The following is a 72,089-nucleotide window of genomic DNA, read 5'->3' as shown; positions in this document are numbered from 1 at the left end:
AACTATGTGCTTGCTAGTCTCTATTCATGGGGATATCCTATGCCCTGGCTGGACTCTTTCATGGATGGCAGCAAGTCTTAGGTTATGAATGTGGTGCTATGCTCTGCCTGCCCTTAAAGAAAAAAGAAATAACTCATCTTCAGGTTGAGAGACAGAGCTAATATGAAATTTCTATATGGAGTGGTCTCTGGCCAGGCCTCCAAAATAACCCAGAGGTGTTTTCTATATGCACCACTAGTGATTTAGCTGCTTCTGCATGCTCATCCTGGCCAATTCCCTTGGAGAAAAGACATCTGTTCCCCATTTCCATCAGTTCCCCTGGTTGGGTTCTACCAACAAGCAATGAAACCAGAGAAACAGCAGAAGAACTGGGCAGGGGATATGTGAAGAGATCCATGAAAACATCCATGGATTCCTATGTGGACTCCAAACATAAGTGGATTTTCTCCTTTGTAGCCCAGGGATGCAATGCAGAACCCAAATAGTGTACCTATATCTAGGGCAGAGAGTGGAGCCCACATGCCCGACTGGCTCTTGGAGGAGTCAACACAAGCAGGGTTTTTCTCAGTGTTTACAGGGTGAGACAGTCAAGGAAACATACACTAATCTTGGAGGGCTGAAGGAGTAATGATCCTTCTACAGGCTATTCTTCTCATTCATTTCTAGCTCCAGTTTATTTCTGTGGTGTGGTTGCTAGGATAAAAACCATAAGGAGTGTTCTGCATGTCCAACTCATATGAGAGGGTAAGGTAGGAGGAGGGCTCAACCTCACTTCACCCTGTAGCAGCCAAGCTCTCCTGTAAGCTGACCTTGCATTTTCACATCTGAAAGTGGAATCTACCCTCCCCACTCACCCCTCTCTCTGGGCTGGACTTAGTAATTTGCTTGACCAATAGTATGAGAAAGAAATGACATTGTGGGACTTTTGATCTTAAGTTAACAAGCTTTAAAACTCTCACCTGAGTCCTCTGGAATGTTTGTTCTTAGGATATTTCCTCTTGGAACACAGCTACCATGATGTAGAAAGCCCAGCCCTGTGTAGGTTCTCCAGGTGATAACTGCAGCTGAGTGCCTAGCCAATATGAGAATCACCTACCAGGAAAAGAGGGCACATTTTTTTAATATTCAGCCAATTAAGCCTTTATCTGACTCCCACCTCAGCCTCCTTCTAGCTGCAACCCCAGCAATTCTCAGATCACCTTGGTTAGTCCAGTCAATCCACAAAACCAGCAGAGATGGCAACGGAGTGCTGAATTAACAAGTCTGTAAGTTTTGTGGTGCGTTGTTATGCAGCAACAGATAATGAAAACATACATTCACCCCCAACTCTGTGGTCTCATTGAGGCTGGCTGGTTCAGAACCAGCATATTCTGACCAACTGAGGAGATCTTCCTACCGAAATACCACCTTTCTGTCCACCTACAGGTAGGACTCTCTTACTTGTATTCCAATTCAATTCTGTCCAAAAAGTTTTGTTCTGCTAGCTTTGCAAATACACTGCAGGCAGGAGCTCCCCAGCAGGCACTGAACCAGAACAACACCTAGGGTGACTAAAGCAGCCTTCTGCCAAGTTCACACATTCATTCTGTCCTGTAGGCCTTGTCTCTGGGTTCCCTTCCTTTGGCTAGGGCCCCAGCTACCAAAGGACAGTGTGGACCCCACGTCCAGGGCTGCCACCAGGTCAGCCAATCCATTTTAATCAAACTGCTCACTCTTACTGACATTTGAATATATGGTACTTTGTAGGATTTTCTCACCAGAGTTCAAGGACAAGAGTCAAATCTCTGAGATAACTCTGGAAATACAGCCCAGTACTATCAAGACAATGGAATAAAATGCCTATAGGGTTCAAGGACACAGCTGGCAGAGGAGCTCAGAGCGGAAGTTAGGTGTTTGTACCTCAGTGTATATAGGAAATACTAGCTTCTCTGCTACATACACAGAAGCCGTGTTCAGGGGCAAATGGGTCTTGAAAGGTAATACTGCCCTCCCCACATAAGTCTTGAGTAATGCTTAAAAATGAGTAATAATCAGAAAGAATCACTTGTACATATTTTTCCAGAGGAAATTAACATTAACTAAAAGTCAGGGGTCAAATATGCATCATAAGAGATCCTGAATGAGAAAAAGGAAGAATTTAGAGAAATTGTTCTCTATTTAGTTCTCCAGACTAAATAGAATTTAGTCTGAAAGAGATTATACACACACACATGCTATTGATACAATGGGATCTGGCTGGATCACTGGGAATGGGGGCAAGACCCCCAAGGAAGCATGTGAGAGCCCAGACCCCAGAGTGAGAGAGGGGTCACAGGAAACAATGCCACAGGACAGCACATTCTAGATTTTTATACCCCTGTGTATAAAGAGTAAACAAAACTAGCACACCAGTGGCACGTTGCCCCAGCGACCAAGCTAGCAGAGTGAAGCACCACCAAGGGCAGAGATGTTATGCAGGCTGACTAGCGTTATGGGCTTTGGGAAAATCCCTCCTCAGAGGTCAGGGGGAGATACAGACCTGCCAGTCTAGCCCACAGGATTGGCTAGAAAGTTGGGCACTTCCAGAGTGCGTGCAGATTTAAACAGAGGGTGGACAGAGACTCAGCCCTTCTAGATCCCCTCACTCACCATGTCAGGGGTGGGAGTGTTGCAGACTTAGTCTCCTGTGCTGGGTTGTACCCCAAGAGTGCTTGCCCTGGGGGGAGCCCACAGGGTTCTGTGGCTTCACTTGCACAAACAGTTCTGTACTGCACCCCTCTGCAGTTCTGGACTGCACCCCTTCACTTGCTCTGAGATCAGGGCACGAATGCAGTGTCCAGAACACTCGCTGGACCTGGGGGCATGAGCAGCCTTAGGCACTAGGGGCCCCATGAACAGAGCTCTCCCTGCACATCCATCTGCAGTGATTGGACAGGGGCCCCAGCAAAGAGAGAAGTAGCTGCAGCAAAGTGGGGGAAGCAGTGGCCTCACACATATACACTCCAGGAAAGAAGCCTTAAGTTCTAGAGCCATTCACATAGCAGCTTTGGGCTCCAGGAGAGCTAAGAATGGAGTGGGGTTTCTGGACAATGTCTCTGGTTCTGGGGGAGGCTGGATTCTTTCTGTGTTTTGAAGAAGAGATAGGCTTGGAAAGTTTCACTTTTTTGAGGAAAGTCCCACTCTCCCAAATTTATCAACATTTTAATAAAGACCTTTTTTCTTCCTTATCAACTTTTGTTTTATGCTTATATTCAGCAGCAGGAGGCCAAATCCCACTCTGCTTTGTAACATTATGACATGGAAATAAAAAGATATGAGGGTCCAAAGCAGTCTCCTCAGGGAATAAATAGAAGACAAAAGCAATTTTTTAAAAGGTGAAAATGGCAATGGAAGTAAGAAACACACAGACAACTGCCTGGTTTAAAACAGAGACAAGATACACAGGACTGAGAGCATGAGAAGGCAGTTATCACAATTATGATATGAGTGGACCTCAAAGAAAATCTAACATGCTCACACTGGTGTTCCCAAGGAAGAGAACAAAGCATTTAGAGCAGGAAAGACTCAAAATCATAAAAGATCTGATGATAAAACATGGTGGAGGTAATGCATATTTATAGCACTGCTCCCTTGCAAAACTTTACTAAGAGGAGAGTGAAGGGATAACGCAGGGTTAAAACTCCAAACAAAGAAAATCTCAAAGAGGCCAAGTTAAGTGACAAATGATAAGAAAGTCTGCAGTTTGGAAAGTAAGTAGAGAAAGAGACACAGAGAAGGCTGAACCCTAAGTGCCTGAGGAGAGTGGCAGCAGCAAGAAGAGAGCCAGTCTGCCCACGAGCCCATGGAAAGTTGAGGGCTAGATGTTTTAGGAATCAGAGGAGTGAGGTAAGGGATGAAAAACAGGAAATGGATCCAAATTCTGGCTAAGAAGCAGTTATTTGACCCCCATATTCCTGGTCCTGGAGTGTTCCACTGGGCAAAACTCTCTTTCCCTCAGGGGTGCTTAGGATTTGTGGGGGTGGCATGAAGGGCTCTCTGGGGAAATCAAGTGAACGTCCATCAGCTGCCATGAGACTTCAGCCCCTTCTTCCACTCTCTCACCGAACATGGAGTCGCTTCTCTGGAAAGGTGGATGGACCCAGAGAAAAACTCCTCAGTTCCTGAATACCTGGGGATCCCCCAAAACTTCTCAATACCTGTCCAAATCACCTTACAATATGACCCTTTGTTAATAAGCACCACCCACAAACAACTCCTCCCATTCACTTTTAATGATGTACTAAGGTCTTGATTATTAAAGAAGGGAGTGGGCAGGCAGAAAGGAGAAAGGATCGTGTTAAAGAAATGGACTTACTGTGAGGTTACGCAAGGAATATGCCCACCCAGTGCCTCTGGGCAGAGATGGACTGGAAGCAGGGCTGCCACTGGGGAAAACTTGTGAAAGAACTTGCCACCCAATGCCAAGGCCAACCCTCTCCAGGACCCCCCCCCCACCGTCAAGATAAGGTAAAACTCCTGCTTGAAAAAAAGTTGTTGGGGATGAGGAACCTTCCTTTTTCCCTCTCATTTCTTCTGGTTTATTGAATAATTCAACAGAAACAGCACCCTGGTTTTGCTCCCTTTCAGTAAATTGGTGATTAATACAATCCTTGAGCTATTTTACAGAGACAGCACTGCACATGTGACACCCTGTCCTTAATAGGACCCTGGAACCAAGAATGTTTAGTCTACAGAACAGAAGCGTGCCCACCAGAGCCCTATACACATTGTGAGGTCCTTGAATAAACAATATGTGGTGCCTTGGTCAATATGGATGAATACAGAACTGGCCAATCAAACTCTGCCAGACTGGAATTCCTCTGTGCTTTCTCTGGCCCCTCGACCCTATGCCATAACTGGCCAATTTCCAATACCCTCCAGTCAAACCTTGCCCTGCCGCATTACACATACCATCCTGTTCTCCCTCACCCTTAAAACTTGTTGAGACCCCAGATATGGGAGACAGATTTGAGCAGTGCCTCCTATCTCCTGCAAGTCAGTTCAGCAGTAAACAGCTCTTTCTTTCATCAAAGGCCTGTGCCATAGTTCGGTCCCATGTACATCAGACAGCAGGCCCTTGCTCAGTAACAAAATGACATACTGTAGATAACCAGTCTCCAATCATTTTGGCACCAGGGACCAGTTTTGTGAAAGAAAATTTTTCCATGGACACAGGAGTGGGGAGGAGAATGGTTTCAGAATAATTCAAGAGCATTACATTTATTGTGCACTATATTCCTATTATTATTATTATACTGTAATATATAACAAAATAATTATACTACTCACCATAATGCAGAACCAGTGGGAGCTTTGAGCTTGTTTTCCTGCAACTAGATAAGCTCATTTGGGGGTGATGGGAGACAGTGACTCCCAAAGTATGTTGCTTATGTCCGGAGTACTCCATAATCTTGTTTTGGTTATCGTGACTGCTGAAAACTCTTCTTCACAATGATAGGATGTTGGAAATCGAAGCAGACTTTTCAGTGCTCTTGTGGCAATCTCAGGATACTCTGCCCTGACTTTAATCTAGAAGGTGTGGAGATTTGAAGTTGTCTCAAACATGCTATTAAGGCCACTGTCATTTGCTCACAAGCAATTGGTCCTCTTCTAGCACAGACAAAGTCAATTCACCTGGCTTATTCATAAATGGGTTGTGGAACCATTCCTTCCCAGTGAGGGGTCTTTTGTGGTTGGGGAGTCATGATCAAACCCTTTTGAAAGCTGAGGTAGGTGATCAATCATGCACCAGCTGGGAGAAAGGAGGCCCCAGCTCAGTCTCTTTCAAAATTTTTCTAATGTTTGAAACATGTCAAAAATACCAGTGTTCACTTGTCACCCCCATAATTCTAGTTTGGCTTTGATATCTGCTGACTCACACACAGTTGTCATTCTCCCCTAAAGTGACAGATTGAGTTCATTGAGCAAGAAAATTGTGAGACCTATTCTGTGTCACTGAAATGTGCTGCCAGGGGTGACTGTTTTTCTAAAAGAAATCTCCGGGTCAGCTTTTGTAACTCAAACACGCTGGCCAGTGATCTCCCTTTAGAAAGCCATCTCACTCCTGCATATAAGAGAAGACATGTGTGCTTTGTATCCATCTCCTCAAGAGCTGCACAAACAGATGTGAGTTAAGGTAGATAATTTAAAGTGGTTATAATTTTAATAATATCCTGCAAAACATTGTTAAGTTCAGGTGACATTTTTTGGCTAACCAGCATTTCCTATGCATAACACAGTGTGTAGACTCACTCGTTGCTCCCAGAAGCAATGTCTTAAACCCAAGTAGTGAAACAGAAAGCTGTCCAGTATATATACTGACACAAAAGGACCAGTTCCATTTTCCAGATATGTAATCACTCAGAGGCTTGAACAGTTTTGCAGCTGTGGTATTGGTTGGCAACAAAAGTGCACATACCATATGTTCATGCACATCCTCCTGAAAAATCTATCACCCCAAAACAAGCATCATTTCCTTGTTGTCAACATCAGAAGACTTATCAACCTGGATTGGATACAATGGTGACTCATTAACCCTCCCCAGCAATTGTGCCTTGGTATCCTCTACTATTTCATCAAACTGTTTATTTATGGTGGTAGCTGAAAGAGGAACATATGCCACCTTTTGAAACTGCATCCCCTTCTTAAAGTAACAACAAATTACCTTAGTAGCAGGCAGGATCAACTCTTCACCAATAGTAAAGGTCTTCTTAGCTTTAGCAATATGATTAGCTACTAAGAATGATGCTCTCAGTACAGACACATTTGAGGAAGTGTTGGCCTTCAAGAATTGCTTCTGTTCTTTGTGTTCACATATTTTTCTTTTGAAAAATTCCAAAGGCTTGTCTTTTAATGCAGGGTGCTTGGTCTCCATGTAGTGAAGCAGTTTTGAAGGTTTCATGGCTTCATTGGATAGCTGGTTGCCACATACCATACAATGTGGGCTTGGAAAATGTGAATCACCTGTTGCGATGAACTGGTAATTTAAGTAGGACTCTTGGCGTTTTCTTTTAAATGAAACTTTCTTTTTATTGGCAGTTTTAGAGTCTTCTGCTGCCTCATCATTGGGTCTTTCCCCCTTTTCAAGGAAGCTCTCTGGCGACATTTGCTTTTTACTCATTTTGGCCAGGGTTAGTATGTGGGCTTACCAAAACTGTGACTAAGAGAAATGTGCAGTGCAGGAAAGAGGCATGGACTGAAATGGTAAATAAAATAATAGGAGGGCCACTCACAGACTAAAATAAGTGTCAGATTCTGACTTAAAGTCTGCCATGAGATGTAGCTTAATTGTCACTTGCCACTCACTGATAGGGTTCTGATATGAGTCTGCAAGCAGTTGATGTATTATGGTCTCTGTGCAGTCAAATCTCTCTGCTAATGATAATCTCTATTTGCAGCTGCTCCCTACCACTAGCATCACTGCCTCAGCTCTACCTCAGATCATCAGGCAGTAGATTCTCATAAGGAAATACAACCTAGATCCCTCACATATGCAGTTCACTGTCGAGTTCTCACTTCTATGAGAATCTAATGCTGCTGCTAATCTGATCGGAGGTATAGCTCAGGCAGTAATGCAAATGATAGGCAGTGGCTGTAAAGATGAAATTTTTCTTCCTTGCCCACGGCTCACCGCCTGCTTTGGGACCCAGTTCCTAACAGGCTATGGACCGGTATTTGTCCATAGTTCTGGGGGTTGATGACCCCCAATCTACATGAACTCCCTTTGTTTGTAGAAGACAGCTGGAGATCTAGTCTTTGAATGGTTCTACAATGTAGTCATTATTTTGAAAGCCTTTAAAACTAGTTTATACCAAAGAGTTGGAGAGCAAAGTGAGTTATAGGTTACTGTTCCTGAAACACAGTGCTGTGTGCATGTGTGTGCATATGTGTAGTTGGCTCCCTTTTTAATTCCTGTGGGATGCTCCTTTGCTTATAGAAAGTACAGTCTCACCCTGAGACCTTGTAACTATGACTGTCCTCACTTGGCCTCTGAGAGAAAAACTGGGTCAGGTCAGGTCACCTGGGCATGTCCTCACAGTGTAATTCTAGTTCTAACTACATCCAGCTTCCATGATATACCTTATTAATAATATATTCCAAATCACAATAATGCAAATTATGCATTATATTCTTATAATTTACATAGTACATTAATACATGTTACATGTCTCATTACTAACACTTTACACATGGTGTTAACATGTGTTATATATTGCATAAATAGCACATCACACATTATCCCAACACACATTACGGATCAGTGATGCACATTGCATATTACACAATAACCACCCTTCGTATTACATGATTAATAGATTATATTGCATTTATACACATTATATATTACCTAATTATATCATGCATTGCCTTTATAACATAGCATCCATCACATTAGCACATATTACTCATTAATAACACACCCCATGTTACATGATTAACACATGGCATGCTACATTGATATATATAACATATTACACTGGTATGGACACCTTGGTAGCTGGCTGGAGAAACCACACCCTTTTTGAACTCCACGTTCTCCTGTTCCCTGTCATCTTCAGAGCTGGCCGTCACCTGCAGCTGGTCTAGATAAATCTGGTTGCCCAAAGAGTTCCCAGTGGATAGGGTGTCTGGGATCTTACTACCTCTTTCCCCCAGTATGCTGTCATCCCCAAGACATGCCGTTTATGCCCACCCAGCAGGACCCTGGTCCTTTGAATTCACAGCTGCCCTGGAGCCCACACATCTGGCAAAGGAGGCTGGTGAAAGGTGTCAGTTCTCATGCACATGCAGAGCCAATTCAGCACAGGACCTACAAGGTACTAGGCACGATGCTAGGTGAGGGAGATTGTGCAGTGAAGACCCAGTCCCAATCCTCATGGAGCTTGGGTCAAGATGTGGAGGTGGGTAGAGGTAAGACTAACAAAAATACCCATTAATTACTTACAACTGAAGACGGTGCTGCCAGTTAGTGACCAGGAACCCTTCTTAGCGGACATCTGTTTTTCTCAGGGTCCACACAGCTTACAGTGGTTTCTTCCTGCATGCCATTCAGGTGCAACTGCTTTAGAAAGCTTAGCCCTGACTGATTAGCATTTAGTAGCCACCAAATGACCCTATTATATAGCTTGACTCTTAGCACTTGCTACTATCTACTTTGTTCATATTCATTTAATTGAATGGATGTTATTCTGTAAAAGAACGAATACATTGAGAACAAGAATATTTCTCTCTTGTTCATCACTCTGGCTTCCAGTGTCTGAAAACATGCTTGTCCCATAGCAGTCACTTAATAAATATTTGTTTCAAGGAAGAAAAGAAGGAAAGGAGGGAAGGAAGAAAAAAACAAAAGGAAGGGAGAGAGGGAAGGAGAAATGAGGGAGGAAGGGCTGAATGGAGAGAGGCAGGAAGAAATTTAAATGTCTAACACAATAACTAGCACATTACATAGGCATTCAATATACTTTGATTCTTTTTTACCTGTGACTTTTGGAAAGTTTCTTAAACATTTTAGGCCTTACTTCTCTTACATACAAATTCTTAACAATTATACATACTACCCATTTGATGGGGTTGCTGTGAGTCAAAAACAAACAAATAAATGAAAAGTACTATATAATACAATTCAGAAGTATCATATGTGTTCACTGAATAGTAACTACTAATATTGTTATTACTTCCCTCACATGACATCTGAAGTGAACTTCTTTGTTTTCATTCAACTAGAACTCTGTATATATTATTAGTAGAAACTCATTCAAATAGTTTTCTTTTATAACAGTTACCATTTATGATAATATCAATAAGCAAAACAGAAACTCTAACCAGAGTGTATATTTACTCAGTTAATATGACCAAACCTAAACCTTAACACAAGGACAACATGACCTTTTGTTTGATGGCTGAATCAAACAAACAATAAGAAAATGATTAGAAAATTATAGTTAAATTATTTTGAATGAATTCGTGCATTTTGAATAGACAGAGGAGTTGCCTTAAGTTTTAAGTATGGACAGTTTTCTGGAACACAAGCAACAGTAAAATTAAGCAAAACACCAGTGACAAATGAAAATGTAGACAATGGTTTTCTTTTCATAGTTTGGAGAGTATGTAGTATTATTTCTCCCTCTCCAACATAGTGTGATTTTTTAACTTGTTACAGTGAAATTCCTCACAGTACTTGAAAGACAAATTTCCATGAAATAGATTAGAGTTTGAAAAGTGATTACAAGAATCATACTTCCAGCAGGAATTGCCTCGTAACTGGCTAACACAATGACCAGGGTAATAAAGGAAAAATGGATTGCCAGTTTTGGCATTTCCACTACCCTGTTTCTTGTTCTCAGAGCTTACTGAGTGTGTGACCACAGAGAGATCTGCCAGGTGTCCACCTCAGATTGGAAGCTCCCTTTGTCATTTCCAATGACAGAGATGGAAGATCATGTCCTCTGATCACAGGGGGAAAAAAAACACTGCCTTCCCCCAGGTGCTGCCAGGAAGAGATCCATGGGGATTGTCCCGGATGAAAGCAACAGCCTCCTGGAAGTGAATCAACTCCCCTTTCACTGCTCCAGGGATCTTCAGGGGATCCTTCCAGCAGGTGGTCTTGGTGCTCCTGTCATTGCAGCTGTGCCAAGTGATCTGTTGTGTCTGTGTACATCCATTAACCGCCTTTTCTCCTTGCTGCTTGTTCCATAATGAATGTGTAAATAATGAACATCATGTGCTTAATAATGAAGCTCAGCCTCTGGCTTATTCAAGTGAGTTAATAAAAAGAAGAAGAGCAGTAATGCTGTTTAATAAGAGCTTACTATGTTCTGAGGCACAATAGCAAGAAGTGAGGGAAATTCTTTGACAAGGGGAATAAAGGAAACTGAGACAATCTATTTAAACAAGGCCAAACAATTTGAGCAATTTATAGCCAGCCACTGAGTCACAAGGTTTTACATTTCCTGGCCAAAAACACTTAGGAGCAAATGCTTTACACAGTCTGGAACATCCTGGGGCAGGCCGGCCTCAGTGCTGGTTCCTCTTCAATAACATTCTTTAAACTCAAACTAACCAGAAAAATAACCCTGATCCCTTTCTACATACATTTTGATGAGTGGACATATTGAAAGACATACATAAATAGCTATTAAATACTCTCTTAAGACCCTCCCCTGAAACCTCCCCTAGGATTCCGGCCTGTGGCCAAAGAAAAAAGCCTCAAGACAAAGAATCTGTGGTGAGCTCACCTTCCTGGGAGTGCACCCATACCTTTCCCTTGCCTACTTCTTCCCGCACAGGCATGCATCTCCTAAACTCAAAGGGTCCCCACAAGACTTGCATCCAGACCAGTCATGGGCAATGTCAGCTCATCCTCCACTGATCCCCTTAACCTGTCTCCTGTATGGTTGACGGTAACTGAACAGCAAGTGGAGGGATGGGATGCGTTGGTGCTGGGGGTGGTCTTCACATGGGCACTGCCCAGGATTCATGCTGTAGTGCAGTTTAGGCTGGGGATCCAGGTCAGGAGGTTCCACAGAGGCAATCTTTAAACCTGTGACTGCAGAATGGATGTGGCCTGATATTAAGATGCTTTATGACCCCAACCAGCCAAGAAGAGGGAGCTGGAGAGGCAGTGATCAACCCTCCCAGGGAGAATCTGAGCTCGATCATGTGGCAGCTTCTCCATTGTCCCATCATGCCCCCAGGTGGACAGAAAGGCAGGAGTAGCACTGGGCTGTCAGCATCCCTCCACCACAAGGAGAGCTGAATAGCACCCTGCAGGGTTAACCTGGGCCCACTGTGTGCTGGCTTCGTGTTCCTGGTTGGGCTGCACAGGGCAAGGGACCCAGGTTCTGTGCCAGACACAAGACACCAGGATGTGAGGCAGAGGGGACCTGTGCCCAGGGAGGTTGGACCCAGGTGTGGGGGTGATGGGGGCCTCAGTCCCCAGGGGGCCCAGGAGTGCCTAGATGCCCAGGTGTCTTTCAGACAGGGCTTTAGGGAGAATCACAGGAAGACAGGCCTGTGACATTGTTCAGGGATCCCCTGTGGATGCCCTTGGAAAGCCCCTTGGAAGCCCAGCCCTGAGCCAGCCTCTGCTTCTTCCTGGAAGAATGCTACATTCCTGGTCTTGTTTCCCTTCCTGCTTGGGCCAGTAAGCTCAGGGTGAAAGTCGGAACTCAACACTCTTGAAACCCCAGGAGCTACACACAGCATTCCAACCTCTTCCTACCAGGTCTGAGTTCTCTTCGTCCAGATCAGTCAGCACTCGAGGTTCTCGTCTCCAGTTTTAGCACCTGCACTCCTGTGGGCCTCCTCAGACTGGTGTGGAATGGGGCCCCAGGAGAACAACACGCTCGCCCTTCTGTCCTGCCCCACCAGGGGCTCCCCGGTGTCCTGATACATAGGACTCTCAGTGCCCCCAGAAGAAATCCTGTCTCAAGTCCCTCCAGGAGGACACTAGTGCTGGGGTCCCTGGGGCTCGCTGGGCTGTACTTCCCATCCCTGTGTCCTGAACACCTAGAAGAGTCTCGAGTCAGTGGAGAAGCTCCAGAGGTTGTTATTAAATAAATGGGTGTGAACGAGGCAATAGAGCCCACGCACACTTTGGATCAAACAGAGTCTGGTGGTGATTCTCCAATTGCTTTCAAGTCATTTTAGGGCCTGCTCTGTGCCCGAGGCTGATTCTGGCCTGCACTTTCCTGGCCTTCGGGGGCTGCATTTGCTCAGCAGTAACTGGAGGACAGGAGGACAGAGGGCACAGGGTCCCCTGTTCCCAAGACAGGCCCTCCTTCCCCCAGGCCCCAGAGTGGTTATAGCTCCCTTCTTACTGGTACCTGATCCCCTCCCTAGCCGCTCCCTTATCTCTGTCATGCTGGGTGATGTCCTTCATCCTAGTGTCTTCCCCTACCAAGTTCATGAGCAGGTTTCCAATGAGTCGGCCAGCTGTGTGTGTGAGATTCAGAGATCAACCCTCTGTGCACAAATGACAGACACACCACTTTGTCTTTCTAAGGACTTATTTATTAAAAATACTTATTCATGTTTGCAACAATATTTTCACATTTTCTTCAGGTTCAAAACTACTATGAGAACCTTCTGTCTTCGTAGTGTGTGTGTGTGTGTGTGTGTGTGTGTGTGTGTGTGTGTGATGGACAGGAGAGTGAGTGCGTGTGTGACAGAGCAAGACCTTGTGCACGTGTGTGTTTTCCACCAAGAGAAACCTCTTTTATTTTGACTGCATAAAATTTAGAAATGCTAAACTGTAAATAGTATCTTAAACAAACAATAAGAAAAAACTATAGTGGAAGAAAAGAAATACGATTTCTAATCTATCAATTTAGAACTAAATTATCCCACAGTTTTCTGACTAAACTATGAATTTATGACTAAATGAATAAAAATATTATGTAGTTTAAATATAGGTTTGGGGTGTTTTCCTGTTCAAGGTTTTTAAATTTTTTTTTGGTATCGTTTTTAAAACCAAGTACATATGAAGTTAACTTCCAGAGATTTGTGGTAGTAGCCATAGCCGACAGTGAAGGTCTTTGTTTAAACATCTATGTCAAACTGAGATGACAGTTTAGGTAATAGTGGTCATTTAAACCAAAATTCAGTGCTTACAATAAGCAGATAATTCTAAAGAGTCTCATGAACAATTCTATACTCATGAACAAATTACATTAACAAATCACTAACAAATTACATTAACAAATCTATAGTAAAATAATATTACTATAAAGTTACAAAGCTGTGTATTACTAAGAGCAATGGTGGCATCAATGTAGTAAGAGTAGCTTAACTAACAAGGCATTGATCAGAATTACTGAAACAGAAACACAGGCAGATGTTTTGTCCCGGTTGTGGGGGCTCAGGGCCCAGTTGCTGTGGAAGCTGAGTCAAACCTGCAGGTGCGCCCGAATTCTTGAACTCTTACTGTGTGACCCTGCTCCTTCCTGGGGAGCTGATGACCCAGGGGATGACCTGACGCTTCTGGGCCTCTGTGGGCTGTGGGTGGAGCAGCAGGAGCAAAAGGGCCACCTGGGAAAGGCTGGAACGTGGGCCTGCCCTTGGCAGGCATTTGCCTGTCATGATCATTTTCTCTGCTGGGCGCCTTGAGCTTCCTCTCAGTGCACGTGGCTGCCATCCGGGCTTCTTCAGCCCTTTCCTGATGGTATCGAATCTCCTTTACGTAGTAGGAAGTGCTTCTGCGTAGCTCCTGATTCATGTCTTGGGTCATCTTCCTATATGTGTTCAGAATCCAGTAGATGGAGTTCATGTTCCTCCAGTCCTCCAGAGATTCCTTCTCCATTTCTAAGGAGCACTTTAGAAGCTTCAGCTTCAGTTGTTGAATCTCAGCTTTTAGGTTTGAATTTTCACTCTGCAAAGATGCTTTCTCAGATCGCAGACTCTTCATTTCTGCTGTAAGCGCTTCATTTATTTGCTTTTGCTCCCGCAATTTTCTGGCTGTTTTCTGGTTTTCCTCGTCAGCACTTTGAAGGGACACGTTGAGGTCAGCATCACAATGGACACCCTTGAGATCACCTTCTGACCCATGGAGAAACTGATCCTCATTTTCTGCTTCCCTCTGTTGTTCGACCTGTGACTGGATGTGAACCAAGTGGCCTCTAAGGACCTCGGGCTTGGGGCTGGTCTGCAGAGGTTTTCCCACCATGGACACAGATGGGCTGACTCGGACTCTACCTTGTGGGACACACTGCACTTGAGCCGTCGAATGCTCCAGCCTTTGTTTCTCCTCCTTCTTCTCTTGGATGTTCTGCTTCCATCCCATAGTCTCGTCTAGGCACAGTTCTGAAGTTTTGGGATAACTGGTGTGTTTGTTCAAATTGTCTGCTTTTCTCTCCTGAAGTTGTTCTCCATCAGTCCCCAGTGCTTTTGAGATGGGCTTCTCATCAGTGACTTGGGAACATTTAGGAGGCTGACTCTTACATACTGTTTTAGCTAAATCAACCAGGTCCTGCAGTGACAACATCCTGCTCAGGTGTTTATTCAATGCCTTCCAGCACAGGGTCTCTAACCTGAGAGGACTGGCCTCCACCCCAGGCGACTTGAAGGTGTCCTTGGCTTCCGTCATTGGTTCAATATTCTCACTACATCCTGCACAGACTTCATCGTGGGCAGGACGCCTTTTGCCCAGCACCTTCACACTTCTTGAAGTGTGTCCTCTTCTTCCTATCAAGGACACCAGCACCAGTGTGCCCACCAGGATCACCCAGGGGAACGCAGGGAGAGCTGGGACATGGCTCAAGTCCTCATAAATCAGCAGCAGAACTGCACACAGGTGCTCTAGGATCAGCTGGAAGGTGGATGCAGTGGCAGTGGCAGGCACCAGGCCCTCCATGGCTGGCTGAGCTCCCAGCTCTGCCACTGACTGCCAGTGTCCTGAGGGCACAGATAACTGCTCAGAACCCTGTGGAGTGTTCTGTCTCTAAGGTAAACAGCTACCTAGCAACCAGGGCTGGTAGGTTGGGCTGAGGGAGGGGAGGCCAGTAGGTGTAAGGAAACAGCCCCTCACTTTGCTCTGAAACAGGAAGTGATGGCATTCGACAGGCCCTAGAGCCAGAGGAGAGAGTGTTGATGGCAGCCTAGGGATTGGTCACTCTAGGCCCACCAGGCTCCACAGCAAGCCTAGGTGGTCAAAGCTGGGTCAGCCCATGTCCCTTGTGCTCAAGAGCCAGTCAAATCCCTGGCCAGTGTGGTTCAGCTGGTTGAGTGGCATTCCATGAACCAAACATGGCAGGTTCAATTCCGGGTCAGGGCATGTGCTTGAGTTGTGAGTTTGGTCCCCAACTGGGGAGTGTACAGAAGGAAACCAATCAATGTTTCTTTCTCACATTGATAAAAGTGTTTCTCTCTCTAACTCCCTCCCTCCTTCCCTCCCTCCCTCCCCTTCCCTCTCTCTACTGGCATCCCCACAGCTATTAACTGGGGAACCTGGATCCCAATCCTGCATCTCAGAAGTCTGTCAGGACTGGGACAGTCTTACAATCACAGAGTCTATGGAGCCCACATGTCCTGCTCAAAGTTTCCTTGAAGGGTGTGACTCTGCTCCTGGGTGACAGTGACCTGGGCTCCTCCCCTAGTGTGCCCCTGCTCTCATCAGCCCACACCCCCAAGGTTGCCCCGTGTAGGGTCCCCAGTCCATCAAGGCATCTTCAGAATTGCCTCTGGTAGGGGCATGTCCGTCCTTTGGCTCCGTCTGCCACCTTTTATGCCATTAAACCACATCCCGCTGTTTTAGAGTCTCTGCGGCAGAGCTGGGTGACAGTCTCCTGGTCTGTCCCCTGGGACTCTGCCATGACAGACTTCCCATCTTTTCATCTGAGAGGAACAGGAGACAGCACTCTGCTGAGGCCAGTCTGGGGTCCTGAGGGGTGCCAGGGCCCAGGCTGCAGCAGACACAGACTGGCTGTGGGGGACAGGGGCTTTCCTAGGGGAAGTCAGACCCCTTTCAGGATAGCAGGAGCCACCTCTCAAACTACATGTGGTTGGTTTTTTTAAGAGGATACAAATTGGATTCAAGAAATGGTAATTTCTCCTAAATAACAAGCCCGCCCTGGAAAGACTGAAATAGTGTTAAAACAATTCCCCCATAAAGTTTCTGAGTGATATAGCCTGATGCGAGATGGTATAACAGAGAATTCCAGAAAACATTCTTCAAGTCAACGGTGCTTAAGGCTATTTGCAATAGAGCCCCATCAGTCCCATGAAAGCAATCAATGTTAGTAGGCACTCACTTCATACACATGCAGTTAGATGCCCCATTTAGATGGAGACCACCCCAAACATTCACTTTGGCTCCCCTCTTGCTAGACAGAAGCCTGCTACAGGAACTGGTTTGTGCTACTCCCCACGTACAGACCTCCTAGAGCAGGGGTGTCAAACTCATTTTCAATGGGGGCCACATCAGCCTCACAGTTGCCTTGAAAGGGCCGAATGTAATTTTAGGACTGTATAAATGTAACTACTCCCTAAGAGTTAAGCGAGAGCTAGGCGCTGCCACCAGATAGAAATGAGTGCAGGCTGGCTAAAACAAGGGAGAAGGTTGGATTTGGCCTGCAGGCCTTGTGTTTGCCACCTGTGCCCTCGAGTCCCACCAAGATCACAGAGCTTTAGAGCCCAGGTTCAGCCATGGTGTCTGCAATGCAATTATATTACGGGTGTAATGGCATTTATGGTGCCGTGATATTAATACAGGCTGCCGCCCAGTAAATCTAGTACAGTGCTGAGCAACGGAATCTGTAAACATCAACCTGTCTGTAGTTTTCCTCCAAACACCACAAAGCTCTACTAGGATTCTCCCCAGTTCTGCCTAGAGGCAGGGCCTGCGTTCTTTCTGTACTTTGCATGGAATTTTGGCCATCGTATCCTGAGCAACAAACAGTGCCCAGCCCTGCCTGCCATCCCTCACTTGCTGCAAACGCCAGCCCTGGGGTGACACTGTACCTGCCACGTGTGCCCTGCACCAGCAGGCCAGCACTGGGCAGGGAAACTCTTGGGGCCATCGCCAACCTGACGTCCCTAATGTCCACACTCGGAGATGCACAAACACACGTCCCAGCTGAAGTTTCAGGAGATGCTCAGTATGGAATGAATCATATAAGTCATCCTTCGCACAGGAACACTCAGAAGGGAGAAAGTCACTGTCAGTCATTGTGCCAGGACAGTGGGCAGAGAGGAGGTTGACAGCATCAGGACAGAAATATTTCTAAGGAGTCTGGTGGGTCCCGGTTTTGTGTGGTCCACCTGGCAGCACCTCCTGTTCGAAATGTGATGGGAAAGGGGAGGTTGTACATTCTTCCTGCTGCCTATAGTGTCCTCGGGGGTGACCACAGGGCCACTTGTCTTCCCACTGACAAGGGATCGGGACCGACCACTGGTCACCACCATCCTGTCCTTTCTGTGTGGTCCACAGTTTAACTGGTCTGGGACTGGAGGGGATTGTTTGTGCCACTCCAGGCTGGCCAGTCCCTCACTGTCTCAAGCTTTGTGTCCACAGAGCTAAAGCAGACCATTAGATTTCACTATCTCCACGCTCCATCCAGAAACTTCTCCAGCGCTACCTCTCCCACACCCCCACCTACAGCAAAACAACATTGATTCATAGCAGGAGAAGTAGAAAACAGCAGAAACTAGCAGTGAAGGTGACATGCCACCTAGTGGGAACAGTGAAGCCTTAAAGGGAAATCTCGGCCAAAATGATTCGTGGACCAGACAGCAGTGAACTGCATTTCTGGCCACGTTCGGCTTTTTTTAAAAAACACATTTTATGGCTCATGCTATTACAGTTGTGCCCATTTCCCCCTTTGCCTGCCCCCGCCTTCCATTCCCTCCAGCAATCCTCTGCCCCCCTCAGTTCATGTCCACGGGTCATGCATATAAGTTCTTGGCTACTCCATTTCCTGTACTGTTCTTAGCATCCCCCTGTCTCTGCTGTACCGACCAATTCGTACTTAATCACTGCACATTGTCCCCATTTTCCTTTTCCCCTCCCAACTGCTAACCCTCCAAATTGTCTCCATATCTATGATTCTGTTTCTGTTTGGCTTGCTTGCTTAGTTTGTTTTTTAGATTCAATTGTTGATAGTTGTGTACTGATTGCTATTTTAATGTTTGCAGTTTTGATCTTCTTTTTCTCAGATACCTCCCTTTAACATTTCATATGATAATGGCTTAGTGATAATGAACTCCTTTAGCTTTACCTTGTCTGGGAAGCACTTTATCTGCCCTTTGATTCTAAATGATAGCTCTGCTGAATAGAGTAATCTAGGTTGTGAGTCCTTGCTTTGCCTCACTTTGAATACTTTTTGCCAGTCCCTTCTAGCCTGCAAAGTTTCTGTTGAGAAATCTGATGAAGTCTACTGGGAACTCCTTTGTCATTAACTCTGTGCTTTCCTTTGGCTGCTTTTAAGATTCTCTTTATTTTTCACCTTTGACATTTTAATTATGACGTGTCTCGGTGTGGTCCTCTTTGCATCCACCTCGTTTGGAACTCTCTGTGTTTCCTGGGCTTGTATGTGTCTTCCCTTCACCAAATTAGGGAATTTTTCTTTCCTTATTTTTTCAAGTATGTTTTCAATTTCCTGCTGTTTCTCTTCTCCTTCCATCACCCTTATGACTCAAATGTTGGTACATTTGAAGTTGTCCCAGAGGCTCCTTACTCTATCCTTGTGCTTTGAGATTCCTTTTTCTTCTTGTTCTAATTGGATGCTTTCTTCTTCCTTATGGTACAAATCATTGATTTGATTTCCAGCTTTATCCACTTTACTCTTGATCCCATTTTTTAAAATTTTATGTAGTCGTGTAACTTTCACTTCTACCTGGGTCTTTTTTTTTTGTGCTGTTGAACTACCCAATGAGTTCTTTGAGCATCTTAAAAACTAGTGTTTTGAACTCTGCATTGATACATAGCCTATCCCCATGTTGTTCAGTTCTTTTTCAGGAGTTTTGTTCTGTTCTTTCATTGGAGCCAAGTTTCTTTGTCTCCTCATTTAAATAGCCTCCCTGTGTTTGATTCTGTGTATTAGATAGAGCTGCTTTGATTGTCTGTCTTACTAGCATGGCCTAGCATAGGAAAGTGCACCCGTAAGTTGATCGGGGCAGAGCCTTATGTAATTGCCAGGGCGGGGAAACCCATGTGAACCAGGTGGATGGAGTCTCAGATATGGAGTTGCCCGTGTGAGGCCTGTGTGAGGGAGAACTCAGAAAAGGGACAATGGCCATTGCCTGGCCTCTGAAGTTTTGTCTGGAAGAAAGCCATCCCCCGACATTCACCCTGATGCCAGGTACTTCAGTTTCTCCCCATATGCCACGGGTGTCCTTCCGGCTGCTGCCCCATGATGGAGCCCAGAGGGAGTGAGTCTATGTAAGTCCTAGGTCTGCTGCAGGCCCTTTAGTAAGAGATGCCTGAGAATCCCACAGTTTTCTTCAGTGCCACATCCCCCCCTGGTTTTTACATCCAGAAATTATGGGTACTTATGTGTCCGGCACTAGAAACCTGGGCTGGGTAGTTGGTTGGTGTGGGGTTGGGGCATCACTCCCAAGGTATCCCTCCTGATTTTTATCCACTGCATGTGGGTGTGGGACCACCTGTTTTACATCTCCGTGTGCCCACGTCTCCTACCTGTCCAGATAAATGTGACTTCTTTAATTCCTTGTTTGTCATTTTTCCATATAGCTTGGTTTTCTGACAATTCTGGGTGATAGTTGTTTTGTAGTTTAGTTGTAATTTTTTACTATGGTTGTGCTAGGAGGCGGGCTGTGTGTACCTATGCCTCCATCTTGACCACATGAACAGCATTTCTGGCAAAGTCCAGCTTAACTGAAGACTTTTGTGTTTGACCCTTGATAAAAGTCCCTGGAAGATTTCTGATGCTTGAAAAGCCATGCAAAGTGGACATAATGGTGCTGTACCTGCTGGGTCTCAACGAGGTGCTGCCTCCAGAGTCAGCATTTGGGGCCTCCAGTTTCATTACTGAATACTACAGGTAGAGAAAGAAAAGGGTCATTGACTCATAGGGCTTACAGCTGAAAAAAGGACTTAGAATCGATCAACCGACATTTACAGAGCAGTAACTCGAGGCCAGGCACTGTTCTAAACACCTTATAAATAGTCATTCACTTCTTGCTCACAACCCTATACACACGCACCATAACTATCTCAACTGACAAAATGTTAGTGACCTGCCAAGAAACACACAGCTGATAAGGACATCACACCCAGTAGGTCTGGCTCCTAAGCCATTGCCCATACCCAAGGTCACAGTGCAAGGAGTTCAAGTGCGTTGCCCTTGCCCCAAGATGCAAGTGATCAGAAACACTCAGGATTTGTGGTTTCACCACCCTGCCCCTGAAGCATAATATTCTCTATTCCTATTCTTTTCTTCTGGAGCTTACCCAACACAGATGTACAGAACAGGGTTGTTTGTGAGAAAGGCACATTAGATTCAAGTTCAGGCCAGCTGCACTGACTTCTGTCACAACTTGTGAGGGTATTTTCTTTTCTTTTATAAAATCCTAAATATCAGTTTACTTGACTGTTCTGGACAACTTTCTCCTGAAAATAAGACTTAGGAACCCATGCCACAGTTCCTAAGGGCTTCCTATGTGACAGGAATGCAGTCCTGACAAGGATGGTATCAGCTGAACACCTGGGCTTTTGCTTTCTCCCAGCTATTCCTAGAGGGCAGCAGATCTCCTCTGAAGTTTCTGCTCTTAACCACAGCAACAGAAATAGATTTTTACCCTGTAAATATAGAGAGCAGAATTAGACTGTATTAGTAGAAGAAACCTTGAGCAAAAGGCATTTCTGTAGAACAGATTGGCAGAGAGAAAAGTGCCAGGATCAATCTAGGGCAAATTGCTTAACTTTTTGGATTCCTTTTCCCTTAACTATAAAATGTCCTTCCTACCCCTCAGGAGATTTAGATTGTAAAGTTCTATGTTGTTGTTGCCTCAGTGGAGAGGTCTTAAAATGGTTCTTTCTCACCCAGTAAAGCTTGTTTCTGTGGGTTTCTCTCACGCAGGCTCCAGCTGAGTGTTGTCCCCAGAAGAGGAAGTTGCCTTCCTGGGCTGAACACCCTGCAGGTAACCCCGTGCATGATAGCTTGTCCTCCAAGGGCCTAGTCTGTAGGACATGGATGGGGTTCTACAAGAGAAGGTCATTAGGCTCACTTGCATCAGGGAATGCTGAGTTACACAATTGACAACTATGTTCTTGTTTAGAACTTCTCAGAAACTTTAATGTGCTATTGTGCACCGTAAACACACTAAGATATTATACAGTGTTTCTTAAACACTGAGCTCTTTTGGGGGAATGGTTTTTCTAGGAGCCCCTTCTGAGAATGATGGCTAGGGACATACCCTGGGAAATGGTACTCTCTGGGAAGGTTTAAGAAACTAGTAGCTGAAGTGGGAAAGTATCAGGTGGGTCCTCACTTCCACGGCAGGCTCACAACTTCACCAGTATGCTGCTGAGAGCTTCTAGTTCCTTTCTACACAAAGAGATGTTTCTCATTTAAAGGTCGTCTCTCTCTCAGTCTGTGTGTTTGTCTGTCTGTCTGTCTCTGTTAACAGTTCATGTGTCATGCTTTTTTGTTGGAGGAAGTGAGAAAGCAGACCTGAACAGGCAGTGTTTGTTGGTAGATATTCTCAAGCTCATTCCAGCAACTCATTGAGGAGAGTCCATGCTTCCCTGCCCCTGAGCCCAGCTGCCTGAGGTGTTCTGTGCAACTGAGCCTCTATTTTGTTTGTTGGAGAAAAGGGTGTTTCTGACAGAAACCTCTGGATGTCTCTGGGTTGCTAAACTGCAAAATCTTCCTCTAACATGAATAATTGAGCCTGAAAGGGGAAGAAAAAGAGTCAAGGGTTTTGCATTGAAGGACTTTGTGAACTCTCAGGAGAAAGAATAATTTCAGTGAGGCAGATAGAGCAAACAGAGGCTTCTTGGGGACCCAGATAACATGTACCCTGTACCAGGGTAGGCCTTAAACTCAAAGGGTCACACAGAAGGAGCCAAATGAAGGACGGGGAGTAGGATGGCTCCAGAGCTGCAGAAACGGACACTCCAACTGACTTTACCTGTACCTGTAGCTTCACCTGCACAGGCAGAGGTGGGCGGTGGTCTCGTGGCTCTGCTGTCATTTCACAGATCACCAGGGTTGATCAGTGGATGCTCCATCTACACTGGACCCTCTAACACAGGGTCCTGTGCCGTGGGGTTAAAACAGTGCTCAGCTGCACTTCAAAACAATGGTCAGACAGCAATGTCCAACAGCACTTTCTGCAATGCTAGAAATGCTCTGTGTGCAGGACCCAGTAGGGCAGTCACTAGACACATGGAGCTAGTGAGCCCTTGAGATGGGACTAGTGCAACCAAGGACGGCACAGGAGGCATGCTGCTGTTGTGATGCTACATAAGTGTCAGAACTTGGCCCAAGACATAGTGTGTTCTCTAAACTATCTTGGTTTCCAGCAAGGAACAATCCCCCAACCCTAGGTGGGGCACCAGCATATGTGTGAGGACGCTGCTGACTTTTTACCATGCTTGGGGGATACTACCAGCATTTACTGGGGAAGAGCCATGTTAGCTAAGTGACCTGCAATGAGAGAGGCAGGTCCTTACAAAGAATACCCCTGACCAAATTCTAACCCCACCCCCAGCAAGAAGCCCAGAGCAGTTAGTGTCCACTACATAATTTGGTGTTATGGCTTCAGGCTAGGTCAGTAAAAACAGGTAAGTGTAAGTGTTTGCATAAAGAGTGCATCTGTGTGTGTGCACACAAGCACGTGTATGATTCAGAGACAGACATACCATAGCTGCAAGTTTTCATCTGATTTTTAGTATAAACCCCATTGACCCATCCTGTAGTTTGTTTGAAGTCTCTATCAACAATAACCTTGCAGTTGGTCTCTGTAAAGAAACCCCTGGCCTAGATCACAGACCCAGTTTTCCTCTGATCAGTGAGTGGTACCTGGCTCTTCAAGCTCTTAAATGTGCTCCACAGCGCCACCTGATGGCTTCACAAATTCTGACATTGGAGCCCTGAAGAAGCTGAGACTCCTTCATATAACCTAAATTATTATGCAAAAAAAGGGAGGAAAGGAATAAGCAAATAAAGATCTTTACATTCCAAAAATGTTTCCTGGTAGAGAACAGCATGAGGTGGGTATACAGAGCTCTGTTACAAGGTGAGACCTGGGGAAGGTCTCAACCAGAACTTCCCAGGAGGGCACTCCTAGTCTCCAGCTCACCTGGAGAAAGCTCAAGGCACAGTCCAACTTGGTCGCACCAGCTTCCTCTCTCCCCGGTGGGCTGGTGGCTTATCTGGACTTTGCTCTGTGCCCTTCTTCACTCTCTGCTTATCCATCCATACTCCAAGTTCCTAATCTCTTACCCATGGTGGTTCCTTCCAGATGGACTTGCTATGTGCTCTCCCTGCCTTGCTTTCCTTCACCTTGTGTGTACAGTGAGTGGCGTGACATCTGCTGTGGGTTATTAGACAACAGGGGAGCACAGATCTAGGTGCGGGGCAGGGTGGGCTGGGAGAACTTCTCTAGAGGGCCAAATGTCCGTGAGACAAGGGAGAAATAAAACATGAACAAGAAAACCTGTGGCCACAGGCAATCTGAGAAGTGCTGGAGAATCCACTGTTAAACCCAACGACCTCATTTTCAGCGGTCGTTCTGCATTCCTGTCTGGTCTAGGGCTTTGCTACTATGACTGATACAAGGCTATAACCTCTCTCCTCTCTCCATGGTTGTATTTTCCCTTTGCCCCAAGGGTGTCTCTTAGTTTAATAATTCAGGAAGCTGGCTTATAAGAAGGAATCAATATTAGCACAAGAAATGCTATTTGTGTTACTTCCTCTGCAGCAAATGGCCTGGAAGGCACTGGCCCACTCCTAGTTAGGACTGTGAGCATCTGGGCTCTAAGGATCCATCGTCATGCTCCTTGCGATGAACCCCAGGCCTGTGGGGAACTCCTCCAGGATGGAAGATGATTGAGGCTGGGGGTAAAATGGACTTCCTGGTGCACACTTAAATGTCAAAACTGCATGCCGGGAGGGCAAATTTATACCTAACCCAAGGCCTCTGCTTGCCAGCTGCTCTGGCTTTTGGCAGGGAACCACTGTAGTTGTACAGGGCGCATCCAGAGGGGCCCGCATCTGGGGTCACCTCACATTCTTTAAGAATTTTATCTTTGTGTTTTCTCAGCAAAGAAAGTCTGCTGGGGCAAAGGAGGGCATGCCAGGGCTTGGAGCCTTGGCTTCTGTGGGCCCACCTCCTCCCCAATTCCCCAGATCAGGTTCTTGGCAACCGCTCTCCGGGCTGCCCTTCAACTTGCTGCTGCCCTCTGCCCCAGTGACCTGGGTGTGGGAGGGTGGGCATCAGGTCCTTGTGCCATGTTGTGCCACCTTGGACTGAAGCCCCTGTAAGGGTCTTCTTGCCAAAAGACCAACACTGAATAGCAAATGTAAAACACTGAGTGGCAGAGGCAGAGGAACCAGGCTTTTGTCTGATTTTAAACAAAAACCCCTGCATTTTTCTTTTTGTACTAACTCCCAAAATGATGTAGCCAGTCCTAGCTGGAGAGCACCTCCAAACTCCAGACTCAGCACTGGCAGGAGCTGGGTAGGAGTCAGAAGGCCTGGGATGGCATGTCGGGCAGCTGTGGGGAACCTAGCCTGTGGGGCAGCCTAGGACACAGAACTTGACCTAAGCAGTTTGTGTGGAGGTAGATGTAAGACAGTCAAGCATATAAAGAGGAAACATTCTGGGACTGAGGTAGCTGTTGAAATGTCAGAAAACCCGATTCAGTTACAAAACCACCCTCAAATCCAGGGATGTATTAAAACATGGGTTGCCAATTCTACAATGTCCTAAACATCAGTTTAATTGTGAGTTCACTTAGTATGAGTGTAACACCCTGCTCAGTGACACTTATAAAGCGTCCTTAATTTTCAGAAATCATCTTCAGCCTTCGCTGGGTGGCTCAGTTAGTTGGAGTGTCATCCATACACCGAAAGGTTGTGAGTTCAATTCCTGGTCAGGACACATACCTAGGTTGTGGGTTTGATCCCCGGTACTGGCGCGTATGGGAGGCAACCTATCCATGTCTCTCTTTCTCCTTTCCCTTCTCCACAAAACCAGTAAAAAACTTATGCTTGGGTAATGATTTTAAAATATTACACTCAATCAAATCCAAGGTAGCCTTTGCTAAAACCAGTTGTAAGAAGGAGAGGCAGCAGGAGAGGTGAAAATGTGACATTAACTTTGAACAGAAATCTGAAAGGGGAATGCTTACAAGCTGCCTATGCAATGAGCTACTGCACTGTTGACTGTCCTCACTGTCAAGGTCCCCGGTGCAAAGAATGTCAGCTGTAGAGTGTTCTACTTCCTGGACTGGGAAGGCCAGATTCCACAAAGGGCTTCAGAAGTGCTTTAAGTGAAAAGGAAAGGCAAGTTTTCTGTGCACAAGGTCTGTTATTGAACAGGGCAGTTCAAGTCAACTTGGCTTCAGATTTTTCTCCCCCAATCACCATCCCTCCAATGTATCCCACCCGTGAAATCACAGCCAAATCACATCTTACCTTCAGCAATAAAACACCTTTATCATTTGGCTCTGATATTGGGAAAACTGGGAATCCAGGAATCACCCAAGAAACCCTTGCTGGGCCCTGGGAGGTAGGCAGCTGACTGCATTTCTATGCGCTCACTTAGGTCTCAGAGCACATCTTTAAACCCTGAAGGTGCCCTGGCCTAACGTCCGGTAGGGCACCTTCAGTCCCTCTGAATCAGGCAAGGAAGGAGGGGGAACCAAAGAATTCTCTAAGTTAAAGAACATTTCCACAACTGTAGGAACGTTCCATGTTTGGTTTGAAAGGTATTGAATGAATGTTGGTCAACAGAAATTAAGAGTGACAAAGAGCATGACTAGAGACCAGCCCATTTTAGTAACAACAGAACAACACTTGTTGAGTGTTTTTGTTCATGTATTTCATATTTGTTCAATGCCCACTAGGTGCCAAGCACTGCACTGGGAGATTCACTGGTGAGGACCAAGGTCCTCCTCTCATGGACGTCACATTTTAATTTAATGGAGTTCACATTTTATGCACACTTACAGAAGTCTGAGCCAGGTCACTAATGTTTTTGACAACTGATTGTCCACAATTCTACTTAAAAATTCATTAAAAGCCCGAACTCCAAGTTGGCCTACTGGAGTTATTGTTCTTTTCAAATAAATGACAGAAAACCAAAAAACTAGTTAATCAACATCTCCCATTAGATATGTTAGCACTAAAAACATTCAGAGTGAATTAATTCCTCTAGGTTTGCTAACTCACCAGAAAATGGGGATGCCAAAGAACACCTGTCAGAGCTAAACATGATGATACATGTGAGATCACTATGCATGTCTGTAACAGGGCAACAGTGACTGCTTTAGGACCAAACTTACCTTCTATTAAAATCCTACAATGAGTGTTAGGAAGTTATCAAAAAGTAACATAATTGACCACAAGTGCTTTAAAGCCTATGATTTGTCCATCACAAGGGTTGCGGAGTCTCCTGTCTTTCTAGGCCTATGGGAGACTGAAGGTTCCAGCCTCTTTGAGATGAGGTGAGTAGAAGTCACGTGTCACTTTTCAGATGGACCACTTATTGTGGCAGGATACTCCAGAGTTCCTGTCCTGCCCCAAGTGTGGGAGACACAGAGAAGAGCCCTCTGCTGACCTGTGATGCACACAGAGCAGGAATAAAGACAAACCTCTGTTGTTGTAAACCACTGAGGTTCTGGAGTTGGCTATTACTGCGGCATAATCCAGCCCTTCCTGACTGATTCACTTTTTAGGAAGCCATGCCTTTCCTATAATCCAAATCACATTATCTGTAGCAGTTTTTTAATAGGTTTATCAAAATAACATCTAACAAATTATGACTTTATCAATATAATAAGGATGGCCTAGAATCCATGAAATATGAAAAATTCAAAAACTAAATATATGAAACATTAGTAGGAAAATAAATGATCTTCAAACTAGTCAGAAGTGCAGAATTACATCTATCCAAATCAGGCTAAAAAAATGTTGATAGATGTTTTTTAAAAAACCCTCAAAAACTGCATAGGATAAAGTTTTAAAAATGCCCAGAGGGTGTGTGGTCCAGTGTTGTGAACCTGAAGCCTGAGCTGTAAGGTACCGGCTCACTGCCCTCCACTGACAGTACGGGAACCAGAGAAGAGGCAGAGCTTGTTCCTTTGTGGCACGTGAAGAATCATCCCATGACTACTGAGTAGTTAGCAGACAAAGACTGCATCTTAGTTTCTGAACTCTAACTACTACAGTCCCAAAAGTATTTCTTGTCTATCCAAAATGACAAATTTATTCCCCTTAATTGAGTAAGTCAGGTGATTTATACTGGTTAGATGTAGAAATAACTATTTGGTACTGACTGTCAACACCATGGTGATCACACTCTGCTCAGCTAGAAATAAGTTGTGGAATTAATATGATAATCTGATATGTTTGTATCTAAGGTTCTTCAAACATTCAACATAATCCAACATATTAACCTTCTGATTTTCATTTTAAATATTTAACTGTAACTAATTTGAGAACTTAAGTTCACAAACAGTACTTGAAAATTTGGAAACTTAATTTACTATATACACAGAACTTTAATTTACTAGCTTTATAAGTTAGTTGAGCTTGCAAAGATTTTGAAAGTTTTAGGACTGCCCTAATTGGGCCCTTTGAAAGCTTTTACAGAATCAGATACTAAAAAAATAAATTGCAAATGTAATTTAAAATGGTTAAGCCTTAAACTCTAGGGAAATTTAACTAGCCTAGTTTATAAGGTGTAGCTAATTATTCAGGGAAATTTTATTTAGTGCCTTTAAATGTTACTTAGAGCCCTATAAGTTCCTCCTATGCACAAAGTTTGGCCATTAAATTTTTTCTTAAAAGGGCCTCAAATAGAATAGATTTGCTTCTCCTTTTTGATATTATTTGCCTCAGTTCTTATCTCTTTCAAAACATTTTTTTAAATTTTTTTATTGATTATGCTGTTACAGTTGTTCTATTCCCCCTTTCATTCCCCTCCACCCCTACCCCCCCATCCCCACCATTACCCCCCCTTTAGTTTATGATCATGTGTCTCAAGTCCTTTAGATTCTATATTTCCCATGCTATTCTTGCCCCCCCATCTATTTTCTATCTACTGTCTATGCTACTTATTTTCTGTACCTTCTCCCCCCTTCTCCTCCTCCCACTCCCCTATTGCTAACCCTCCTTGAGATCTTCATTTCTATGCTTCCACTCCTGATCTCGCTGTCCTTTTAGTTTGCTTTTGTTTTAGGTGTGGTTGTTAATAACTGTGAGTTTGTTGTCCTTTCACTGTTCATGTTTCTTTAACTTCTTTTTCTTAGATAAGTCCCTTTAACATTTCATATAATAAGGGCTTGGTGATGATGAACTCCTTGAATTTGATCTTATCTGAGAAGCACCTTATCTGTCCTTCCATTCTAAATGAAAGTTTTGCTGGATAGAGCAATCTTGGTTGTAGGTCTTTGGATTTCATGACTTGGAATACCTCTTTCCAGCCCCTTCTTGCCTGTAAGGTCTCTTTTGAGAAATCTGCTGACAGTCTGATGGGAACTCCTTTGTAGGTGACTGTCCCCTTATCTCTTGCTGCTTCTAGGATTCTCTCCTTCATTTTAATTTTGGCTAATGTAATGATGATATGCCTTGGTGTGTTCCTTCTTGGGTCCAACTTCTTTGGGACTCTCTGAGCTTCCTGGATTTCCTGGAAGTCTATTTCCCTTTGCCAGATTGGGGAAATTCTCCTTTATTATTTGTTCAAATAAGTTTTCCACTGGTGGCTGTGCCTTTCCCCCCTTCTGGTACCCCTATAATTCGGATGTTGGAGCGTTTAAAGATGTCCTGGAGGTTCCTAAGACTCTCCTCATTTCTTTGAATTCTTGCTTCTTGACTCTTTTCTGTTTGGCCATTATTTGCTTTCTTCTGGTCCACTCCATTGATTTGAGTCCCAGTTTCCTTTTCATTGCTATTGGTGTCCTGTGCAATTCCATTCATTTCAATTAGTTTGGCCTTCATATATTTGTCTAATTTGTGGGTATAATCAACCAGTTCTGTGAGGATCCTGATGACCAGTGTTTTAAACTGTGCGTCTGAGAGTTTTGCTATTTCTTCATCACTTAGATCTATGGGTTCTGGGGCTTTGAGATATTCTTGCGCCATTTTTGGTCTGTTCTGGCCCTTTAAGTGTGAGAAGCGGTGCCTTGGACTCCCAGGTCGCTGGGTTGTGACGCTGTATGTGGGGGCGTGGTCAGAGCGGGGAAATGGCGACCCCCTCTGCTGTTTCTCACAGCTGGGTGAGGATCAGCGCATTAGGTGGTTCACCTGGGCCGGGCCACTCAGAGTCACTGGGTTATGATGCTGTATGTGGGGGCGTGGTCAGAGCAGGGAAATGGCGGCGCCCTCCACTGCCGCTTGCCGCGGGGACCCACGGGCTCCGGTCCAACCGCCCACTTCCTCGCACAAATGCGCAACCACAGTCAACACGCAGCACCGCTCCCCGCTGTCTCCCCCACAGTCACTCGCCTGGTCGCTCGCTCGGTCGCTCACTAGGTCCAATCCTGCACCTGGATTCCGCGCATATGGATTCCGCGCGCCTGAGTCCGTCCCACCGAGTTTTCCTGTGCAACCCCGTTTCACCAGCCGTTGGTTTTGCCCCTTACCGGTCGAGCTGAAGAATTTGTTGTTAACGGACTTCCGAAAAGTTCAATTTTCCGTGTTCTGGCTGTGTTTTCTGTTGCTGATACTCAATTGTCTCTAAACTTGGTTGTGTGAGAAGGCACGGCACATCCACCTATGCCTCCATCTTGGCGGAAGAGCTCAAAACATTTTTAATGTTCTTAAATTCAACATCAGATTGAAGTCAATGCTCAGCCTTTTGTTGGTATAGCCTAATAAAACAATGGGAGGCGACAGAGGGAGATGCATTTTGTTTCTCCTTCCCAGCTGTCTCATCTTAATGCTACGAAACACCAGGATGAACACAGAGCACACTCAGAACACTCCAAAGTGTCCTGGAGGAGATGCAAACTTGCATTGTGTCCAAGAGCCATTTCTTCCCTTGCATGAGTACCTCTACCTGCTCCTCCAACTTCTATTAAGGCCAGCTATTAAATCCTATGGACTCCCATTCTATGCAAAACATGGATGATATTTCATAGCAGGCACTCAGAAAGTATCTGACGAATTATAAGTAAATCCACTGGTAATTAAGGTGCTAACTCTGCTTAAACATAGAACAGTGCCACTTCACATTAGTTTTCTTAGCCTTCTAATCATGTATTTTCACCTTACTTAACTCAATGAAAGAATTATTTCTTTTGGAAGATGTATTAAGTCATCCATCTCACCAAGTAGCAGATAGTGCAGTGTTTTAGTAACTGGATGGCCAGTATCTTAAAAGCCCAAATAGTTTATAGTAACTCCCAAAGGTACTTAACTAACTCCCACAGAGTGGAATATACAACTTCAAAGACAAATACTGTTTTTGTCAAATATAGCTGGAATCATATAAATGAGAAGTTGTCCTTGGAAAAAAAGGAAATAAACGAGCAAAGCAAAATGAATAAAAAGAAATAATCATATTTATATAGTTTCAGATTTTATTTTCATAATTATCTTCCCATAGAAGCAATAATCTGCATTTCCATAACAACACATTTAATACTCATCAGAGAGCTGGAAAAAGTAGGAATAAAGCACATATACCATACTCTGCATATATACAAATAAATTCAATATATTAAATACACTTTGTAGGTTGACTGTACTTGCAATATAACAGAACATTGAATGTTGGATTCTGAGCATGTTCATGCAGACTTCCACCTCGGTGAAAGTAAGGACAGTGTTTCCTTTTGTAAACACGAGTTCTCCACGCTGACTATTTTCTGAAAATAAAGACTTATGTATGTGGAAAACTTAAGTGCATAAACGTGGAACCAATGCCTTTTACTGGACACCACACAGAACAACCCTGGCATCCACAAGTCCGTCTATTAGTTCTCAAATGTGCGCAGGGAGGCTGGCAGGAGACTGCCCTGGTGTACGACTTTCATGCTGTTTAAGACTCACTTGCATTGCTGCTACAGAAAGCACTGAATCACTCCTCATTTTTGTTTAATATGTAAGAAAAGAGTAAAAATAAAAAAAAATTCCAAGGCTGCAATGGTGACATAGTCTATAAACAAATGGTGTAAAATGTCTAGCAGGTGCTGCCAGGTCTGTTTAACCAGATTGCTAATCAGTCCAAATGAGCCATAATATCAGACTCTGGAAGTTTCTCGCTGGATCTAAAGGGTACAACAGCAATGATAGTGTCTTTGAAATATTAATGCCATTAAATACAACTGCCTAAATACAGTTTTAGTAAGAATGTTCAAAGTTAATCTGCAAACAATGATTGAAAATTAGCTGCTACCTGCCAATTATGCAAGCAACCTAGGGAATCAAAACATCAAATTTATTAGTGTTTTGAATCAGACCTCCTATAAAAATTTTTATGCTGCTATCCACCCACCCCAAGTACACAAATGAGGATGTTATCCTGTCTAAACTCTCCAACAGAACCATCTCTGGCTAAAACCTCTTGCGATAATCTACCTTAGTGTTTCCAGGGAGTCTAGCAAAACTAAGCACACTGAGCTTGCAACAGGTGGGACTCTCTGAGGAGAAGGACAGGGCTCAAACAAACAGGAAACTGCTCTAGGCTGCATCTGCCTGCAGAATGCACACTGCTGGGGTTTGGAGCCTCTTCCAAATTAATAGATTAGGAGATGGATCTAAGCCACATGGGGTGAAAAAGAATGCTTCAAAACAACCTTTTAGATCATAACTATAACAAATCAAAATATTGGCAGCATAGTACTTTAAATGTAAACACCTCAAAAACAATCCTCTCATTTTGGCTAAAATTTGGTGGTATACAGCATTTCCTGTGTCATGTAACTGGCCTGTAACAACTCTAAATGAATCACATTATTTTGGAGGGATTAAAATGTATATATCAATCAATGGAAGCATTACCTCTTTGTTAGAATGCATAGAAAAGGTCCATGTTAGTTCCCACTAACACAAGAACCATGTGGGTTTGGAGACAGTCACCATGTGTGGGGAGGGGGAGGGGTGCACTTTGGTGGAAGAAATACCCGCATTTCAGAGAACTGAAGACATTTTCAGAGTCACTTCCATATGCTACCTTCAGAACTTTCAAACTTCACATGAATCTTTTATTGGGCTAAATAATATTGTTAAGATCAAAATAGCTTCCTATCCCAATTTGGCCTCTGAAAAGATTTAATAATTTAAATGTAGCTAATATTACAGGGAATAAATTTCCTTTTCAAAACATAACAAACGTTTACTATTTTAACTAATACACCTTTAATTTTAGCAGCAATTATCAAATAAAATGCAAAGATAATTCTCTAACAAAAAATTACAGGAAAAATAATATACTTATGTTCCTTTTGTTTAGAACATAATTTGTCTAGAACTTGGCTTGCAAACTTTAAAATCAACTGCATTAACATGTGACAGTACTTTTTCTGTTAATTCCTTCTAATGTTTTTGAAAAGAAAAAAATGCCTCACAGGTAGTGGGTACAATGAAAGATTTGGGGAAATCCTAACTAAAAAAATTAGCCTTTTTTAGCATTCAAAGCCATGACTGCAATGAAGTCTCGATGCCCTCAGACCAGTTCCAAGTCCATGAATGGCATGTCAGGATCTCCCCCTTTCTTTCTGTAAAGCTTAGCATAGCCCTCCTGCATATTCATCCTCGTCTTCCTCCACAGTGGTGGCAGTGGTGCCTTCAGGCTTGACCTGTGGTGTTGCTGCTGCTTTCTTCTTGATTCCCCCTCCAGGAACCACCAAACTCAGGCCCAGCTTAGCATACTGTCAACAACAAAACATGTTCTCAAAGTCTGGATAACTACACACTCCATATGTGATGTTGCAACAAAAGACAGATGCTAGCTCTCTACCTCAGGACAGACAACCAATACTAATTATGGAAAAACACCCAGCACAAAACTCAACACTGCTCTGCTCTCAATAGGTCATGACCTTAATGAGACATACACAACTAGCAAAAATGTCAAATTATAGGCCACACATAGGAATCTGAGATAATCAAATCATAGTAAGTTAAATACCACTTATAGTTCCTATGAAATAAAGATCTGTTGAGTAAATGAAGAGTGCCAGACACAATTTCTTTAAAAATACATATAAATTTACGAAAGCCTATTAAGAATTTACCAAGAAAAAAATGTTCCTCTATATACATTGTGATAAAAAAAATTGAAAATCTTGAGCCGATCTGATACCATAAGACTAAAGTTGCAAATGAAATGAATTGGTGCTCACAAACCTACTGAAAAGGGAAATGCAAAACAAGAGAAGCCCACTGTTGAGGCTCACTTTCTGTATATGGTACCGTGTGAGGCTGTTTCGTGAACAGAGACACTCTTCACAGCAGGCTGGCAAGACAGAGACCAGTTGCTCCATTTCTCCAGGTGAGTTAACTGAGGCTTACAGTCAGTTAGTTAATAACCTGCATCGCACAGCTAGCTGCCACAGAAGTGGAATTCCAACAAGTCTATCAAATTACAAAGGCCACTACGTGATGGGTCTCTTTCACAGAGTGAAACTTAATAAACTAAGGGAGCTGTGGAGGTCAACAAGTGAAAGAAACTGGGAAAAGGCGGTAAATTAAAAAATACACATATGGTCAACACAGGCAGATGGATAAATAACTGGCTGTGAACCTTCATGGCTGACATTCAAACAATCTAAACCTATCAAAACCTTCAGTGCAAATGCTAAGTTCCCTTTTGAGCAGTATCTTCAGATAAAAAAATAAAGGGGGAAAATAATTCAGAAGTCCACAAGAGAGGTAATCTCATTAGAAGCCTCCTCCATTGAAGAGGAAAGAAGAAAGATAACCAAAAGGCCACTTACATCGTTGTCCATGTATTTGAAAAGGGGCGAGTTGCAGACCTCTGACACTTGATCTTGGTCTTGTTGGTCATAACCTTCAAGAAGCTGTTCGAGTGCAGCACAGTCTTCACTCCCATTAAACCCTGGAATGCTACAGCAAGCACAAATCACACATCTCTACCTGTTCCTTCTCACCCAGCAGTGAATTTGCCCCCCAGCAGAGGTTTGGCAACATCTGGGCACATTTTTACCTGTTGCAATCAAACAGAGGTCAGACATGAGACTAGACATCCCACAGTGCACAGGACAGGCCCGACAACAAAGAATTACACACCCCAAAATGGCAACAGTGCCGGGACTGGGACTGCTCATTGTAAACATCTCAAACAAGAAAATCCCTTATTCGGATCTTCCTGTAGCATATGTTCTAAGCACTTTTCTTTTTTTGTTATTTTTTTTCTTAGAAGGCAAACATAACAAAGTCATTCAAGTTTTTCACTTCCGTGAAAGTTCCAGGAGAAAAATATAAGAAAGAACACGCTTGTAAAAATCCTTCTGTAAAAACTGAAATAGTAGTCAGGTGCTCCTGTCACACTGAAATTTATTTATTTTTTTTAAAAACAAACCAGTTTCATAGCCAGGGTTATTTATCTAATCTCAAATCTCTATTAATCTCAAATTAATAGAAATGTTAACATTCCGAGTGAAGACGATGCTCTCGGTGTCTTACCTGTAGCTCTCCCTGACACATCTTTCTGCAGCCACATAGTCACTTCTGTGCAGATGAACTAAGACTTGAGCAATTGTTTTCTAAAACAAAAGAGATGATTAGGGTCCAAAGTTATATCTACTTCATAAAGTCAATTTCCTGACATCAGGAACTCAGCTTTCAGGGTTCTGGTTTTATACAGAGAGATTTATACAATTCTGCAGTAATTTTCACAGGGCATCTACAGAAAATATCCCGAAGCAGTACACCTCCAACTCCAATGTACAAACAGACTACCCAGGGGTCTTATTAAAATGAACACCTTGAGCCAGTGGGTCCAAAGCCAGCCCGAGCCTGCTGTTGTAACAAGCTCCCAGAGGGTCCTGATACTGCTAGTCTGAGAACCACACAGAGTAACAAATAACGAAGCCTTAGATCACAACCATACATTTGAAAGAAAATTTGTTTTAAATACCTATATACGTAGGTTTAATCTTGAAAAGGGAATAAAAAAGGAAGACAAAACTCTATAATTGTACCTTGCCTTTCTTAAACAGATACTAGGAAACTAGAATGAATGAAAATTTTAGATAACAGAAACAATGACACTGTAAGTCAACAAAAGCATTAATAAGATCAAAGATATGACTAATAAGGTATCAGCAAAATGGCCCTTCAATCTTTATTATACCTATTTTTCAGGTAACTTTACCTTCATGTTCCTCAAATCTTCTCTTCTCCTTATCACATTAAACCCATCTAGTATTTTATTTCGGATATTGTTCTTTCAGTTCTAATATTCTCATTTAGTTCATGTGTATGATTTCCATTAAAAAGAATTTGTTCACCTGTGTATCCCTTTGCCTCAAGCAGCACTTACAACAGCTGCTTCGACGTCCTGATCTGGTCATTCCAACACTTGTGTTACCTCTGGGGTGGCATCAGTTGTCTTTTCTCCTGAAAAGTGGTCATGTTTTCCTATGTTCTGTAATTTGGGACTGCACCCTGGACACTGTGAATGTTATGCTGCATAGACTGTCCTCTAATTCTGAGGAAAGTTGGGTGTTTCCAGCAGGCAATCACCCTAGTCAGGCTCAGACTGCATGTTTTGTCTGCTTTTGCTCGGCAGTGACTCTAGTCTTAGTTCAGTCCCTCTGCTCTGCTTCTTGGGCTCTGCCCTATGTGAGAGCCCAGGGAGGATGCTATGAGCCCTGGACAGTGGTGCAGTCTGACTGCAATTCTCAAATCCTATGCTCTGCCTCTGGGTCTGTCCTGCACAGGCATAGCTGGGGAGCAATAGCAAGACTTGTGTGGGCCCATACACACACAGAAAGGGGATTCCCTATTCCAGCTCCCCTTCCTGGAGGTTTCTGCTTGCTCTTTTAGCTCATTTTCCCAGTTCCTCTGGCCAAAGAGACCAAATTTCCATTGGCACTTTAACTGCCTGTGCCGCCACCACCACAGCTATAGACCCGTTACTAGGGCTTCCCCTACAGAGCAAAGCCAGGGGAAGAAAAAAGACATGAAAACAATGGGGTCTCTTTTCCCAGATCCTCCGGATAGAAAGATGAGGTCCACAGGTTCTTTAGGAGTTTTAGCTCCTAGCACCTCAGCTGCCCAGCTCCATGACTGAGGCTTCTCTTAAGTCAATGAAAAATCCTTAGAAACTCACTGCTATATTGATTGCTTCTCCAAGTCTTGCTTTATGTCCAATAAATCACTGCCTCCATTTTATTTAGCTTTTTTCTCTGGAGATTTCTCCTGTTCTCATTACATTTGGGGTCTGTTTCCTTGTCTCCCCATTTTGGCTGCCTCTTTGTGTTTATTTCTGTGTATTGGATAGATCTCATATCACTTCCCATTTTTGTGGATTGCTTCTCCATCATCTTGCTCTACTTTTCGAATAATTGTTTTTTATATTTTTCTCTGGAAGTTTTAATTGTAATCAATAAGACAGATAGGCTTAGTCCAGTTTGGTCAAAAATAGAGGCCCAAAAAGCATTATTTAAAAAAACATACAACTATCCATGGAATCTGGTTATAGGTACATATATATGCCAATATGAAACATTATCTAATGTAAAGCCAAAAATAAGCATTTCCAAAACATACCTTATAACAAGTTGGATAATTCTCAATTTCCTTATAAATATTTTTTTCTTTCTGAATAGAGAGTGCTGCCTCATCAAACCTGAAGACAAAACAAAGAAATGTAAAACAAGCCAGGTCCAAATGATCTACAACAGAGGTCATCACTGTAATGTATTGGACATGACAGTTTTTTAGAGAAATGAAGAGGATATGAGGCATTTTAGCACCTGCTCTGTAATCCACATTTCCATGAGCTTTGCTCATATAGCTTGTCTTTTAAATGCTCAACTTGCCCTTTTAGCATAAGACAGAAAAGCGAGAGAAATTATGGACAGGTAAGGATCACTCATTAATCACTATCTTTCAAATTCAACAAACTGCTTTATGAGTGTTTATGAAATGTATTAGGGAGAAGAACTCTCCATTTAATCATCCCAGATTTTTTTCCTTCCACACACAGGCCATCCAGATGCCCTGCCAGCACTGCCTCCCACTAAAGAACTACTTCTCCCGCTCTGCCCTCACTGTCACATGCTCCCTACTTCCTCGGTGAGCCCAACAGCTCCTGGGGCCGAAAAGGGCAGCAGGGAAAGGCACACAGATTGAGGCTGGAAAAGTCCTTCCTGCCACCTTTGATCCTGTGCATTCATCTTTTTCTGCCTACTCTCACACTCACCTTTTCTCCCATCCCACTCAGAGGACAGAATGAAGAGAAAAGGATCTCCAAAAATCTTCCTCTGGTCCTCCAAGGCCCTACGCCCTAATTGCCTCCCCAACCCTAATGCCATCTAACGCTAATCAGATCACCATCTCCCACTGAAGCTGTATTATACTGGGGCTGGCAAAAGCAGGTTTACAGTTGTGAGGACGTGAAAGAGTTTATTCTTCAGTTGCTATTTATTTATTAATGATTTGCATTCTTTGTCTTCTTGTTTCAAGAGTAAATAAGCATTCTACACTGTTAGAGTATAGAGGGAGGAAAGTGTTGCTGTGACTTGAATTAAAAATACAAGCATGTTATACTGTATTTTTCTGTTAATTATTGTTTTAAAAATATTGGTATTAAAAATATACATAGTGGCTTGCTTTAACTCACGTTATGAATTAACTTGAATCTTTGTGGCCTGTGTGCCCTGTCGACTTACTGCTTTGCAAAATAAGACTCACTGGAGAAATGCATTCTGAATCTCCAAAGTTCAACTTGCTAAATTATGGAAACAAAGTTGATTTATAAGTTGGGCATGGGAGCAGAATTCTAAGACTGTCCCCCAAGAGTCTCACTCATCATATATACTCCCTGTATAACTTTAAAGGACAGCACACATAACCCACACAAGGAATATTCCTGCAGCACCCAGCTTAGGCAATCATAGAGACAGCATGACTGGACTCCACAGGTTACCCAGTACATATAAGGGCAACCCACAAAAATGGGAAGTGATATGAGATCTATCCAACACACTGAAACAAACACAAAGAGGCAGCCAAAATGGGGAGACAAGGAAACAGACCCCAAATGTAATGAGAACAGGAAAAATCTCCAGAGAAAAAAAGCTAAATAAAATGGAGGCAGCGATTTATTGGACATCAAGTTTATTCTAAATGGTTATAAGGATGCTCAATAGCAAGAAAAAGGTCATCAAAACCAAAAAAAAAAAAAATGATTAATCACAAATAAAGAAAACGATATCTAAAATGAAGAATACACTGGAAGGAATAAACAGTAGGTTGGATGAAGTAGAGTATCAAATCAGCAATTTGGAAGACAAGGTAGAAAAAAGATACCCAATCAGAACAGCAAAAAGAAAAAGGAATTTTTAAAAAGTTAGGATAGCTTAAGGGTCCTTCGGGACAATGTGAAGTGTAACAACATATATATCATAGGAGTACCAGAAGGAAAAAGAGAAAGCAAGGGATCAAGAACCTATCTGAAATAATAATGACCAAAAAGTTCCCTGTCTTGATAAAGGGGAAAGACAAGCCTGGGAAACATACAGAAATCTAAACAAGATGGACTCAAAGAGGCCCATATCAGGCACATCATGATTAAAATGGCAAAGGTGAAAGACAAGAGAATCTTAAAAGCCACACACACAAAAAGACAGTTACCCACAAAAGTAGCTCCCATAAGACTGTCAGCTGATTTCTCAACAGAAACATTTCAGGCCAGAAGGAACTGGCATGGAATAATCAAAGTTATGAAAAAGCAAGGACCTACAACAAAAACTACTTTACCCAGCAAGTCTATCACTTAAATTGATGGAAAACTAAAGAGCTTCCCAAGTAAGAAAAAGCTGAAGGAGTCTGTTGCCACCAAACCAGCTTATAGCAAATGTTAAAGGGTTTGCTTTAAGAAGCAGCAGAAGAAAAAGAAAAAAACATATTTAAAAAATAAAATAGCAATAAATACAATCTATTAATAATTACCTTAAATGTAAATGGCTTAAATGCTCCAATCAAAAGACATAGGATAACTGCATGGGTAAGAAAATAAGACCCATATATATGCCATCTATAAGAGACTCACCTCAGAATGAAAGATACACACAGACTAAAAGGGACGGAAAAAGATACTTCATGCAAATGGAAAAAAGAAGCTGGGACATTAAGACTTATAACTGACAACAAATATACATTAAAACCAAGCCTGTAGTAAGAGACAAAGGACACTACTTAATTACAGAGGGAAAAATTCACAACAGGATGTAGCCCTTGTATACATAAATGGACCACACATAGAAGCATCTAAATATGTAAAGCAAAACTTGATAGATATAAAGGGAGAGATCGACAGTAATACAGTCATAGTAGAAGACTTGAAAACCCCATTAACATCAATGGATAGATCTTCCAGACAAAAAATTTACAAGGAAACAACAGCCTTAAAGGACACACTAAATCATATTGATTTAATAAATATCTTCAGAGCATTTTACCCCAAAGCAGCAGAATATATTTTAAATATACATGGAACATTTTCTAAGATAAACCACATTAGCGCACAGAAACAAGTCTCGATAAATTTAAGAATACTGAAAAAATATCAAGCATCTTCTGACCATAGTGGTATGAAACTAGAAATCAATCACTAGAAAAAAACCTGAAAAACACACAAAGACATGGAGGCTAAATAACATGTTACTTAACAAGGAATGGGTTAACAATGAGATCAAAGGAGAAATCAAGAAACCTTGAGACAAATGAAAATGAGAAGATAACCCGAAATCCATGGGGCACAGTTAAAACAGTCCTAACAGGGATGGGCCTACCTCAGAAACAAGAAAAATCTGAATAAATAATCTCATTTTACACTTAAAGGAAGTTGGAAAAAATAATAATAAGCCCAAAGTTAGTAGAAGGAAGCAAATAATAAAGATGAGAGCAGAAATAAATGAAGTAGATCACACGATCACAGTTCGATTCCCCATCAGGGCACATACCAGGGTTGCAGGCAGGTTCCCTGCAGGGGACACTCCAAAGGCAACCATACATGGATGTTTCTCTCCCTCTCTCCTTCCCTTCCCCTCTAAAGATAAATAAATAAAATAAAATAAAAAAGAAATAAATGAAGTAGAGTCTTAAAAAATGATAGAAAAGATCAGTGAAACAACAGCTGGTTCTTGGAAAGATAAACAAGATTGACAAACTTTTCCCTAGACTTATCATGAAAAAAAGGAGTGAGGACCCAAATAACTAAAACCAGAAATGAAATACAAATAACAACTAAAACCAAAGAAATACATATGAGCCTTGGGTGGTGTGGCTCAGTAGAATGAGTCCCAACCTGCAAATAAAAGGGTCACTAGTTCGATTCCCAGTCAGAGAACACGCCCGGGTTGCAGGCCAGGTCCCCAGTTAGAAGCGTGTGAAAAGCAACCACACATTGATGTGTTTCACTCCCTCTTTCTCCCTCCATTCCACTCTCTCTTTAAAAAAAGAAAAATATAGATAGTGAGAAAATTAAACAACTATATGCAAACAAGTTGGACAATCTGGAAGAATTAGATAAATTCCTAAAAACATACAAGTTTCCAAAACTTAATCGAGAAGAACCAGCTTAAAGTAGTAATCACAAAGCTCTCAACAAACAAAAGTCCTGGCCCAGATGGCTTCAGAGGTGAACTTTATCAAACATTAAAAGAAGAACTAACACCTCTCCTTCTTAAACTATTCCAAAAGATTCAAGAGGAGGGAAGATTCCCGAAGTCAATTTACGAGCGTTATCTTAATTCAAAAGCCAGATAAAGACATTAGAAAGAAAGAAAATTATAGATCAATATCCCTGATGAACACAGATGTTAAAATCCTGAACAAAATATTAGCAAACTGGATCCAACAATACACTGAGAAATCATACACCATGACCAAGGGGGACTGACCCCGGGCGTGCAAGGTTTGGACAACAGCCACATATAAATGAACCTGAGACACCCCATAAACAAAATGAAGGATAAGAACCACATGATCAGATCAACAGCTGCAGAAAAAACATCTGATAACATCCAGCAACCATTTATGATAACAACTCTCAGCAAAGTCAAAACAGAGGGAACATACCTCAACGTATTAAAGGTCATAAATGACAATCCTACAGCCAATATCACATTCAACAGGCAAAAACTACAAGTGATTTCCTTCATATCGGGAAGAAAGGGATTTCTATTTTCACTACTCTTATGCAACACAGTAGAAGTCCTACCTACAGCAATCATAAAGGAAAAAAGTCATCTAAATTGTAAAAGAAGTAAAACTGTCATTATCTGCAGATGACATGATACTGTACATACAGAACCCAAAGGTTCCACCAAGAAACTACTACAACTAATAAATGAATTTGGTAAAGAAGCAGGATACAAAATTAATATACAGAAACTGGCAGCATTTTTATACACCAAAAATAAATAGTCAGAGAAGGAAACTAAAAACAATCCCGTTCATAATCGCTTTAAAAGAGTAAAATACCTGGGAATAAATCTAACCAAGGACGCAAAAGACTTGTACCTGGAAAATTAGAAAATACTGAAGGAAGAAACTGAAGAAGATACAAATAAGTGGAAGTACACACTATATGCATGATAAGAACAATGAATATTATTAAAACATCCATAATTCCCAAAGCAATCTACAGATTCACACAATTCCTATGAAGATACCAATGGTATAGCTCAAAGAATGAAAACAAATATTTAAAAAATTTATATGAAAGCAAAAAAGACCTGGAATAGCCATAACAATCTTTTTTTAAAATTTTTATTTATGTACCTTTAGAGGGGAAGGGAAGGAGGGAGGGAGAGAAATATCAATGTATGGTTGCCTCTCCTGAGTCCTCTGCTGGGAACTGGCCTGCAACCCAGGCATGTGCCCTGACTGGGAATTGAACCTTGATCCTTTGGTTCGAAGACCCATGCTCAATCCACTCAGCTACACCAGCAAGGCAGCCATAACAATCTTGAGAAAGAACAAAGTTAAATAAATCACACTACCTGATGTCTAACTATACTACAAAGCCACAGTAATCAAAACAGCATGGTACTTCCATAAAAATAGTCATATAGATCAATGGAACAGAGTAGAGAGCCCACAGTGAACACACACCTTATAGTCAATTGATATTTGACAATGGAGGCAAAAACATACAATGGAGTATCCTTACAATGGGGTAAAGATAGTTTATTCAACAATGGTATTGGGGGTACTGGACAGATAAATGCAAAAATATAAAACCAGACAACCTTCTTAAACTATGCACAAGAGTAAACTCAAAATGGATTAAAGACATAAATGTTAGATTTGAAACCATAAGAATCCTAAAAGAAAACAGAGGCAATATAATGTTGGATATTTCTTGCAGTAATACTTTTTCTGACATATCTCCTCAGGCAAGGGAAACAAAAAAATAAACAAATGGGACTACATGAAACTGAAAAGGTTTCACACAGCAAAGGAAACCATCAACAAAATTAAAAGACAAATCACAGAATGGAAAAAACATTATTTGCCAGTGATACATCTGAAAAGGGATTAATATACAAAATTTATAAAGAACTCCTACAACTCAACTCCCAACCCCCCCACAAACAATCCAATTAAAAAATGGGAAAATGACCTGAATAGACACTTCTCCAAAGAGAACATTTAGATGGCCAATAGATATGTGAAAAGATGTTCCACCATCACTAATTATCAGAGAAATGCAAATTAAAATCACAATGAGATATGACCTCACACCTATCAGAACAACTATCATCAATAAATCAGCAAACCAGTGTTGACAAAAATGTGGATAAAAGGGAAACGTCATGCACTGTTGGCGGAAATGCAGATTGGCGCAGCCACTGTGGAAAGCAGTATGGGAATTACCTCAAAAAATTAAAAAAGGAACTGCCTTATGACCCAGTGATTTCATTTCTGGGAATTTATCCAGAGAAACCTGAAACACTAATTCTAAAGAATATATGCACCTTTATGTTCCCTGCAGCATTATTTACAATAGCCAAGATTTGGAAGCAACCCATGTGTCCATAGGAATATGAGTGAATAAAAAAGCTGTGGTACATGTACAAGAATGGAATACTACTCGGCAGTAGAAAAGGAAATCTTACCGTTTGCAACAGCATGGATGGACCCGTACAGCATTATGCTAAGTGACATAAGCCACTAAGAGACAGGCAAGTGGCATATGATTTCACTCATATGTGGAATCTAATGAACTAACAAGAAAAACTGTGACAGACTCATAGACAGACAACAGGCTTACAGCTGTTGGAAAGTGGGGGAGAGATTGGGGAGGTGGTGGAAGGACTGAGCAAAATAGAAAAAAAAAGAGGAATAACTCATGCATGTGGACAAAGTGTGGTGACTGCCAGGGCAAGGAGGGTTGGAGGCAGGTGGAGGAGGTATGGGGTGATGAATGGTGATGGAGACTTGACTTGGGGTGAACATACAAAACAGTGTACAGGTGATGTGTTGTAGAATTGTGTACCTGAAAGCTACATAAGTTTGTTCACCAGTATCACCCCAATAAACTCAATAAAAAGGAAAAAATGTAAATCTAAAAGAAAACAAGGAAGTGGGATTCTCTCCCTCACTGGGAATTAGAGCAAAGCTCTCTGGATCGGGGTCACTATGAGTCAACCATACAGTGTGCCAATCTGCTCGGCTGCCTCAGATCTTTGGAAAGCAGAGGAAGAGAAAGTCTCACAGGTAAGTCACATAAGCGTGTTAGAAAAGCCTTTCCCAAGAGGAAACAAGGACACTGGTCTAGAACTGGTTTAAGGGCTCCCAAATGTGACCATTTCACAGAAGTGATTAACTTCTGCATTACAGCTCTCCATAAATAAAAGGAAAAACAGGAGACTAATACCAATATATTAAATAGGTTATTTAATTTTGCTATGCTAGGATATAAACTAAACTATTAAATTAGAATTAACTCTTATAGTCTCAAGTTGATGAAAAAATATATGCATATTAATTAAATGTAACAAGAATAAAACTTTAAATTTCATTCCATATTCCATCAGATGTTATTTATACAAAGTGTAAAATTACCATGTTTTATTTATTTTAGGCAACTGATAATCTCAAATCAGATTATAATTGAAATATAAATTCAAGATATTCAAACAGCACATAAATTATCTCAATTATGTTTCTGTTAGTATTGACTCTCCATGTTTTTCTTACCTTGTACTACTTAAATTCCTGATAGAATTACAGTGGCAGTTGACTTTTAATCTTTTCATACTACATGTACCCAGTGATAGTTTTTTTCTTCTTAATATATTTTATTGATTAGGCCATTACAGTTGTCCCATTTCCCCCCCTTCATTCCCCTCCACCCTACACACCCCTCACCCACCATTCTCCCCTCTTTAGTTTATGTCCACATGTCTCAAGTTCTTTAGTTTCTACATTTCCCACACTATTCTTTTCTACCTACCATCTATGCTATTATTCTCTATACCTTCTCTCCCCTTCCCCTCCTCCCACTCCCCTGTTGCTAACCCTCCATGTGATCTCCATTTCTATGGTTCTGCTCCTGATCTAGCTGTCCTCTTAAGTTTGCTTTTGTTTTAGGTGTGGTTCTTAATAACTGTGAGTTTGCTGTCCTTTCACAGTTCATATTTTTTATCTTCTTTTTCTAAGTCCCTTTAACACTTCATATAATAAGGGCTTGGTGATGATGAACTCCTTGAACTTCACCTTATCTGAGAAGCACTTTATCTCTCCTTCCATTCTAAATGAAAGCTTTGCTGGATAGATCAATCTTGGATGTAGGTCCTTGCATTTCATGACTTGGAATACTTCTTTTCAGCCCCTTCTTGCCTGGAAGGTCTCTTTTGAGAAATCTGCTGACAGTATGATGGGAACTCCTTTGTAGGTGACTGTCCCCTTAGCTCTTGCTGCTTCTAGGATTCTCTCCTTCATTTGAATCTTGGCTAATGTAATTATCATGTGCCTTGGTGTGTTCCTTCTTGGGTCCAACTTCTCTGGGACTCTCTGAACTTCTGGGCTTCCTGGAAGTCTGTTTCCTTTGCCAGATTGGGGAAGTTCTCCTTTATTACTTGTTCGAATAAGTTTTCCACTTGTTGCTCTTCCTCTTCCCCTTCTAGTACCCCTATAATTCGGATGTTGGAACATTTAAAGATGTCCTGGAGGTTGCTAAGCCTCTCCTCATTTTTTTGAATTCTTTTTCTTCATACTTTTCTGTTTGGTCATTTTTTCCTTCCTTCTGCTCCCTTGATTTGAGTCCCAGTTTCCTTTCCATTACTATTGGTTTCCTGTGCATTTCCCTTCATTTCAATTAGTTTAGCCTTCATTTGTTCCTCTAATTTGTGACTAAAATCAACCAGTTCTGTGAGCATCCTGATCACCAGTGTTTTAAACTGTGCATCTGATAGGTTGGCTGTCTCTTTGTTGCTTAGAAGTATTGGCTCTGTGGCTTTGATTTGTTCTTCTGTCTTGAGCCATAATGTTTTGGTCTGTTCGCACCCTTTATGTATAAGAAGCGAAGCCGTAGGTGTTTACCAGGGCAGGGCGACCTAGTCGCTGGTTTGTGATGCTATATGTGGGGGCAGGGTCAGAGAGGGACAGTGGTGTTTGTTCCGCTGTCTCTCTGATTTCAGTCTCCTCTGCTGCTTCCCACAAGCAAACTGGTCCCCCCTGGTGCTGGCTCCTGGGTGTGTGGGCCTGAGCACCCTCCAGGACTCTGTGGGTCCCTCCAACACACTCTCTCTGAGCCTAGAAGCTTCTCCCGGCACCTCAACCCCAAGAGTTTTTCCAATTGGTGCTTTTAGGCTTTAATTCCCATAGCTAGAGCTCTAGCCTACACAGTCTGCCTCACTGCTCGCTCCTTCACCTGGTTTATCTGAGTGTAAATGTGTGACTGCAGTCAGCCGGCCACTTTGCGCCCTCACTGGGTGCACCGTTGGCACCCCATGCCTTGAATCTGCCAACCGCCGCCTGTGCTCCTGGGTTGGTCAGGCCAATTTTTCCTGCCCGATCCCACTGTGCCAGCCACTGACTCTGCCCCTCTTACCAGTCTGGCTGAATGGTTCGTTGTTGTCGGACTTTCGTACAGTTCAATTTTCTGTGTTTTGGTTGTGTTTTTGTTACTAAAACTTTGGTTGTGCGAGGATGCACAGTGTTTCCACCTACACCTCCATCTTGGCCAGAAGTCCCCCAGTGATACTTTTAAAAGTATCAAATTCCTTAATATTCCTGAGTAAATTGCAATCAATTTTTACATTAGACAATTTAAAAAATATTTCCACATTAATTTTTGTCCAACATTGCATTAAATACTATCATTTTTAAATGCATTTTTAAAGATAAAAAAGCAATAAAACCAATTCTCAAAGTAAACAAAAGACTTCTTGGTTGCCCTAGATTTATAAATGTCTACCTTTCAAGGAATCGATAACCCTCTCACTCCTGCTGCTCTTTCAATTTACACATTCCCCCTCTACTGACACTATGAAGAAAAGTTAGTACTTGCTATAAAATCATGATTCTCAGACACATATCACAATCAACCAGTAACGTTTTCAGAATGATGGTGGATACCACCCTTAAATGGAGCTCTCTTAAGGTATATGTATACATAACTGGAAAATGTTCCTCCACTGACCTCTCTAGGGACATCTTAGCCCTACCCCCTCTTGGCTATTTCCCCTAAAACACAGCTTTAGATAATCTGCATTTTAGGAAACAAAAGAGAAAACGATGTGGAAAACAGAAATTCCCTAAGGAAGCTGAAGCAGAGCACACTCCTACACAGAGTCATCCCACCTTTTGCCCTTACTTCCAACTCCACTTCTTAGACCTTCAGTGGGGCCCTGTAAGAGCTCTATGAAGGCGGTGGAAGCCTTGAAGGAGGACCACTGGGGTGGGAATAAATGAGAAAAGGAGGTAAAGGAATGCCAGACCTGCCTCTCTGCCCAGTGACAAAGATTCAAAGACACAACCTCCTGCCTCTACAGTGTGGAGTCCCGATCACAAGGGTCAAAATCTAGGTACCACCTTTCACTTCAGCTATTCTGCAACAACCTGAAACCACCATTACAAACAGTTTTGTTTCTGCGGGAAATCCTTTCAGAGACTAAACTCAATTTTTTAGGCCACCATTTATTAGTTGGACAATGTCAGAGTTAACATTTCAACTGTTTTAATCTCTAGGAAGCCAAGAGCATTAGGATAAATAAAGGTTATAACTCAAGGCTGATTTATAAATTAAATTGTTTTTCATGGTTTAATATGAAGTCTTAATTTAAAAATGGAATAAAATGTTATTGTTTAATCAATAAAAAATGTCCTATACAGTTGTATACTTAAATGAGAACATTTAACAGTTATTAATTCTGTATTAATTTATTCTGATGCTACTCTAAATGTCTGAATTATATTTTAGAATATGCAGTCTTAATGAAGAAAAAAATCCTTAATTCAGTCTCAGAAAGGGATTCATATATTATTCAGTCATTTCTTTTTTGATCCCTTGACAAAAATGTGTCTTGGGTCTTTCCTGTCAATGGAGGGCTAGGGGCGTATTTCAATTGAGATGTCTATCTTCAGACTCCTACTCTCTTAAGGGTGTTTACCTTAACTGCTGTGAAAGGAGAGCTCAGCAAATGGACTTTTATGAATCAGAAATTGTTTACTAAGTTTAAATTGAGGCAAAGTAAAAAAGAAAAGAAAGTCCATTAGGGATTCTAGGTTTCTGAGACCCAGCTGTTTGTGCCTTAGGCCATATATTTAAAAGATAAAAAGTAAAAACCCTATTTAATGACACTATTTGGTTATCAAAAAGTTGTCTATTTTCAGGGGTATTTAGGGCATCTTGTTATCTATGCCTACAGAGATATTTCTCCTCAAGAAGAGAAATTATAATCTAACCAAGTATCAGATCCAGAAAATTGCTCTCAAGTGCTGCTGAGCCAGCTCTTACACAAAAAAAGCACAGTATATGATACTTTTTGAAATTACACTTTAGAAAAACAGCAGATCTTTTAATACGTAACTCAATGTGCCATTTCACACACATCAATTTTTGTACTAGGTCAGTTGGTATGTCTACAGCTTACACCCAAAAGATTAACAAGCCATTCCCAAAATTACTTAACTAGTTCGAAACATAAACTAAAGGCATAACACACATGGACAAACATGAAGAGTTTTGGAAAACTTACCTGCGTCCTCGCACTAGCAGTCTGGAAGCTTTTCCTAGTAATTCAACTGCCTGCCGTAAACGTTCTTCATTCTGAAGGAATCAAACAAAAGAGAGTGTTGGCTGCTTTAATGGAGTAATATTTTCCCTCCAATAACTACTGAATAAAAAAGTAATGGCACTCAATATGAGAGTGAAGGGTTGTGCTGGGAGGGGGGCACCACAGGGGCTAGTCCGCTTCATTACTCTCAAAGAGAAAAAGAAAGACTTCAGCTGTGAGCACAGGAAAGTTCCATAACGTAATGCCGTTTCTCTATTTTCCTGCATATTATGAATCTAAATATTCTAAGTATACTTGAAGAAAAAAATTCAAACTTACTTCAAACACATTAGCTGTCTGTTGATATAACTGTACAGCCTTTTCTGGATCTACATTTTCTATAAGCCTAAATTAGAAAAGAAAATTTGACTTATGTGAGAAATGGAAAACTTGTTTCTCAAAGGACTTTCCTAAGACAAAAAGGTAAAGGCTCCTGGGCAGACTCTTCTGCACACTCACTTTCCAGCTCGCTCCAGTGCCATGGCTGCTGTGTCGGGGGTGCCGTTTTCCAGGTACATCGTGCTGGCTTTCTCAATCAGCTGAACAGCCTCTGGTAGTTTCTGCATCTCCTTTAGGCAAAAGATACAGAGTAGATCAACAAATGCACCATCTTAAATACAAAGTTAATCTAAAATTCAATTACCTTATCCCTGAGTCATGAAGGTAAACAAGTCAAACCCTACACAATAAATATACTTAAAATGAAACATCTTCACCCAGTTATTCTCCCCATCAAACTTCATTTAGCCAAACTAAATATGTATCAGTTAATATCTATACAGAATTCATCACTTCACAGGATTTCAGGGAAACTACACAGAGTAAAAACCAAAACATTTGCTCTTTACCACTTTTGTAAGCATTGAAAATTCTTTGAACATTAACTAAGTCCCTATTACATATACACGGACTACACAAAATAGTAGCCCAAACAGCTGCATCTTATTTACAAGTGCCTCTTGTTTTAACCATTCAGTATTTTAAATTAGATACTTTCACAAAAGCTGTTTTATGACTTCCTATTTTTAAGAAATATCAAAATCTAAGGCCTCAGCAGGCTTACATTCCCGCATGGCAATAACACGCCGGAGCTAAATAGCAGTGGTCCTGGTGGAGGCATATCACCTGCTAGAAGCAGTCTCACTTCTTCCCTTATCCTACTGCCCTACACACCCCGGCCCACCTCCTTCATCGCGATCACTCCCCTATCCCCTGAGTTCACAATGCTGAATGCCAGCCAGAGTAATCTATATCTTACCATTAAACCCTAAGTGTCAGTATCCTGCGGACATCATATCTAGTGTTTCCATATCAAAACTTTTTTAAATTTTTAAAAATTCATTTAAAAGCTTGACATAAAGTATACAGGCATTATTTACTTAGGGTTGACATGTTGTGTTAATAATATAAGCTCCGTGCTAACACCTCATGAGTTGTTTTCAAATCTGCCTATTTAGTCTCTCCTAAGTTGACGAATTTTTTAGGATGCAAAACTTGTACTCTAAACTTTAAAATGTAACTTTTCTATTATTTAGCTATGGAGATAAATAACAATGAAACAGATTAAAAGACACTGCACAAAGTAAGTTGCCATCAAACTCAAGTGAAATGATATCAGTTAATATAACCTCAAATCTAGGTGGAAAAAAATCTTTTTTTTTGGTTATAGAACCAAAGGTCAAGGAAAGAATCAAGTATCTATGGCATATGTTGAAGGACATTTGGTAGAAAGGGAAGGTGAGTATAACAAAATCGACTTCACCCACTTAAATTCTGAGGGTTACTTTGGCTTTTACAGAATATTTCTTTCCCCAATTCACTGACCCATTAATTAAATAAATACATACTGAGAAGCTACAATATATAAAACATTAGGGGGATTACAGAAATATATCACAGGGTACTATCCTTCATGAGTCTTACCCTCATAGATAGGGGCAATATGAAGTACCATCTAAGTAATGTGTTTAAAAATTAATTAAGTACCTCTTCTTGCTTTTGCATCAAATCAAGCATGACTATGGGCCAACCACAATGCTGACAACTCTCCATAAAAAGAAGATGGGCTTTTATACTTTTATATTTAAAAGTTATACTGTTTTATACTCTTCACCCTGTTCTTCTAGTAGGGTAAAATCATAAAGAACAAAATTAAAACATGCCTATTCTCAGTGGCTTGGCTTGTGTGCCGTCGTCACCTCATAGCTTCTTTGGAGTGAACAGGATATGAAATCACAACGGCTGTGAAATGACAGAATCAGAGGCTGATCCAACAAGTCCCCGTGTCTTCCCCTGTGTCTCCACCAACAAACTCTCCCTTCCTAAGCTTCAACGGGGGATGAATGTGAAGGTTGTATGACAAAATGGTGGAAACCATCCCTGAGAACGAGCGGTAGACCAGGGAGCTCAGGACTCCTAAGAGTCCTAATTGTCTCATGACTATTCAAAAGCATTTAATTTAAATACAAGAGAATGCCAGAATGTACTTTCCTTTGTCCTTTTCCTTATCCATAGGTTTATCTTTCCTTCATTCAGAGCAGTGTCTTTCAAATCCTTAAGAGATTAAGAAGAAAATAATTTCTGCATAATAACCATTGATGAAAACGAAAGCCTTAGCACAGCTGTTAGAGTACAAGCTGAGGCTGAGAAGATTATATATGATTAGTGGTCTACCACTTCTGCATTAAGACAGTGTATCCTAGTAACGGCGCACAAAGTACACTGAAATTTCATGAGGAACCTTGGTGATTCCTAGTCTCAGGGGAAACTATCTTTCTATTTCTTTACAAATTAGAATCACAATTAGAATTCCTGGGTCAAAGGCTATGAAAACTCTTAAAACCCTTGACATATATTATGAAAGTATTTTTTAATGACATTAGAAAATCTTCCTGAAAACATTATACATAAACAGTAAGACAGATACAGAACTGTATGTACAACATTTTCTATTTTCTATATATGTGAAAATGTATTATATGAAAATAACTATAAGAAGAAAAGTAAATATGTTAACAGCAATTACTAACATTCTTTAATCCTTTCAGTACTTGTAAATGTTCTATAATGAGCAAGTGTTCACTTAAAAAACCATTAAGATTACAGAAGTTGTAAAAATTAAGAACAGTAAGTTCTTAAAACAATTCTTTACAGTAAATAATTCAAAACAACTTTTTACCATATCAGAGAACATAAAAATGCAAAGGAAAATGTTTTATCTCAACTGCCGCTGGCAGACTGTGAGAGTCAGTGTCATAAAGCAGTACATTCTGTCTCACAACAGTACATTAATTGCCAACCTATTTTTAAGAAGCAGAAATATGAAAAGCAGCATAGCCACATTAACCAAAATATTCCATTCAAAAAGACTCAGTTAAATAGCAACAGCTTAAGTCTCTGTTTCTCTTCAATGCCAACTGATATTTATATAAAACAAGTGAAAAATCTCTATAACTCATGGGTAGTAAAAAATACATACTTGTAAATTTTTTACTACAGTAAGATGTCCTACATTTCTCAAAATTAGGGAGACTTCCCACATAGTTCTTTGTTTAGCAATATATTCTCACCTGGTCACAAAACTTAGAACTTTGGGGGTTCCCAGTTCCTCTCACTTTTAAAACTTATCTTATGACACAGTGTACCCTGTAGGTCCAATTAGCATGGCTTTCTCTTGCCTTACAGCATGGAGACTTTTCAACTCCAACATAAATTTACTTCATTACGGCGTAGTTAACTCATTCTATCTATATAACAGTATGACAGAACATTACTGACCTTCAACATCATGCCAGCTTGCTCATAAGCTCTGCAAAGAGAATATAATTTCTAGAATGAGATCTTAAAGAAAAAAGGAGGAGGATAAACTTTCTACTATAAATAAAGTTACTTCACTTTTAACTGGCTCAGGTACTACATATACTTTAGGCTTGTATTAGCACAGAACATTATTTTTTCTTCATTTTATTTTTGAGGGCAATAATGCCTTAGAAACATCAGGCATCTGAATTGCAGGAATTTTATTTTGCAAATGCAAAATTAAGTATGACTCAGAAAGGTTAAATGAACTTCTACATGACAAGGATAAATCCAAATTTTGAAACAAGTAAGAATTCTCTAAAAAACCGGGAAAAAAGATTCCTACTTTTCTCCATAGGCACTATTAACTATCAAGAAAAAGGGGAAAAACAGAGGTTCTAACTTACTTTGTTTTTTCATAGGTTACTGAATAGAATGATTTTAAAAATATTAATGTGGATTTAATTTAAAATACTTTATCTTAGGAGAGCTTAGTTTCAAGGTTCAGGTAAACACTGAAACAAATGGAAATGATTTTTATTTAAGTCAATACAAAAGAACTCACTATTTATAAATTTGTATTGTAGGAAAAATTTTACTGACCTATGTATGGAAAGACAGCAACATTTAAAACATAATAATCTGCAAACACATGAAAATGTGGGAGGATATTTACTTACTTGGCAGCATGAAAAAGACTGAATGGATGTAACAAAGTCAATATTAAGGAAAAAAAGCAAATCAACCATTTCTAAATATTTACTATTTAAAAGAAAAGGTAACTAAATCACTGGCCCAGTGGAAATCCAAAGGGCAAATCCTAAAACCAGGTAAAAAAGAAATAACTTTAATGCCTGATGATATCTCCTAGAACTACATAATTCACAATACCACACAGATTTTATACTAGTTCCATTATGAATTAATATGAAGAGTTTTACTAAAATGCAAGGCTACTATAATCATAATTAGCAAGGGCAACCAAATAAACAATTTTCAGTATAAGTTTTTAAAAAAACTTCAGAAAATCTTATTTCAAATACCTGAGGAAGACTGTATTTAAAAAATTTATGTATATAGCAGTTTATATATCTCCAATACCTGTGCTACCTCTTAATTCCTCACTGCCTATCTACAGATTTTCCTCACTTCATCCCAAGTAAAACCACAATCAAGCAAATCCAGAAAAATCAAAAATAAACTCTCAAATGTAACTCTACTAAGCAGTATAGACCTTATGATCAGAAGCATCTATAAATACTCCTTCAAAGTTTAAATATACAGACTGTTCTCTAACCTAACAGCATTGTACTCCACAACGTAGCAAATTTATAACAAGTGAAAATGCATTTGTCAAAATCATGGAATTGTCAAATCCTTTTTAAAGGCTGAAAAAGATACGCCCTGTTATTCTCATGGGCAACAGCTTCTCTCAGACAGGCATCTTTTGCTTGCTCAAACTGTTTGGCATTTTTAAAAGCAACAGCTGAAATAAAACAACAAAAACAAAAAGACTTTCTATTTCCACCACTTAAAAACCTTCAAATGAATCATTACCAAAATCTGTGTCATGTGTAAAGTATTAGAAATACATACACTTATTTTAATCAAATATTTAGGAAGAGTCATAAAACTTTAAAATTACTTTTCTAAAGCAATTTTCTTACCACATTTCAATAATCAATAACTTAGAAGTATTTTCAAAAGTTTGGTTTTCTTATTTGTATACTATTTCCTACAAATCAGTGCTACCTCCACTCAAAACCAGGAAGTCTTCCTAACTAACACCAACATCTACGCTCTGAGAAACTAAGACAGCATCAGTCGAACCAATGCTCTGGAATAACAGGTACTATCACAAAAAACAGTACCTTACTTCACTAGTTTTATATTTAATAAAAACAAGCAAAAAAAACCCCAGTGCTTTAGTTATAGCTTATTCCATCTTTTAAATTACTTTGAAATAAAGACCAATATAGACATTAAATATTTTTATAATAAACCCTCCTATTCAGCACAATCTTTAAAACAAATGACAAAAAATTAAAAATGCATTTAAAATAAAGCTTTTGTACCATTTAGGTTTCTGTGGAAAAAAACCCTCACTATCCAAAGAGTTAAAATACAGTGCTCATTGCTATAAAATGTCATCATCAAAGCAAAACAATTAGGATTGGCTCTAAAATATATTATGGATTTGACAAATTTACCAAAGGTTGCTTACAAATACATAAAAAGGATACAACTTTTTAAAAAAAGGTATTTGTTAAAATACATTATAAAATTCTCTTTAGTAAAATACTGAAAGTAAACTACCCAAAATATTTCCCCTCTCTGACTTAAATGTATTTTGCATAAACTTATAAAAGAAAATAAATAAAGAATGCTTTAATGGGAAGAACCTGACCTGAAATATTTATTTTTGAAAGCAGCTCATGGTCTCAGATGTATATAAAACAAATCTGTGTCAAATTTCCCTCATGGAAATTTAAAAAATGTTGTGCCCTCCCATTACAAAAGCTTCTTGTACAGGTGTCCATAAAATCCATACAAGGTTTGAATTTTTAATAATTTTCCCTTTAAATATGATATAGAAATATCAGAGAATTTACTCAGGATTTAAATAAAAGTGCTAAAAACTCATTTGTTGTCATTTCTTTTATTATCTAGAAAATAACGCCTTTATTGTTATTGATTAGCTTCAGCTTACAAATTTTTTTTTTTGGTGACATACTAAAACTAAAGTTTGCCAGAAACCCAGTACCTACATGATGTCTACAACAGGATAATAAAAGTGAACAGAAGCTGCTATTACTGAAACACAATCACAGATACCCTAAAAGTTATATCCACAACTTAAAAGTGCTAAATTTTTAGCAAAGCCCCTATCTGCTGCATATTTCAGATTCTTATTTTACATATGAATAAATATATTCTAATATGTATGTAGCTTGAACACTCATGAACATGTATCGGTATATCTCAAAGTGAGTCTCATAAAAAATCATGGGCCAAACACATGGTTTTAGATTTGCTTACAATAAGACATTACAAAAAATTTAACAAAATTTTGTATTCAATAACAGGAATTATAAAAAAGAACATGGCAAATTTCTAGAGATACTATGCAACTGAATGAAGTTCAAGAATATATATACACAATGCTAAAAATCTGCAGCTAAGTTCTGCCAACCCTACTCATCTCTCCTGTCATGAAGAAATATGGAGATTTCTGACTCAGCCCTCAACATGTTTGAAAATAACAAGTGTTAAACACACAAGGGACTGGGTTGTTGTTGTTTATTAGAATCTTACAGGAAGCATGAAGAGCAAGTATTATGCTGAGAGAAAGTTATCAGCCCACTCTAAGATTGCACACTGGAGTTATAGGGGCTAGTCACACGTACCTGCTTTTCCATATTCAGAAGCAGCACTGTCATAATCTGGTTTCCACTTTAAAAAACCAGTTTTCAGGCTACAATGAAAGAAAGATGTATTTCTTAGAGGTTGCCAACCACATTTATAAGTAAAAAAAAAAAAGGAATAGGAGCTATCAGGTAACAAGTCCCCATCCAACCTTATTTACAATACAGCCTCACCATCTTCCCTACCAGTGGCATAGATAGGGTTTTCCTCCTTTTGAAATGCCTGTATAACATCCAAGTACAGCAGAGATTATCTGAAAATATTCTAGAAATATATATTGTTGCCCCATCCAAGGCCCACAGAACCAGTGACTGGGGTGACCAGCTTGTAAACAAGCCCTGAGGCTATTTAAATTTAAGGCTTGAAGCCCTCTAAAGCACAGCACAAGTAAGCATTTGGCTTTGTAAGACAAGCTCAGGAGAGAGGCTGGAGAGACTAAATGACAAGTCATCAGCATTTGCCACATCAAGAGTCCTGTTAAGATCCCCTTAGGGAGTCCTTGAGAGGGGGCTGAAAGACTGCAGAATATAAACTTCCAGAGGGAGTCACCAAAAAAGGTTGCAAATTAGCCACCAGTGAACAAAAAAAAAAAAAACCAAAAAAAAAAACCCCAGAGAGACAGGGATGTTATGAAAACAAGAGAAGGTGCTTTCAAGGATCACTACTGGCATCTCAGATGCCAAACCAAACAATCAATTCTGAGTCCTTACCTTACCTGCCCTTTCTGCGGCATTCTATTTTCTTGCTCTAATTTAAAATAATTATGTATTTCCAGTTTAAATTAACTTAGTGACTAACAAGCTTGCCTGTGCATAAGAACTGCTAAATAAACACCATCTCAGATTCTAAATTTCAATTCAATTAGCTTATACATAACAATGTCAGCATCAAATGTCCCTGAGGGGAATCCCCTTAGAAGTATCCATTCATTTTCTGACAGCTCTGTGAACTGCCCAGAGGCCCTAACTTTAAAGGAACATTTTCCTGCCAAATAAATGTATTTAATATTTGTGTTTGCATTTATACTGGTATGATGCAAATCTGTAACTTTTCAAGCTCACCAAGAATACTTTTGCTCAAAATAATTCCTTAAATTGCAGTCTATCCACGCTAACCCACAAAATTGAGGAAGTATGCAATAAAACAAAAATTTCATCCTCCACCCTACTCCAAAGCACTTATTATATCCTATATATTAACAGAAATTTTAATTTTACCCAAAACAAGGCATAACAATTCAATTGTCTAATGGTCTATACATTAAAAAGCTAGAGATATAAAATTATAGTATTGGGTGGCCAAAAACTCTGTACATAAAAGACACACTTTTCACTTTCACCAGTAACTTTATTGATCTGGATATTTTGAGTATGTTGGCTATCTCCCATGTGGTATAACACTGACTGTTCTCAATTAATGTCTCGATTTAATCACTATCAACTTCAACTGGTCTACCTGACAGTGGAGCACTGTCCAGAGAACTCTTCAGTGTGGAACTTCACAAACCACTGTTCACACATTCAATTGGTCACTTCTCCATACACTGCACAAGCCTTTTTTTATGTTTCAGTTATGTTTTTACCTTTCTTGAAATGATAAAGCATATGCTGAAAATGTTGTGTATTTTCTTCAGTCTTTAATGTTAAAATTACTACACAAAAAAATCACCAATTTTGATGTTTTTTGAAAAAGCAAGCTGATATAAAAGCTGTCACAATACAATCTAACAAAATTGTTTTGAATGAAGTTAAAGACAACTAAGTGCTACTAGAACCACAATATGGAAAAAAAAACAACTTTTTGGCTAACCCAATAAATCATCCAGGAAACTAAGAATCTCTAATTAAGAAGGGAGAAGGCATTCTAGTTTAGTTCAATGGCTATAACCGTTTTGACTATTTCTTTCAAAAAGTGAATAAAGAAATTTTATTGAGGTTAACAGTTTAATCAATTTCCAAAGGACCAAAACCCACAAAACCACCACCTGTTTGAGGGGGTTAATTATAATTACAAAACTGCTTGGCAATATGGAACCCTATTATCAGTAGAAGACAGAAATATCAAATCACCTCTGTTCCAGGCCCATTTTTCCTGCCACCTACTGAGCCTTCAAACACAACACAATCCAACACCCAATCCAACACCTCCCCGACCCAGCCCTTCCCACCCACCATGTTCATTCATCTCTGCTTCCGCTGAGGGCCTCTCCACCATTCCACCTCCCAAATTAGGAACATAGGGGTCAAGCCTCTCCCTCCACATCCAGTCAAGTCATTAAAGCTTTTCAATTATAATTGTCACCCAATTCTGCTCCTCATACTGTTGCTTTAATTGGGGCCCTCACCATGACAGCTTACTAACCTGTAATGGTGAGGTCACCTTTTGGGCTCTGCCCTCTTGTCTTCCACTCTTGGCACAGCAACCTTTCCTTACCTTGTATCTCAACCGAAGCCACTCTATACTTCATATCTAACGATGAATACCTTATTTTTGGCTTACCTGTCTGCCCTCCTGTGATTTCTAGGCTCTTGAGGAAGAGAACCCTTTTAGCTCAGTAACCCCAGTAGGCTGTGTACAAATACACAGTAACAAATCTGTAAATGTTTGTTTACTAAATATGCCAAAGTTTTCACTCTCCCCTCCTCCCAATTCTCCACATTGATACATTTCCTTTAGCTAAAATAAATCCAACCAGGTCCCACTGGTTATTATATCCCTAGGAAAGCTAAGGTTCAGGACCACTATAACAGAGGGGCGGACCTTTCAATCTGGCCCCAACTCTTCTCCATTCTGGCCCATGCCCTGTGTCCTGCAGCTACTCTACATTCCCTGTTTCCCAGCACATCTTCAGGCCTGTGCTTAAACTATATCCTGGGCATGGATTCCCCCTGTAATGGGATTTCCCCTCCTCTAAATATTTATTTTGCCGACCCTGCTCAGAAATCACCTTTATTACCATGTTTCTAAAAATCTCCAGGCTGGGGTTACCTCTGTTACCAAAGCACAGTTAACAGCTTTAGGATGATCTTTATTACAGACACTATTCTAATAGTACTTCTGTTTGCTCTCAATAAACAGAAAGATTATTGTGGGCACCTACACCAAGAGTCCCAGTACTTTCCACACTGCCTGGAAATAATGTGATACAACAGAAATAGTTTGAGTTTTTCCCACTGTGCAGCCTTGCATAAGTTATTGTAAGGGTTCTTCATTTCCCCTTCTGTAAAATGAGAATCTCTATTTGCAGAGTTGTGGAGATGTCAGTCACATTACGTATATGAAGCATCTAACACAGATCACAATATAGACATCTCATTACCTCGAACTGCCAGATAAAAATTCGATGGGCGTTAATGCAATGGAGGAGCAGAAGAGCGTCAAAAGGATTATGCAGAGAGCAATTCAGTTTCACAAATATTTACTGGGTGCCTATTACATCCCGTAGAAGCTGGCCGAACAAACGTAAAAAGACTAAAAGGAAGCGCAAAGCGCAGTTCTTGCCCCCAGGACGAGTATAACGTGGCAAGACAAAGGCTCAACGAGGAATTTTCAGGGTCAATCTATAGCCCACTATCCAACTCAAGGCAGTCTTTTAGAGTAGTGGTTCTTAACGGGGGCGATTTTATCTCCCCCTGGGACAGTTCTGGTTGTCACAATCGGGGAAGGAAGGAGGAGAGGCATGGTACTGGCGTCCAGCACGTACAGGCCAGTGATGCTGCTAAACTCGCTACAATGCACAGGGCAGCCCCCACCACAGGGACTTAGCCAATTCAAAGTGATGAGATTCAAAAAACCAAGTTAGAGCAAAAGCAGCGTTGGTTCGACCACACGGACACCCAGAAAGGGCGCAGGGACGACTTCCGGCGGGAGTGAGGGATGGCAACCAGGCTTACAGACCTGTACCGGGCCCCCGCTGCCACCTTCTGCCCCAAACCACCATCCCCCACCCACTCTCATTCCCTCACGTTCTCCTTTCAACCCGGCCGGAAAGGGGCACGACCCCAGCGCCCATGCAAACGACATTAGAATCTCTCACTATTTCTCAGCTTTGGCGAGGTGCTCCAGCCCCTCATTTATCTTCTGAGCCGCCATCTCCACAGTCCCAGCCCTAGAAAGCTGAAAACCCGGCTGAGAAAGCTTCGGAACACCCAGCAGGATGCCGGGACAGCACCAAAGCCGAGCGGCTACTGAGGCCAGCAGAGGTCAAATTTAATAAGGCAAAGAAGGTACGGAAGCCCGTCAGGGTTCAGGGAGCCAACCACTGCGCAGGCGCGGAGAGCCTAGGCCGTGTCAGACCGTGCGTTTGTATCGCGGGTGCGGTGATACGTTAAATATGGTTCCTTCGTTCAATCAATAAATATTTACTGAACACCTCATATGTGTCTGGCACTGTTCTAAGCACCTGAAAAGCAGCAGGGAGTACAACAGGCAAAAACCGCAGCCCTCGTGGAGCCTTGCCTTTTCACTCATGTGAAAACGCATTGGCTTTATGATGTATTACATTTGTCCGTAGCTAGAATAGTTCATTTTTTTTCATTTCGCCTTTTAAGTGCCAACTATATACCAGTCAGTAATCAAAAACAGATTACTCCTGATTACTGTCAAAGAATTACTCGACCAATACAAACTGTGGTGAGTGTTCTGAATGAGAAGTTCAGAGAGTTAAGACCACTTGCTACCATCTAGCAGAAGTGAAGCTAGTAATACAGTTGGCCAATTCATAATTCATAGATAATTCATAGTGATTTCAATATTCACATAGATGTTTCCTGCAATTTGCATGCACCTTCTCAGTTTCTAACCCAACAGACTCAAACACTATTCCCAGGATTATAATCTTGACTTTAGTAATAATTGTGTCCTTGGCAGTATTGATTTCAAGCAGCCCACTTTAGCTCCTCTTGTCATTCCAATCCACCTTTCCTAGTGCCAATAATTCTTCATGTTCAACGGAACTCTCACTTTTTTCTATCCCTGTGGTCTTATTCACACTTCTTCTTTACCCAGCATAAACTGCATGCTCCATCCTTTTAGCTACTCCTTTTCATAGACCTTCAACCTCCTATCTCTCTCTCTCCTTTCTCTTAACTGGAAAAACCCCTAGTCTCCACTTACTCTGCAACCACTCTTAGGCAAGTAAATGTGGCTGTAGGAAAACAAATAGCATGATGCTAACATTACTCATTTTAATGATCATAAACATCAAGAAAACCTTTGCTACCGATGGGCAACTGCACTACATTTCCCTGGTCAAATCTCCTGCCCACTCTCTTGGATGCTGTACACACACTTCTTCTCAAAACTCCAATACAGTCTCCCTACCTGCCTGCCTGTCACCTGCCAACTTTTACTTTTTGTTTAATAATAAAAAAAAAACAGCAATTAGAAGAGATCTTTTATTTTCCTCACCATCCCATCAACTAATTACTTGCATTGTTCCAAAATATTCTGCCTTTGTTCTGGTGTCAGTGGTTGAACTGGCCTTGTCCCTGTCCCCCATCTATCCTAATTTCCTTATTCAGTCTCATGGGTACGAGTATCACCCAAGCAGGGGGCTTCTTATTATCACATTGTCCAGCCTAAGCTTCCTTATGTGAAGGACACAGCATTCCAATAGGAATTCCAATAGGGTGAAAGTGGAAGTCCTACAGGCTCATAAGGCATTGGCCTCATTTTATCAATCAAATCAAGTCACAAGGCAAGTCCAGATTCAGGAATTGGGGGAAATAGTGGAATTGCAAAATACCGTGGCTGTGATGCCCCTCAGTCCAACGCAGCCCTTGGATGACTGATTAAGAACAAGAGGGACTGTTGCTGGTGCCTTTAACAGCAAACAGAAAAGCCTTGCATTTTACTTTTACTTTTTAAAATATGGAATGCTTCACAAATTTGCATGTCATCTGGCACAGGGGCCATGCTAGTCTTCTCTGTATCATTCCAATTTTAGTACATGTGCTGCCTAAGCAAGCACACAGAAAAGCCTTGAATTTTAAAGTGAAATTAGACTTACTAATCACCCAGTGCCATCAACCTCTAAAACCATTGAAACTGCCCAGGTGTTTTTCTATGGGATTGCCACCAAAAGTCTATAGCCTCATCCTCATTCTCACTGGTTCACATATTCATTTATTATTTCCTGACCAACCATTCTACACAAGGCCCTACACCTACACACCCAAGACAAAAACCCAGGCAAGGGGATGTAGGCAAGAAAAAAACCTCTGCCTCTACCCATCTTAGTTTCTCCAGCTGGAGAAATTAGACTGGAAAAGACAGAGCAATAGGCAAAAAGCATACACATTTATTTATTGCAAGTTTTATGTGACAACAAAACCTCCGTAAGAAAATGAGGACCTGCAAAAGCAATTAAACCTGAGTGTTTTTATGCTACATTTGATGAAGAGTGAAAAGTCATGAAAAAATGTAATAAGACAAAGTGTATGAACTAAGAGTAGTCAACTGGGGAAAGTGAGTGAAGCCTTTGTTCAGATTCCCCTCAGTTTTCTTGTCTTCAGAGAGAAGGAGGTTCCTTTCCTTCAGATCTACGGAGAGCAACTCCCACATGAAGGTTGATGGGATTAGGATATGCTACCCCAAAATATGGCACCTTGGAAGACTGAATATATTAAACTGAAGAAGTTTGAAAAAACTAAACAGCAGAAGCAAGGTTGCTCTGACCTTCTCCCACCTTCTCCCCTGAAGCAGATCAGAAGAAAGGAGACTCCTTGTCTCCAAAGACAAAGGGACATCAAGAAGAATCTGAACAAACAGTCCATGCTAAGTTTCCCTCAGTTTACTACACTTACCTTGCACTCTTTCATCTCTCCTGTTCTTTCACAACTGTCCATTCTCCATCAAACCCAGTAGGAATGTGCTCATGATGATTTTCTAACCAACTGAGGTACCAGGCCAGGCCTCTCTCTGTTTTTTGTTGTTGTTGTTGTTTGTTTGTTTGTCTCTCTGCTTTTAAAACAACACACATGCATCCTGTAGTTCTATGGATAGAAATCCAACATGGGCTAAGATCAAGGTGTTAGTTAGCACGGCTGCATTTCTTTCTGGAGCCTCTGAGGAAGAACCCATTTCTTTGCTTTTCCTGGCTCCTGGAGGCCATGTGTATTTCTTGGCTCATGGCTCCTTCTTCCATCTCAACAACAACGTCAGGCTGAGTTATGCTGCCATCTCTCTGGTTCTCTGACCAAAGCCAGAAAGCTTCTCAGTTTATGAGGACTCCTGCAATGAGCTCGGGCCCACCTGGAGAATCCAGAATAATCTGCTGTCTCAAGGTCTGTAATCTGTGTGTTTTCGATGCCTTTTATTTTTTCAATTACCATTGACAAACGATACTATACTAGTTTCAGGTATACAACATAGAGATTAACAATCATCCCAATAAGTGTAGAACCCCTCTGACACCATAACATACTTATCACAATATTTGACTACATTCCCTCTGCTGTACTTCACATCTCCATGGCTGTTTTTGTAACTGGCAATTTTCACATCTTAATCTCTCCCCCCTTTTCACCCCATCCTCCCAACCCCACTCCCATCTGGTAACTATCAAAATGTTCTCTGTCTGTATGAGTTTGTTTCTGTTTTGTTTGTTCACTCGTCTTGTTTATTAAATTCCACATATTAATGTCTTTTTCAATCTGACCTATTTTACTCAGCACAGTACCCTCTAGGCCCATCCATGTTATTACAAATGGTAAGATTTTATTCTTTTTTTATGGCTGAATCCTACTCCATTGTATGTATGTGACGTATCTTCTTTATCCATTCATCTACCAATGAACACTTAGCTTGCTTCCATGTTCTGGCTATTGTAATTAATGCAGCAATGAACACAAAGATGCATATGTTTTTTCAAAATAGTGCTTTGTGTTTCTTCAGATAAATACCTCAAAGCAGAATTCCTGAGTCCTTTTTTAATCTCTTTTTAGCCTTTGTTTTAAAGTCTACTTTGTTTGCTGTAAGTATTGCTAGCCCAGATTGTTTTTTCTTTTTGTCTCCATTTGCATAAAATATCTTTTCCCATCCCTTTACTTTCAGTGTGTGTGTGTGTGTGTGTGTGTGTGTGTGTGTGTGTGTTTATCTGAAGCAGATCACCTGTAAGCAGCAGGGGATGGGTATTGTTTTCTTATCCATTCGGGCACTCCATTCTGTTGATTGGAACATTTGATCCATTTACACTTAAAGGTATTATTGATAGAAATGTAGTTACTGCCATATTATTATTGACATTAAATTTTTTTCCTTTTTCTTCTTAAAGAAGCCCCTTGAACATTTGTTATAATACTGATTTGGGGGTGATGAACTCCTTTAGCTTTTTCTCATCTGGAACACACAGGTTATTTGCAACACAACACCCAGAGAATTTTTCAAAGATATTAGATCAAGTCACTGCTGGCTACAAACCTGCCAATGACTCCCATGTTTTTAGAGAAAAAGCCAAAAGGCTGACCACAGCCTGCAAGACCTAGCAGGACTTACCAAAGGCAGAGCATCCCCACAGGTCTGCCTTTGTATTTGGTGTCCTTGTTCACACTGGCAATAGCTTTTCTTAAATACACAAGCAAACCTCATCTTAAGGCCTTTGTTCTAGTATTTTCTCACCTGGAGCACATTCACCAGAGAGTTTCCAGAAGATTCCGCACCTTCTTTAAGTCTGCTCAAACCTCACTGCTCTGCAAGGCTGCTCCACTGATGCTGTGACCTGCTCCCTCCCCCCCTCTGCACTCTGCACCTTCGGTCCCTAACACTGCCCTGCTTTCCACCATGGTACCATTCATCTTCTAACATGATATCATTTATTCATTTTTTATTTGTTTGTGTGTTGTTTTTCTCTCCCTTGGAATTTAAGCTCCATGAGGTCAGGAGTCTTTGGATGTTTTGTTTGCTGGTGTTTAGAACAAAGTCTCACACGTAACAGACACATAAAAACGCGTGTGTGTGGTCTTAACTGATGAATCGTTCCCTTGGACCAACAACCATACTGCCTTTTCACAATACTCTGACAGCGCCTATTTCTGGTCTTGTCTCACAGTTTGCTGCGTCTAACCTGCATTATTATGGGAGAGTGAGCAGAAAGATAAATAAGAAAATGTTTGGAGGCTGTTTCCTCAGGAATCTTGGTGGGACTCTTCTTCAAAGCAATTTCTTTAGCTTGTCATCTGCTTCTGTTTGCTTGGCTTTCTCCACAGCTCCCAGGATCTCTCCTACTTTAACCTTTCACAGAATCATCATTTAAAAATTCTTCATATTTTCAATAGACTGTCAAACACAAAGCAAGAAAGTAAATGTGTGAAAATGAATAATGACCAGCAGGGCCATACCAGATGTGCCAATCCTTTTTTCTCCATATGGGACAGTGCAGACCAGCATGACCTAAACCAGAGCAGAGTCCAGCACAGCCATAGTCCCATAGTAGTCTCTGCTTCTGTGGAAGGAGGTGGGTGATGGTGGTGCTGGGAGTGGACCCAGCACTGTTCAGCTTGCCTGACCCTCCAGGCTCCTGGTGGGGGACAGCAACTAAGAATCTGATTCTGGAATGCCTGGCAATTGCGAGACAAACGGCTATTGAGCAACTCACATTTGTCGGAAAATCTGTTAAGTGTACTAAATGTACAGCCTTAGAATCACTGTTATTATCCCATTACACACAGGAGGACATCGAGGCTAAAGGAAGCTAAAGGAACTTGCCAAAGTTCTCACGACCAGTAAATGGGAAGGCAAGATTGGCACCCAGGACCACTTGACTTCAAATCTCTACTTGAGTCACTATAATAGACAGAGAAATAGCCTCTGTTTTGTATTAGTTTAATAACAACTCACACCACATCTCTGTTTAGCTGCATGAACCAATGATAGATTTTCAAATAGTTTTTTAATATCACAGAGCACTTTATAATGCACAGTGCATTGTTATTATTTTGAAATTTCACTAATAATTAAAAAATTAGACTTCTAAGTTTGTTAGGTATGACTTAAATAAGTTACCAAGTGCTTGAAAAAGAAACATCCCTAACCGATGTAATAAGCATATTGTACCAAGAACACCTTACCTAGACTCGGAGGCATCTTCTGGCATCCATTCTTCCTTGCCTGTGGTCTTGTAGTTCTCCCCAATAAACACAGGGTGGCACCACATGCACGTGGTTTTACAGCCACAGGCCTCAAACAAATGATTGCTACTTTGGATGAAAGAGTCAGATTCTTGAAACTTTTGCCTTCATAACTGAATTTTCCGCAATAAAAGTGATACCTCTCGTCATTTTATACACAAAGGTAAGCATCATTTCCCAACAGTTCAGAGTACGTAAAGCTGGAAAGATCTGTGGCATTAATACTTATTTAATAAAAGGTTTCTTTTACTGCCATTTTAACTAACAGAATTATTCTTGATGAATATTACTTTTAAGAAGAAAGAAGATATAGAACTTCCTGTTTGTTATGTGTAAGAGAAAGTTGAATCCAACGCACTGGACTGGCTTAGTGGTGTCCTGCTGTGTATCTCATCAGATAACTTACAGATACCCTAGTTCTTATCCACTAAATGTTCTCTTTTAAAACTACATCTCACATATAAATGTGAGAGGGACTTTAGTCTTAAACTGGGGCAGCAAATGTGTGAGGGCAGGGGCAGTTACCTCATTGGTCAGGTGGCAATTGAATGAAGAGCTGCAGAAGTGGTTGCTGCGGTCCACCTAGACAAGGAGCGTTGCAGATAAAGCTCAGCAGAGGTTGATGAGGCAGATCGTGTCTGGCCTATTCCAGAGAGCGCAGGAGAGCCTCAAGGAAACAGCAGAGTGACCCCTTAGCAATGAGCTCACACACATTCATTGTCAAGAGTAGATTCAGACAAGGTTTGGATTCTGTTTGAAAATCTTAAAGAATATTTCTCTTACTTAAATGCAACTTTCTTCTACTTGTGTGATTAGAAATTAGCACATGTTAATAAAGAAGCTAAGAAAGTGCTAACAGTCTGTATGATGGGGAGATTGCTCAAACATGCAAATAAATGTCAAGCCCACACAATACACTAGGATTGCGGAAGCAGCTACAGAATAATTTTTGTCAAGATTCTCTTCTAGCCAAGGAGATAGAATACCAACACTGACAGAACACATGCTAGAAAAAAGATGTAAAAGATCCAGAGAGCAGCTGTGATGACCGTAATCCAGTGGGATCCTCGGATAAAAATCTGCGGGCAAGCCCCGCGCGCTCTACACCCTGCATTTCTCTTCCCTCCCACTGCGTGGCGCGCTTGGCCCACAGCTCTGTAGGAGGAAGGCAAACAGAATTGCAGGCTCCAATAAGGAAGGATTTAGTACTGCTCACATTTGAGAAGAGACTTTCCAGATTTGGAAAAAGTGGAGGAATACACCCAACCCTCTTTTCCTCAGCCTCCAATAAAATCAGAGATGAAAGAAGACCGTGTTTTAGGCTGGCAAATAAGAAAATAAACAAGTGCTTGAAAGAAGTAAGTTTTTCTTTTTTAAATTTGCTTTTGCAATAGGTTTTTCTTCCTTGAAAAACAAAATACTAAAATAGCAAGTTATGTTTTCATTTATAACTCCTTCTCAAGAGGAAATCTAATAATAACAAGGGGTTCCCACTGGATTCAGCTTATTTCATCATGTAAATATATTTGTATCCTCTGGGGAAAGAAACTTACACTGAGCCAGGTATTTCTCTTTTAAATTGGTGACTTTACTCATTTGCATTTCCTTCTTCCTTTACCTCGAACAACCTCTCAGAATGAAGAGAAGCATTAAGTTCTGCAGCTGTGTGTTGGACTGTGCTTTGTCAGCCAATACGCAGTATGTAAAAATGGCAGCAAAATTATTTGCAATGCTTTATTCTAAATCTTGTCAGAAAAGCAATTTGCCCCTCACTAAGTTTTATCCTATTTATACCAAATGTTCATTCACATGTTGAGAAAGCAACACCGTGTACTGGAAAGTGAAAAGACCTATAGTTACTCACGCTTTTCAACCTCAGCTGTATTTCCTAAAGGAAAGAAACACAGTTTCTTAAATCATTTGGCTTCAGTTTCCTCTTCTATAAAATAGGGGTGATAATAATGAGGTGAATTAAAAATGGCGGTTAAATCTCTGCCCCTCTTCCCATTGAGAGGTGGAGTGTTATGTCCTCTCCCTTGAACACCCCCCAGAATGCAGTTTCTGTGACTACTCTGGCCAATAGAACATAGAGGAAGTGATGTTGTTTCAGGGCCCAGGCCTTGCAGGGGTGTCCAACCTGTGGCCCGTGTGGCCCAGGATGGCTGTGAAGAGGCCCAACACAAAATCGTAAATTTACTTAAAACACTATGAGATTTTTTTGTAGTTACGTGTCACAATATATTTAATGTGTGGATCTCTTCTAGTGTGACACAGAGACATCAAAAGGTTGAACACCCTTGCTTAGAGCAAGGCAGTTCCTACTTCCTGTCACTCTTGGAGCTCTAAACAGTCCACCTACCCTGAGGCTGCCATGATGTGAGCAAGACTGAGCTACCAGGCGAAGGTCTGTGTATGGAGGGGAAGCTGCCCAGCCGGCCCCAGCTCCTCCAGTCCCTACCCATTACATCATCCCAGCTGAGGTCTTGGACATCATGAAGCAGAGGTGAGCTCTTCAGAATGTGCTCTATCCAGATTCCTGTCCACACTGTCACTAGACACAGAAATAACAAATTCTTGTCTTAAGCCATTGAGCTTTGGGACAGTTTGTTAAGCAGAAGTTGGTAAGCATAGTAAGTGCCTATCTTGTGGAGCTGTGTCAGTTTTACAAATAACCCTTCAAAACACCTGATGGACCCAAGAACTGGCAGTGAGTGCTCAGTACATAGTGACCATCATTATTACTGCCCTTTGTATTTAATTTTCATAGGACAGTTTTTTTAGAAATGTGGGCAGAAAATCCTCTCTGAGCTCACAGAAGACTTTAAAATCCCCCGCACCTGACTCACTTAGGAGTCCATGGCTTTGGGATTGCAAATATTCCTAGCTTAGACAAGTCAGGTGCAAGGAAAGCCACTAAGTCCAGCCATTGCTGGCACTTCCATTAAACATGTGCTCTCTTCAGTGAACAAGAGGTGCTGGCCCTGCATTCCAGAGACATCACAGGCATTCGAAGAGCAGCTCCACACTTGTTTTTTTTTCTCCTGTAAATCTCCTTGACTACCTAAACTCAGTAGGCAACTAAACACAATTGAATTTAAAGAAGAGGTCCTTTTTAAATGCAGCTGTTGACGTCCAGGGTCCACAGAGTTCAGAGCTTGCCAGGCAGGCTTCAAACATCTTAAGAACTCATAGTCCCTATGGCCCCCAAGGGACCTTATCTTTGGCCCCTTAGGGGACACTTCCAATGATGACACTAGACCTCTTGGGACCATCATGGTGCTAGTAATATTAAGATATAAAGTATTCTTAATGTAGTAAACTTATAAAACTCAGAATTCCACAAGATGGTGTGTTCTGATCCTTTAATCTGTAACGTGTAGGCTCCATCCCTGCTGTCACTGGCACTTTCTCTTGCCTGGAGTACTGGTCAGTCTGCTCTTACTGATTAGTCATCCAGCCACCACTCTGCAGCACAACCTTCTTAAAGTACAAATGTCACTGTGTGGTCACACCATTCTGATTTAATAGCTTGAAAAATTCCCCATGGACAGAAGGAAATGTAGCAGTTCCCAAAGGTGGGATGCCCAGCTTTCCTGACCCAGGCCCTGTGTCTGCCCCTACCTGCTTTACCGAAGGCTAGAGGCCAGTGCTCTGCCCCTCCTCAGAGAGGAGGAGAAGTCGGGAAGAGTGGGGGATGAGGGTAAGGATGGCACAGCACAAAGACGATGGAAGCAACTAAACCCAGCTTGGAGGTGAAGTCAAGATCTTTTGCTTACGGTCTTCTTCATGTTTCTCACAGTCGCCTCTGGATCCTAACCTGGGAATCTCGACATCAGTTAAAGTTACCAGGACAGGACAAACAACTTTGGATGACATGCTTTCCCCATTGGTTGTTTGAAACTGCTTGGGAAAAGGGAGAAACAGATAAAAGTAAAAATTAAAAAAGCAAAAACTGGGAGGGCAGAGACTTCAGCAACACTCAGGTATCCCCAGCAAAGCTGGGACCTGCCACCTCAGTGCTTGTGCTGAGGCTTCCAGAGGCTCTGTTCCCCGGGGACTGCAACTCCTCCCTGGGGCTCCCACAAGCCATAGTGACCTCCTGGATCCCCACCAAGAAACCGAGCTGCTATCTCCCCGCTCTGCTCCACACCATTTTCCTGTTTTCCACACTTCAGGTTTCTCCTGTCACTCAGCTCACGTTTGCAGGTCCTCCTTCAGAGTCGTAGCACACGTCTCCAATATTCCCACAGGCCCGACCCTCACTTCCTTCACTGACTGGGCATACAGACCCCAGCTCATGTCTCTGCTCTCCCAGCCTCATCATCTGTGGAAGGACACTCCTCGTGTGGCTTCTTGTTGCCCTTGGTTGGCTTTCTGCCGCCCACCAAGCATTATTCTGGGGACAGAAGAACAAGCGAGATGGAGACTGTCATCTAGTGGGTTTCATACATGACGCTGATGGCTGCACAGATGGGATGGTTTTGAGGACAGAGTGTGTCTGTGGGTGGCTCTAGGAAGAGCTTCTGCATTAGCGACATTTCCAGGTAATTTGCTTGTCCTACAGACAGAGAAAGATCCTACAGTCAGTGTGATGAGATGGCAGCAACCTACCTGAGCAAATAGATCTCCTCCAAGTGCTACTGAAAGCAGCAGCATTTATGATTGTAGAACTCTAATTTTATGGCTTTGTCTTACAAATCCAAGACTGTACCTGTAAGTAAGGTAGCCATCAACTGGCAGGTAATTAAATTTAAAATACAGGATTAAATCTTCAGTATTCAAAATTGGCCCTTGAGTAAATTTTCTTACTGAATTATAATCTATACCTTATTTATTAAAAATACAAATTTATAAAAATGGAAAAACTTAGCCACATTGGCTTTTCTCGTACCAGTTTATCAAGACAGTTTTGTTGCTGTTGGAAGCCCTGCTGCAGGCGGGTCTTCCCACTTTGGACCAGCTCCCTGCAGCTCCGCACAGTCGGTGCTCCAGGCTCCCAGAGACTGGCGTCGGCTGCCCTGCGCTCTGGCCACTGAACAGAAAAGGCATACATCGCCTCACTTGTCACTGGGACTATGTGTGTTTAATTTTCCCAGACAAGATTCCTTCTTCTGCCTCTGAAGTAAAGAATTCTCTTTCTGTTTCTTAGATAAGCAATGAATGTCTTTGCATAGAGAAGCACTTAATTATCTTTGCTGTTGAAAATAGTTTTGGATAGGGAATTAGACTAACATAATCAAACATTCTGAATTGAATTAAAATATAGTTTTTTGAATTTTGAATTCTGCTAACTTTATTGTCAAACTGTGCTAAAATCTGATGATCTTACTTCAAATTCTGTAATGTTCTGTAAGTTTCAATTCTGTCTGGGGCAGTTTTTAAAGAACTCAGGCTTTATGGTCATTGGGGAAAATGAGACACCACATTCAAAGTTTGCTTATTGATCCAGAACATATTTGCAAAGCACTGAGGTCCATGATGTGGACAGAACATGGGCAAGTCAGACATGGTCCCTTCCCTGGAGGAACTTACTCTGTAGCAAAAATAACAGCTATTAAATAACATTTTATAAAACTACAAATATGGAAACTGCTGCCAAGAAAATG

General features: G+C 41.4%; 1 protein-coding gene and 1 non-coding gene across 2 annotated transcripts; both read right to left on the bottom strand.

Moving 5' to 3' along the window:
* Nucleotides 1-31,213: 31,213 nt before the first annotated feature.
* NAPG (NSF attachment protein gamma) lies at nt 31,214-60,558 on the bottom strand. The gene is made up of 12 exons (XM_037130805.2): nt 60,393-60,558; nt 56,338-56,405; nt 54,332-54,416; nt 53,611-53,628; nt 52,910-52,940; nt 49,592-49,701; nt 49,412-49,478; nt 49,055-49,125; nt 37,386-37,464; nt 35,295-35,374; nt 34,586-34,715; nt 31,214-33,517 (listed from the first exon to the last, which is right to left on the bottom strand). The coding sequence occupies exons 1-12, from the start codon at nt 60,446-60,448 to the stop codon at nt 33,374-33,376; spliced, it is 939 nt and encodes a 312-aa protein (XP_036986700.1). The 5' UTR covers nt 60,449-60,558; the 3' UTR covers nt 31,214-33,373.
* Nucleotides 60,559-62,221: 1,663 nt separating this feature from the next.
* On the bottom strand, nt 62,222-62,327 carry LOC119038345 (U6 spliceosomal RNA). Its single transcript, XR_005080405.2, has one exon. It is a non-coding gene; the product is annotated as a U6 spliceosomal RNA (small nuclear RNA).
* Nucleotides 62,328-72,089: the final 9,762 nt, after the last annotated feature.

This window comes from Artibeus jamaicensis, unplaced genomic scaffold, assembly GCF_021234435.1.
Source record: "Artibeus jamaicensis isolate MK-2021 breed Jamaican fruit bat unplaced genomic scaffold, CSHL_Jam_final contig_511, whole genome shotgun sequence".
Lineage (NCBI taxonomy): Eukaryota > Metazoa > Chordata > Mammalia > Chiroptera > Phyllostomidae > Artibeus > Artibeus jamaicensis.
The sequence above is the reverse complement of the archived record's forward strand: the minus strand, read 5'-3'. Positions and strand labels throughout refer to the sequence as shown.

Coding starts and splice junctions, on each gene's coding strand:
- NAPG (XM_037130805.2), bottom strand. CDS start 60,448: ATGGCGGCTCAGAAGATAAATGAGGGGCTGGAGCACCTCGCCAAAGCT. Junction 49,126..49,411: donor AGACAGCTAATGTGTTTGAA/GTAAGTTTGAAT, acceptor TGATTCCTTCAG/AATGAAGAACGTTTACGGCA. Junction 35,375..37,385: donor ATTATCCAACTTGTTATAAG/GTATGTTTTGGA, acceptor CTTTTGTTTTAG/AAAACAATTGCTCAAGTCTT.